Source organism: Malaclemys terrapin, chromosome 1 (genome assembly GCF_027887155.1).
Source record: "Malaclemys terrapin pileata isolate rMalTer1 chromosome 1, rMalTer1.hap1, whole genome shotgun sequence".
Taxonomy (NCBI): Eukaryota; Metazoa; Chordata; order Testudines; family Emydidae; genus Malaclemys; species Malaclemys terrapin.
The window spans coordinates 314,870,578-314,942,666 of record NC_071505.1 but is presented as its reverse complement, the minus strand read 5'-3'; the positions used below and the strand labels follow the sequence as shown (position 1 = coordinate 314,942,666).

Here is a 72,089-nt window from a genome sequence, read left to right as displayed (position 1 = left end):
TCAATTACAAATACAGAATACAAAGTGTACGGTGCTCACTTTAGATTTATTTTTATAATGCATATTTGCACTGTAAAAATAAAACAGTATTTTTTTAATTCACTTAATACAAGTACTGTAGTGCAATCTCTTTATCATGAAAGTTGAACTTACAAAAGTAGAATTATGTACAAAAAAATAACTGCATTCAAAAATAAAACAATGTAAAACTTTAGAGCCCACAAGTCCACTCAATCCTACTTCAGCCAATCGCTCAGACAAACAGGTTTGTTTACATTTGCAGGAGACAATGCTGCCCGCTTCTTGTTTACAATGTCATCTGAAAGTGAGAACAAGTATTTGCATGGCACTGTTGTAGCGAGTTTGCAAGATATTTATGTGCCAGATGCGCTAAAGATTCATATGTCCCTTCATGCTTCAACCACCATTCCAGGGGACATGCTTCCATGCTGATGATGGGTTCTGATCAATAACGATCCAAAGCAGTTCATTCTCATCATCTGAGTCAAATGCCACCAGCAGAAGGTTGTGACGGATCACAGAAACCCGCTTGGGAGCTGCCACCCAATGTACCAAGACTACCCTTGCTTCTGTTTTCCCTGCCAGCTCAGGACTCCAGCACCCTGTCTTGCTGAGCCAGACACACCCATCTGCTCCAACACAGACCCAGGATCTGAATCATTTGTCCCAGAGCTGCAAGTTTACCTGAAAACAGCTCACAGAAGTGTCCTTGTCTTTAGCACTCAGATGGCCAACTCCCAATGGGATCTAAACCCAGATAAATCCGTTTTACCCTGTATAAAGCTTATGCAGGGCAAACTCATAAATTGTTCGCCCTCTATGACACTGATAGAGAGATATGCACAGTGTTTGCTTCCCCAGATATTAATACATACTCTGAGTAAATTAATAAGGAAAAAAGTGATTTTATTAAATACAAAAAATAGGATTTAAGAGGTTCCAAGTAATAACAGACAGAACAAAGTAAGTCATCAAGCAAAATAAAATAAAATGCGCAGATCTATGCCTAATCAAACTGAATATAGATAATCTCACCCTCAGAGATGCTTCAGTAAGTTTTTTCTTAGACTGGACACCTTCCAGGCCTGGGCACAATTCTTTCCCCTGGTACAGCTCTTGTCCCAGCTTAGGTGATAGCTAGGGGATTCTTCATGATGGCTCCTGTGTCCCTTTGTTCTGTTCCACCCCTTTATATATCTTTTGCATAAGGCAGGAACCCTTTGTCCCTCTGGGTTTCCACCCCCCGTCACTGGAAAAGCATCCGGTTAAAGATGGATTCCAGTTCAGGTGACATGATCACATGTCACTGCAAGACTTCATTGCCCACTTGCCAGCACACACATATACGGGAAGACTAACAGGTGAACACAGCCATCTGCAGACAATGGTCCTTGTTAATGGGAGTCATCAAGATTCCAAACCATCATTAATGGCCCACACTTTACATAATTACAATAGGCCCTCAGAGTTATGTTTTATATTTCTGGTTTTAGAAACAAGAGTAGTACATTTCTACAAATAGGATGATCACACTCAGTAGATTATGAGCTTTGCAATGATACCTTACAAGAGACCTTTTGTACGAAGCATATCCCAGTTGCATTATATTCACTTATTATCATGTTTTTATAAAACCATATAGACTGCACAACGTCACAAAGGTTGTATTTTCTTTTTTGGTGGTTCGGGTTCTGTAGTTTCAGCATTGGAGTGTTGCTCTTTTAAGACTTCTGAAAGCATGCTCCACACCTCGTCCCAATCAGATTTTGGAAGGCACTTCAGATTCTTAGATCTTGGGTCGAGTACAGGTCTTTAGAAATCTCACATTGGGTTTTGCGTTTTGTCAAATCTGCAGTGAAAGTGTTCTTAAAACAAACAACATGTTGGGTCATCATCCAAGACTGCTATAACATGAAATATATGGCAGAATGTGAGTAAAACACAAAGGAGGAGACATACAATTCTCCCCCAAGGAGTTCATCCACAAATGTAATTCATGCATTATTTTTTTAACGAGCGTCATCAACATGGTATGAGTGAGTTCTTACCAGCTAACTGATCTCTGTCACCCCTTACTGTACATGCTCAGTAGCCACCAATTTTGCACATGCTCACTCTTGTCCTTTACCTCAGAGCTGTGAGTCTGCTGATCCACGCCTCACATACTTGGCTCTTTGCCAGGACACTTTAAAAAAAAAAAGAATTCCTAAGTTCTTACTGAGCATGCTCAGGGTTCGCGGTGTCAATCTCAGCATGGAGTGACTTTTACTTATTTGAGAACAGAGTTCAGAAATACAAAGTAGAGACTGGAGAATTTTCTCTAGTAATAGTTCTTGATGGTTTGTCTGAGTGGGTCTGGTCTGAGGTGAACACACACTGACACACAATGCAGAGAACATTGATGACCCTCAGTCCTAGTTTCCCAAAGTTGTGTAAAAGCCACAAGGCAGCCTTCCCCTATCTTGAATAACCTCATACTGGAATAGTGAGCAGAATGGGGGGTTACACTTATTTTTAAAAAACAACAGGTTCATTCTATTTATATGTATTGGTGGAAGAAAACTCACTAACTGTTCAAATGTGAATTAAGTCTCACAAAATGGTGTGCAAGAATTCAGTATTGTTCCTTTCTTCCACCAGACAAAGAATAGCAGATTACATATGTCCCATAGCTTGTAATAAGCTATTTTTATTTTAACCATCATCATTTATTATTTGTATTACAATAGCATCAAGGATCAGGGCCCCCATTGTGCTACTCACTGTATAGAGAAATAACAGCATGACCTTAGATTATTAAAACTAATTTAAAAATATTATTTACAACTACTTTCCCCCTCCACCCCATGCTACAGTCAGTCTGGAAAATGAGACTAAACGGATCAGTTTTACTTCCTTGCTCTTATCTATTATTGTTGGAGATTCCACACTGTAGGGCAATGACCTTTTTTCTGTAAAACTATTTCATGGAATGCTTAGGATGGAGCAATTCAACACACTTGAGTCAAATATCCAGGAAAACATTGGTCTTGTAGTGTTTGAGAGGCTATTGTAGGGATCTCTTCAAAAAAAAGACATTGTCAAACAGTCACTACAGATAAAATCCATTGAGGCAACAGGTTTACTACAGAAAAGTTCATGCTGAAGTCTCTTGATACTTTAAGTAGTTTCAAAATTAGTCCTATTCTATTGTTCTCTCCTGTTTTGAAAATTAACAGTCATCTTCTCCAGCACTGCAGTTGCTTTTAACTGACTCATCCATTGTTCAGTCTCTGGAATAGACTTCCAAAATAAAGCAATATCATAGCAAGATGCATTGTCAGAGAATATTTAATTTTTTAAAATCCTTTCACTGAATCTCTTTTTAAAACTGATACTTATATTTGATTTTGTACACCATTTCCAACGTTTTTAAAACATCACCACCACCACCAATCTGAGGCTAAGGAAACAAGCAGTCTTTGATCATAGAAGTCTGAGTCTCCTCTAATATAACTGGTCAAATGAATAAACTGGAGAGTAAACTACTCTCTTCCAACTTGAGATGGACCCTCCAAGCCTGGGCTGATACACATTGCTGATGAAGTGTATTGAGAAGCTTGCAATGACAAACCATATGCTGGACTTGCTCAGTAGATAAATACAGGTCTCCAGTTTACACTGCCATCGGCCACTAAATTTGCTAAAAAAACGAGCAACTAGTGGATCATTGGCAACAAGTCTGACAAGTGAAGAAAGCAGTAATGACCAGCACAGATAATGGCTCTTAATGCTGTTTTTAAAAAGCAAAATAAGCAGAACCTTTAAATATTCTGTAGTTTGAGAACAGAAGTGAGCAGAGAATAAACTCTCCCAAATACAATTAGGATGTACTGTCAAGCCTCATATAAACTAGTGTCCCATCTCCTGGCATTGCCACCCCTTTTATGTCACCTGCTAATACTACTGTCACCTCCATTTTGCCACCACAGCCAGTACAATGTCTTGTCTTATCAACAGTACGATGTAAATGTACACTAAAATATGGTCATCAGTGCAACTGAATATCACTATTCAACATCACTAATGAAGACCCTTTATCTGTACAACTACCACTGTGAAGACTCAAACTAAGACCGGAACTTGTATTACAATTGCCACCTACTGGTCCTCCCCACACTAGTTTCTGGGCTTGCGAAGTAACCCCTCTTCCTTTGCCTCTCTCTATAGTCTTGCTACCACTCATTCCAAGTACCCCATTTTGCTACTTATAAAGTTATATGGACATCTGAAACTAAAGCTAGAGAGAAAGGATGATCTTCTGTTTGAGGCTGTGACAGGGGGCCCAGTGCGGGATTGACACACCCTAACACTCAGTTGTCAGGATTCCCTGTTTGATCAGGTAACTGCAATATGGTGGGTTCTGGACCCCTGGTGGGGATGAGCAAATAAACAGTCAATAGCCCCTGAGTCTCCAGGCTGGGGCCAACAAGAAGAGTTGAAGTTCTGTCCTTCTGGGTAGGATGGAACAATTGTCAGCCTGTAGCCCCGGGGCAGGGCTGGGCAAACAAATAGTCTATGACCCCCACAAGCCTCCTGGCTGGGACAGGCAGTTCTGGCCCATGGGCAGCAAGTATAATAGGCCCTTGGTTATGGGGTTTTGGGGGGAAGTTTGTTTTATTATGCCCCATGCAGGTTCCAGGGAAGCTGAGGAAGCGGTGTGTGCTATTCAGCTTCCTGGGTTCATCGGTAGTTTCCCTGGACTCCAGAGAGATTACTGATAAACCCAGGAAGCTGAGTAGCAAATACTGCCTCTTCAGCCACCCCAGAACCTGCATGGGGCATATGAAAAGCTTCTTCAGACAAGAGTGAGAAGCTTTTCCCTGCAGCGGCTTGGGGTCTTGGGTGGGCAAGCATGGCGCGGCTGGCTCGGGGCTCCTCCGAGCATGTGGTGGTGGGAGGCTTGGGGCTTCTGCTGGCCCAAGACTCCTCCAGCCAAGGGGCGGGGGGTGTTCGGGACTCCTCCAGGTGGAGGAGGGCATGCTTGGGGCTCTGGCTTCAGGGGTGGGGCATGGATGGAAGGGGCAGAGCCAGGAACTAGCCTCCCCTAATGGGGGCTCCACACGCCGCCATGTTCTGGCCGTCTGGGTGAGAGGGCACAGCAATCAGTCTATAGCCACATGGTGGTGCAGAGCAAACAATTAGTCTATTGCCCCTAAGCCTCCTGGCTGGGGCAGACAGTAGCAATTGGGGAATCAGGCTCTGGAGCAGGGAAGAACAGCAATCAATCAGTCTATAGCCCCTGGGTGGGGCAGAACAAACACACAGTTTATGGTCCCTGAGCCCTCAGGCTGGGACCGAGAGCAAACAGTAGCCACATCTAGTGGTCTGTGGTAGGGAAACCCAGCCCCTCCTGCTCTGCTGGGTTCCAACCTAGGGTCATATGTAGCCAGGGACTTCCCCACTAAGGGTTTTTAGGCATCGGCTTCTGCTACATCCCCTGGGTCACTTCCTGCCACAAGTTGCATCCCAGGCATCTCTTTGGCTAGCAGCATCTTGGCATCCCCATTGTTACTGGTTCTCAGTAACAGTGGTCAGGTTCTTGGACTGGCGTTCTAGTATCTATCACTTGGGGAGTAAATAAATCCACCCACCTCCCGGCAAGTATGTAACAGATTTAAAGAAAGACAGAGAGAGGTGTATGCTTCAAAAACAAACAGGGAATTTATTAGGGAAAGCTAACAATGTTTGGGAAAGGGAAAGAATAAAACACGATAAACCATGAAAAAAGCAATGTGGTTGCCCCAAAAGATGAAGATGGGTGTGAAGCCCAGCCCCCGCCCCCACCCCCGACCTTGGCAATTAACTATAACTAAAAGGTAAAACAAAGAAAAAAACCCAGTAACTGTACTGTCTCTAGGAGTCTGGAAATCAGCAACTGATGTTGAGTATCTGTCATTGAAGCTAGGGATCGTAGGATCCTGGACCTACAACTCTCTCACCGGACTGGCGTGCCCAGAGATAGGAGGAGCTCAGGACCTTTTATGGCCGAACCAGGAACACAACAGTGCTAGAACCGGGAACGGGTAGGTTGGCTCAGGTGTTTGATGCCTTTGCAGATCGATAATGTGGTTCAGGAACCATAGAAGGAATCCTCCGAAGCCCACGCAAACAAGACAGGTATCTGGCTGCCTCTTCAATGGACAGCCTGGCTGACACAGAGCACTGTCCTTAAATAGCCTGCGTGGCGCGAAAGTTCCAGACTGAGTTGTTTTGAACCAGTCTCTCGGTGACCATTGCTTTATGCATTCTATTACTAAATATTAAACATTATAACATAACCACTAATATGTATTGAACACAAACACAAACATAACACCTAGAAACCATGTTACACCATCAGTCTCTGCAGTCGGCGACTTGTCCATAGCATAGTCCGGGTCCATGGGCTCTGGCACATGAAGCATCATTGGCTCCTCTGGAGAACACTGCAGTACACATCCTTCCTCCACCGCAGGCAGCCCTGACTGACCTTGCTGCCTTCTTTTCTCTCTCTCTCTTACAACTGGAGCATGCACAGCAGGGGAAAAGGGGTGTGGCCTCCTGGGCCCACAGTGCGGGATTGGTACACCCTGTCACAGAGGCACCAGACTAGCATCAGGAGACCAGGGTTAAATTCCTGACTATCACAGACTTCCTGTGAGATCTTAGGTAAATCACTTAATCTCTCTGTTCCTGAGCTCTTCATGTATAAAATGAGGATGATAACACTTCCTTTCTCCCACCCTTTGTCTGTCCTATTTATCTAGACTGTAAGCTCTTCAGGATGGAGACTGTCTCTTAATGTGTGTATATATTATTCCTAAAACATTGGGGCCTCAATCTTGGTTGGAGCCCTCTAGGCACTACTGCAATATAAGACAGTGAAATAACAGAACTGTGCTTCAGAGTTGCTATATTTTTTTCAGAACTACTCAAAATCCGCCTGTTAAGTATTCATGCTCTAATGGCCAAAACCCATTCTGTACATTCTGGCTTGTTTGTAATATTATCTCTGCCTATGCCACTACTTCCTCTGTAGCGCTTTATGGTTCTAGATAAATGATTAATAAAAATATGATAGATATCAATTTCCATAAGTGGAGAAACTATTTAGAAACAAAATTGACTGAGGAAGCTCATATTGAAAAAGGAAAAACCAAAAAAGGAAAAACAGAAAAGTCCTATAGAATATCCATACAAGTCCAACCTCAATGGAAAAATATTGCTTCTGGATTGGCAACAATTCAAGAGTAAGGCCTAACAATGCTGTTTTTTACCAGAGTGGTCCTCCTTTGTATTCATTCACTAAGGCTCTGCTACTGCAGCGATTTTCATGCAGGCAGTCCCCTGCAACCGCACAGAGATCGTTGCTGGACTGGGACCTAACAAGAGCCAAGTTCTTCTCACTGTGGACAAAAGAATAATTAAAGTCATACTGGGAAATAAGAACAAGGGCTCTAATAAGACTGTATATGTGTTCATTTAATTAATCATGCCACAAGTAACTCAAGGACGGAAAGTATTTACAACCCTTTAAGAACCATTGGCCCAATCTGTCTACTGCTGCCAGTTCTGCAGCATTTATATGGACTTCTCTACGAAGGCTAGGATTTTCAGAAGAGCCGAAGAAAGTTAGGTCTCTAAATCCCATTGTATCTGGGTACCTAACTCCTTTAGGCACCTTTAAAAATCTCAGACTGGGTTTAATTTGGCTTCTCCTGCTGATGACTCCAAACCCTGAGGAAAGTTCTCATTTCTTCTCCCTCTTTCACGTAGCAGGGGCTCCTAGTAGAGACAGCTAAGGTAGTTCTCCTGCATTCCGTCTGCTCTTACAGGCCTCCAATTCCTTATTTACAATTAATTAGCTCACAAGCAGCTGGAAAAAAGAAGACCCAAGATCCTGTGACCCACCAGCTCTCCAGGGGCCAGCAGTGGTACAAGGGCAACAGACTGCAAACCTCTGAAATATAAATTCCATCATAATTCACTTTTCCCCCCAGTATGTTATTCATCATATGTATATGGCTGTGATAATGAAGACTGCAGCACTTGTGGAACATGTCATAAGAGGGAAAATTTATTTTACCATAGATATTGACTGGAGATAGATTATGATCCATCCCAAGTCTTCATAATACATAGTCTGTCACACTCTGGTGGCCAGACAAAAAAGATAAGGGCATTTTGTCAGGATGATAGAGGATTCACATTCCTACACAGGCATTTGGTAGAATAAGTTGAATTGTGGACAAAGTTTACAAGGTTAGCTTCGTCTCTGCTCGAAGTCTGACTATCTCTTCATAGTTTTTAATACTGAAATATTTGTCAGTGACAACCACATAAACATGTTAAAGGCTATGAGTGACAATAATTTATACCATATATTTTGCACATGCTCAGTCTAGTGGTGAGCTGTGATCTCAAAATTAAAGATTTTTCATTCATACAATCTGACAGCCTTCCTGGCATTAAGCCACATCTAGCGACATTCAGGAGCAGACACAGTAGGATGGTGAAAAGGAACAGACTATTTTGTTGCCACAAATGCAAAAAGAAGGTGGGAGGAATAGTTGTCTAGTAATTAGAGCATGGGACTGGAGTCAGGATTTCTGGGCTCTGTTTCCAGCTTTCTCACAGACTCACTTTGTGATATTTGGCAAAATGCTTAAGGTCTCAGAGCTTCATTCCCCATCTATACAAATAGACACAATGCAACTTACCTCCCTCCGAGGAGTGTTGTGAGGCTTAATTGACACATACAAACACTGGAGATCCTCAAATGAAAATATTATTACCAGTCATAACATTTGGAAGGCAGTAGGGCAGCAGCTCTCAACCTTTTTCTTTCTGAGCCCCCTGCCCAACATGCTATAAAAATTCCACGGTCCACCTGTGCCACAACTGTTTTTCTGCATATCCAGTAGCTTACAAGCCAGGGCTGGCGTTAGGGTGCAGCAGGCAGGGCAATTGCCTGGGGCCCCACACCACAGGGCTTCGGCTTCAGCCCTGGGTGGCAGGGCTTGGGCTTCAGTTTTCTGCCCTGCCAGCAAGTCTAATGGCGGCCCTGCTCTCTGGTTTATTTTGGCAGACCCCTGGAAACCTGCCTGTGACCTCCCAAGGGCCTCTGGTTGAGAACTTCTACACTAGAAAATACCAGGAGAAACTTACTGATGGCAACTCATTTTGTAGGCTCAAAGTCGATGCGAAGTACTGATCTAATCACTTGTGGTTGAAGCGCCTAACCATCTAGTCCAAACTAGCTAAGGATACCACATATTAACTGGGATTAACTTCCACTTTGTTTTCAAAAATTTTCAGCACATTGCCTCATCCAACAACAGGAGAGGTTTCTAAGAAGTTTAATATTTCAGCATTTTATTTATTACAAGTCAGCTGTTCATATGACTTTGGTCCTACCTAGCCCCACTTTCACTCTAGAATATGATTTTTTGAAATTATTAGTGATATTGTTGTCCCTTGACTTAGTTCCTTTCCATAGCCAATTGGTCGGCATTAAATTTCTGAATGAAACTATGTTGATATTTCTGGGTAAAAGTCATCTCAGAAGGCAGATATCATACTGGATCTGTTGGCTCCAAGTAACATGGACAGATGCACCATATTGTGCATCTACGTGCAGCAATGACACCATAATCAAAAACAAATGGAGCCCCCAGAAGAGTGTTGCTACTTCTTATCAGCATGTGGATCAATCTATCCCAATGATAAAATATCTAATTTCTTTAATTTCTTTAGTTGTTACCTGAGAGCTAACACTGGATCAAAGTTTATATTCCTGAGTGTTATTCAGTGTTGGAAGTCAGCGGCAACAACAAGAAACTAAATGAGAGTGAATCCTATGTTCCATCTATCAGGTGAAAAGCTATGTTGTTGCAAGGTCTAGTCTAGTGGTTCTCAAACTTTTTTTTTCCGCAGACCACTTGAAAATTGATGAGGGTCTCAGCGGACCACTTAATGATCTTTCCAAATGTTGTTTGTACTGGTAGCTATCTATTGTAAAGCGCTTTGGATAAAAGTGCTATATAAAAAAAACCTTAATAATAATTAATTAATAATAATTAACATGTTTTTGTTCTACAAATAAAAGCACACAACTCATATTTTAATATGAGTAGTCTTACTCATGGATGTGCCCTCTCTCCCCAGCCACGGCAGCCCCCGAGCTGGGGCTGGGAAGGAGGGCCGTCTGTCCCTGGCAGCCGCAGCCCTGGAGCTGGGGAAAGTCACCTCTTTCTCTGGCCACTGCAGCCCTGCACATCCCAAATTCCCCCCACCCCCTCTTCTTACTACACTGCCCCCTCCCATCTACCCCCTATTCCCCCTAAGGCCACCACCTCACCTTACATGTGCGTCTTCTCCAGGGTCCAGGCACCTAATTAGTGGAGCCATGCCTGCACAGCTTCACTAATTAGGTGGGTGGCCCTTCATTCTCTCATGTGCGGCCACCCAGGCGCACACCTTAGAGGCAACTATCCGCGGACCACCTGAATGGAACTCACAGACCACTGGTGGCCCACGGGCCACAGTTTGAGAACTTCTGGTCTAGTCAACATGTTAAGGCCCCACACAGTTAAAAAATGGTTTAGTCTTGCAATATAGATCCTGACAAACCATTTTTACCGTATTCCTGAATTGTGGTATGCTCTTCTTTAGCCTTGGTACGCTAGGGATTTAACTCAACCCCCCCTCCCCCCCGCGCGCACACACACACACACACACTTTTGCTACCACTAATTCAGTTATACTGACATTAGTAATGTTGGGAGTGCTACAGTAGATTTCTCACTGTTTTTGGCAACTATTTTAAACACTGTGCTAATTAGATTTGCTCAGAACTGGCAGTTGAACATGTGGTTGCAGCGGCTGGATTTTTTTGTTAAAATGTCCCAGTATAGACAAGTCTGATTTAACAGTTCTGCTTCCTTTGTGCTACAAGCCTGAAGTGTCTGGGTACTGTGTTGTAATCAACACATTAACTTTTCACAATCTAAACTTTCTGGCTCTTTCCTGTACAACGGGGGCTACAGCCTTGGCATATTACCAGCACCGGTATCGTTATTTCGGCACCAAACAAGTGTTTGCCGTTCTATTTTTTTTGCTGCTAGAGTTAAATTGGGCAAATGTGGTCACCTCCATGCCTATCCCAAGCTCAGCCTCTCTCCTTTAGCAGGTTTTTTATTTTTTTTTTTAAACGTAGACCGCTACTAGTTAACTTGTTGTATAGATAAGATTTCAGCAGAAAACCCGGGCTCTCTCTCATCAGGCGAGAGAGTTCCAGGGCAAGGGAGGGGAGCAGCACCTCCCTAGGACGATCCCTGAGGGCTCCTCCTGTCTCCCCTTGGTTTCCAATTTCAATTTTTAGTGATCTCCAGCAGCAGGTGCTGGTTTCCAACCCAGCCTCCCTCCAGCAGGAGGAGGAGGCGGCGGCGGCGGCGGCTTGCTTGGTGCTGCCAGAGGAGAGGAGCACTAAGCACAGGCTTCCTCTTTCAGCGCGTCTGTCTCCCAAGCAGCTCCTGCCATGAACAGGGGAGGAAGTGAAATGCAGCAGCCCCAGCGATGCTAGGGCAGAAGCAGGCGTCTCGCCCCAGGGTTACGTGAAGTCGGCTCCCCCAGCCAGCATCACAGTGAGCCGAGCCAAGGGGCCCCGAAGCGGTGGCTCGGGACATGCTGCTGCAAGGAGCCTGCGAGCAGGTTGTGGAGCAACAGATTCGTTCCGTTGGGCAGCGGTGGGACGGAGCGGGAGGGATCCAGCTAGCTCCCGGGGCAGAGACCCGGGTAACGGAGCGGGTGGCGACCGCGGAGGGGTGGAGCTGGCGGGGGTAGGAATTGGGAGCGCAGGGAGCGTGTAGCCCGGCCCGGGACCCGAGGGGGATCAGGGAGCTGGCGGGAGGGGGACGTAGCCGGGACAGGGCGCTGGGGTGGGGGCGTAGCCGGGGCAGAAGAAGAAGAAGGAGGGGGCAGGGAGATGGAAGGCACTAGGGGGCGTAGTCGGGGCAGGGCGCTGGGGTGGGAGCGGGCGGTGGGGTATAGCCAGGGCCGCGGGAACTGGGGCACAGCAAGGGCAGGGGGAGCTAGCAGGAACTGGGGGGCGTGGGCTGGACAGGGCGCTGGGGTGGGAGCAAGAGTTGGGGTTGTAGCCCGGCCGGTAGGAGGAACTGGGGGTGTAGCCGGGGCAGAGAGCTGGGGAGGGGGGTAGCCGGGGCAGGAGAAGTGGGGTGTAGCTAGGCCAGGGAGTTCGGGGGGAATAAGGGGACGGCGGCAGCTGGGGGATGTAGCCAGGACCGGGGGCAGGGAGCTGGGCCGGGTAACTGTGGCGCGGCGTGGGCGCCTCCCCGGCGTGTCCTGTGGCCATGGCGGCGGCCGGAGAGTTTCCGCTCCGCGCTGCGGGGTCTGGAGACGGAGGCAGCGGGCCCGGGCCGGGTCGGGTCGGCGTGTGACCTAAAGGTGGCCCCGGGGCTGCTGCCCGCTTTGTTTCCAGGCCTTGGCTGCCGGTGGCTCCTCGAGGTCGCGTTGGTGAGATCACCGGGCTAGCGGCGCGCCGAGCGGCCGGGTTGAATGCCGGGCGGCTGCCGCTGTGAGGCGAGGCGGATGCTCCGTGGTTTCATGCGAGGTAAGAGACCCGGTACCTGCCGAGCCCCGCTGACACCGAGCCACCCCCCGGAACAGCCCGGTCCCTCCTCCATCCCCTCTCCCCATCTCACCGGGCAGCCCCTCTAGCCTCCGATCCCTTCTCCCTGTCGCCACATCCCGCAAGCACCCCGCTCCAATTAGTCCCTTTCCCCAACACACCCTCTTGCCTCAATCCACCAAATGCCTCTTTCAGTCCAGCCAGTCACTCCAAAGGCAAGGTGGGGGAGGTAATATCTTTTATTGGGCCAACTTCTGTTGGTGAAAGAGACACGCTTTCGAGTTACACAGACCTCTTCAGAAGCTGGTCCAGTAAAATATATATTACCTCACCTACCTTGTCTCTCTGAGATTCTGGGACCCACAGGGCTACAACACCACTCCAAAAACAAGCCACTTCAAAGTCTTCTCCAGAGACATTCCAAATCCAGCCTCTTCCTCCCCCCCCCCAAAAAAATAACATATTTTAGCTTTAATCCTAGCTTTTGTTAGTTATCTCTACTCTTGTCCATATTTAGGAAGATAGCATGTGTAATCCAAGGGCTGGCGAGAGTTGTGCTGTGTTCTTTAGGAAAGGGTTGTATTTTAGGATTGGAAAGACTGTGATACCATAAAACTTCCACTGTTTCAGGGACACAGACCTATGGCTTGGGGAACAGGAGATCTGTGATGAGACAACTGTTCCCCTATTATGTTGACTTCTGAAAGACTTCCTCCATTTGCCTGTCCATTTTCCTTTTCCTTGCTTGTGATCAAACACCTCTTGCAGGGTGACTAGACAGCAAGTGTGAAAAATCGGGATGGGGGTGGGGGGTATATAGGAGCCTATATAAGAAAAAGACCCCAAAATCGGGACGGTCCCTATAAAATCAGGACATCTGGTCACCCTACCTCTTGTGACATGGGAAGAAGCCTTTTGATTCACTTGCATGCATAATGGTGTTTGATCAGTTCCTTTCAGGTAGTCGGTTTAAACTGCTTCACTTTCTTAGGTGTACCATGGTGGAAATATTTGTTTAAAGTCAAGAGCAGTTGACTTTGTGTAGCCAATAATTAATCTTTACTATTCAGATAATTCTTTAAAACTGTTTCTGTAACTCTGTGTTCAGAGGTCATAGAAACAGTTATATTAAGGGGCATGTTTAACTTAATATATAGCCAATTTAAGGAGGAGTTTAAAAATAGTTTCATGTGCAAAACTTGTCCTAGAGTTCCCCCTTTGCTGGTTATTATGGTTTTGAATACACTTCTCAGTATTTAACAGACAAAATAATTCATTCCCACATTGCTAGGTGAAAATGTCACAAATAGGGAAAACAAGGAAATTCCCTATACCAAAAATGCTATTACGTACACTAAACAAATATATATTGGCCAATCATAGGTGTTATTTGTAACGGGTCTGAAAAATTTTCAACTAGCAAGTGTGGGGTTTTTTTTTTAGAAAATTGTTTGTACCTTTATTGTAAAAAGTTTTCATCCTCTTCTGTTGTCTAAATTTAGACTTAATTTTGCAAACACCTGTGAGAAATTTTATGCATGTGCAACAATGTTTGTAGGATTTAGGTTCTAAATTGTGAACTCTTTGGGATAGGGGCCTGTTTTATGCTGTGTTTGTATAGCACCTAGCACAGTGGAGCCCGAATCCTATTTGGGGCCTTTGAGCACTTCTATACAAATAATTTTGGTACAATCCAAGAATATTTTGTTCAAGATCACTCCTGATTGTTAGTTTCAGCGGGGGGTGGACCCACAGCTCTGAGTAGTGCCTCACATTTAGTGACCAGCGAAGGTCACTAATGTCAACTTCGACTGTATATTCTGAAGATGAGTGTTTAGAAGTTTAACATTGCCTTCTGATCTAGAAAGAAACTAAGCCATTCATGTACTTCTGGGTTTTCAAAGTAACATGTTGCTCCCTTTCCAATATATCTGTTAAACACTTACTGGCAGGGATTGTCTATATCAGTGGCTCTCAACCAGGTTCCATTCAGTTTACTGGAACATTAGTTAATACTTACTGTATTTAGTATATGTAGCTGCAATGCAAGAGCACATTTCTCTAGATGTACTTGGTGAAGTCTTCCTTGAAGTGGATAGTAGTGAATGGATATTGAAAGCAATGCTATTTTATTACCAGTTTGCTATGTCAACATTCAGTAACTTTATAGCTGCTTTAGTTATGTAGGATAGTGAAAGCACTTCTTAAATTAGGCTAAAAGGACATCAGTCACATGAAAATTTCATAATTTGGCATGTATTGTCCCAGTATGCTATCAGTCTCCTGTATTCAGATTGCTTGTGAGTTTAGAAAAATACCACACATCTTGATTTAAAAAAAAAAAAAAAAAATTCAGATGGAATTTTCCTACGGTGTAAAAGTTGGAGAATCAGATGGTATTTTAGGTATGTCATTTTCAAAAAACTGATTGAGCATAGGTATTATCCAGGACTTTGCTCATCTGTTTGTGGAGACTGGTGTTTCTGCACAGATGGAGTCTCAGAATATTGGGCTGAGTATTAATCTGTTGGAATGATTTAATTACTAACTTTACTGGATGGATCTGTGCTTTAAAAATATCAAGCAGTGATATTCCAGAGACTCTTTTTGCTGCTCAAGGAGAACTAGATTTTTGATACTGGTTACCCTTGAAAGTGTTAGAGGTTCAGTTTGGTTCTGATGCGCACCCAAAATTTTTTGTTTATTCAGAATGTAACTCTCTCAGTTACATAAACTTGAGTTGTAAATCTCATAAGACTAAGCTTTTTTTGAGAGAGATTTCTGGTAGTCCCTCTTCCAGTTGAAAATACACCTCTACCCTGATATAATGCTGTCCTAGGGAGCCAAAAAATCTTACCACGTTATAGGTGAAACCGCGTTATATCAAACTTGTTTTGATCCACCTGAGTGCACAGCCCCTCACCCTGAGCACTGCTTTACCGCGTTATATTCGAATTTGTGTTATATCGGGTCGCGTTATATCGGGGTAGAGGTGTATCCCCAACAATGAAATGAAGACAAGCAATGCAAAAGCAATGAAAGTGAATTAAGAAAATTAAAAAAAAAAAAAATCAGATAAGTTTAGTTTGGGTAAGATCTTTTTTTAGCCAACATAGCTTGCCTGTAAACAGCCCAGCAATTCATAGATTTAGGCCAAAAGGGATTTGGGTTCTAGTTTAACTTCCTGCATTACATAGATCATAGAACTTCTCCCAGAAATTCTTCCATCAGACCAATAACTTCTTGTTGAGTTAGAATTTCATCCTTTTTAGAAACATATCCAGTCTTTATTTGAAGACTTCTAGTGATAGTTATTCCAATGCTCTGGCCATTGGATCTCATTAGGCCTTTGTCTTCTAGATTATAGAGTTCCTATTATTCATATCTCTTTAAGTATATTTTAGCTATTAAAAAATTCTTTGATATGCACTAGTGGGAACGGGAGAGAGATAATGGTTACTCAGAGAAATGCTAGTAAATTTAGGATATTTAGGGTATATGGGTACAGGAGTCAATGTACACAGAGCCAGTTGCAGGTTTGGGGCCTTAGATAAAGCAAATGCCTCATAGATTATCTTAAATACTCTTTTATGGGATAGTGTTGAATGCACTCTGAGATAACTTGATCTTCGGTGTTGAATATTCACTTGCTATATCTTTATACTTGTATTGTGGTAGCACTTAAAAGACCCAGTCAGGATCAGGGTTTGTATACACGTTATACAAACACATAAAACATAGTCCTATCCCAGACAGTTTACAGTCCAGATAGACAAGACCGAACATAAGCAAACTGTCGAAAGGTATTTCTTGTTACCTGACCAGGTGCCCAGCACTACCATCTTGGATCCCACTGAAACTTGAAGATCTTGCCAGTGAACAGTAACTTATAGTCATAGAGCTAGGAAAAGCAGCATATGGACACCTAGCCATTGTCCATCATTAGGAGAGAGTAGACAATTATACAAACACTCAGTTCTGTACCCATATATAAGGTTCAAGGTACAATAAGGGTTTTGAGTGTCATTTGTAAAAGAATAATGGAAGATGTTTAGTCTTTGAAAATTTTATTGACTAGTCATGCTTAAGATGCTTCCTGTCTACAATTATTCTAAGTATTTCATATAAATACATTGCTTTTACTATAGATCTGGAGCGAGAAACCCAGGATTTGTACCAGCCATTTTGGCTGTGTTATATGGTTTCAAAGAATCGGTATTTGTTTTCTCTGTTTATAAGTTGCATATTAAAAGTAGCATATGAACAGAATACTGTGGGAGACACAAGCAAAAAGTGAGGCAGTCTCTCAGACCTCCTCGCCCCAATCCTCAATTGCTTTTATTAACTAAGAATAATTGATTCTTAAAGAGAAGTCCACCCTTTCTAGGGTAACAAAAATGCAAAATAAAAAACATTTTAAACAAGCACTTCCTTTGCATAGCATTCCATACTGGGCCATTGGCTCTTTCACAAGGGTGCCCAAAACAAACAAAAACACTTTAAAATTCTCAGTATTGGGTTGTGGAGGGAAGCATCCTCCCAAAATGCCACCCTTGGGCCCCAAATAAGTACCAGTTCCCAAACCCTGTATATCTTCTTGGCCGATGCTGCCTCTTCTATTTGATCCCAAGGTTCTTCACTCTCTCCAGGATCCCCTCACAAACAATATCAGATTCTATGCTTTCCCTTCTCTGGCCAGGTATCTATGTTGATTTTTCCACAGTCCTTACCTAGCATACCTACTCTTTCCACAACTTCCAGCTTGTGAAATATGATAGCTACTTGTATATGCTGCTTCATTCTTCCCGGAATTCTTTGCTGTAGAGAAATTCTTTGTTGGCAACCTTTGGCACATGACCCACCAGGGAAATCCTCTGGTGGGCCGGGATGGTTTGTTTACCTGCAGCGTCCGCAGGGTTGGCTGATTGCAGCTCCCACTGGCCGTGGTTTGCCGTTCCAGGCCAATGGGGGCTGCGGGAAGCGGCATGGGCCGAGGGATGTGCTGGCCACTGCTTCCTGCAGCCCCCATTGGCCTGGAACAGTGAACCGCGGCCAGTGGGAGCTGCGACCCCGCGGACGTTGCAGGTAAACAAACCGGCCTGGCCCACCAGTGGATTTCCCTGACTGTCCACATGCCAAAGATTGCCGATTCCTGCTGTAGAGGCTTAGAGCTCACATGCCCTAGAAAATACAACTCCCAGAATGCCCGTGTTTTGGGCTGACATAGTGACGACAATTTTTAACATAAGAATAGCCATATTGGGTTCATACCAAAGGTTCATCTAGCCCAGTATCCTGTCTTCCAACAGTGGGCAATGCCAGGTGCTTCAGAGGGAATGAACAGAACAGATAATCGTCAAGCAATCCATCTCCTGTTGCCCATTCCCAGCTTTTGGATCTGGACCCATTTTAAAGGGCCAGCATATCCTGATACAACTTCTGGAAGATATTGCAAACTTAATAGAATATGTTCCTTCTCCAAACTGTTATTTTTTTTCTTAAGGTAGGATAGAGAGGAAATTAAATCAATTGTAAACAGCAAATGTGATGAGTTCAAAAGCGAATAGAGTTGGGGCAGGCATTATAGAGGTAGGTTTGTTTTGTTTTGGTTTTGTTTGTTTTGTGGACAGTATTTTGAGGGGAATCAGCTAGAAGAAAGTCATACCCAAGGAGATATGTCAGTCCTTATTGAAAAATACAGCAATGTCTTGTGCTTTGAAGGGAAGGGTTTAGGATGGAATTGAAAGTCACAAATAAGTGCTGGGGATTGTAGGAGTTAGTGAAGTTGGAGACGTAGTGCTGCCTGACAAAGGAATATGGCATAAGTTATTGTAAATATGTGAAAAGAATTCCACATGGAAGCTCTGCAGATGTCATAGGTAGACAGAGATCTGAGGCTGGCTAAACTCCATTAGCCTTTTTGACATGTTAGCCGACGCCAAAATTGGTTGTCAGTATGGTGGTTCTGAAATATCTGTTCTCCTATGCCATCCTCCCAGATCACTTTAGTTCACATATGAACTGTGATTGATGAGGCGCAAGGGTTGGAAGTTAAAGCACCAGCAATAGGTCACACACAATCTCACTGCTCGTGAGATAATATTTTGAAACTTTGATTTGGTGAAAACTTTTATTTTACGGTAGCATCACCCAAATCCCAAACTGATGAACTTTGCAGTGGAAAACCTATGTCTGGGTCTGACAAAAATAGTGTCTTCTCTGGCCAGTTCCTCTTGATGAGGTAGAAGGAATGTTGACCTTTCACCTCAACCCATGTACCTCAAGGCTAACAAAATCTAGCAGAGAAGAACTGGATTCATTTTTGGTTGAGATGCTAGCTTCCACCATAGGAGTCGTCATATGCCTTTTGTTGCACTACTTCTGCTAGCAACGACAGCTGGTATCAACACATCCATTCTTTCACTCTGCCAGGCAGCTAATCTATTGCTCTAGGACTAGCAGGTCTATCAGTTCCTTGACTTGTCTTTTGCCATTGTTGCTGAACTGTAAGTTGGATGACTTACTGTTTCTGGGACTGCCATTGCTGTTCCTGGTAAACTGCAATCTGGACTTCTTGAAGATGCTTCTGGGCTAAAGCCTATGCTTGTTGCTCAGAGACTGAAATCTGAGCTTTCTGCTTCAGCAGCTGTTCCACCAGCCACTTATCCTTTTTTTCTTTTTCCTCTTTATACATTTTATTGTGGAGGTTGTGTGAAAAATTCCACAACTTCTGGTACTAGATGTAAGCTGATGGATTCCTCACCCTGCTCCAACAAAATGCTGCACACAACTTGTACAAAGTCAAGAGTTATCTGCTAGCTGGGATTGTGATTTGTAACCAAAAGCAATTCAAGTTAAACAACCTAAACCTTCTCCTCAAATTTGGCTGCTGTAGCTTTCCTTCCTTAGGGCTGACCCCAGCTTTCTTTTGAAAGGGAAAGTCCTATGTCGCTTACTCAGGGTGGAGTTTGACAAACCACACCTGCTCAGTGAATTAAGGAATTAACCTGCAGGGTTCTAATGCCTGCCCACAGTGTGGGACTGTAGGAGAATCCTACCACCCTTCTACAAGACCTATCCAAAAATAGTTACACCCTTGCTTTTGTAAAGTAATAAATACTTAGTTCCAGACTGCAGGCCTCAAGACTGCACAGACTTTTAGGGTCAGTTTTCTTAAAGCTGTTTACTTCTTCTAGGCAATGGCTTTAGCGAGGCTTTGTCAGTGGCTGGACTATGTCATTAAATTCCAGATACCAACATGGTACAGATTGGGCATATTGTGTTTCCCTAGTCTGTAGAGCAAGAAGAAACCTTATATAAGCCACTGGTGCTACAAGTAGTTTAACTTCATCTATTTACCCTTCTTCCTGTTTACTTAGCACTTGCACAGGCTGTTAAATTGTTTACCTGCAGATAGGTGAACTCAGCAAGGTGCAAACATTTTTCATTTCTCCGAGATTGTAAAAGAAAACAATTTTCATTCTGATCTTTAAACCAAAAAGTTTCCACTGAACATGTAAGTAAGTATTGATACATCAACTAAAATGAGAGCAGTTATGTGGAAAGTAATCTTGCATTTAATGATAGATATTAAAATTTTATGTTGCTAAGAACGTTAATATATCTGAATGTTAATAACTTTGCAGTTTCTGAACTGCAAATTCAGACATGTCACGTGCATTTGTCATTGTCAGAAGATTTAACTGCATGACAAGTTTGAACTTTTAAAAGTAAGACATTTGAGTTTAGAGCAAAAAAGTGTGAAATATTATTCTTAAGGAGAAACATACTCTGTTCACAGCCCTAGAACTCAATCTGCTTGTCCATTTTTTTTTTTTAAATAAAAATTCTCATTAGGCTGAGACTGACTAATCATAAGAAAATTCAACCCTAAAAGAATCTGAGAATTTTAAAGTTGGAAAAAAATAGAGCAATCAGGTGGTGGTGGTAGGGTTTCTTATGATGTACTAGATTATTTTCAAAAATAAAAGAATAAAATTCTTTATCTTAGAAATATCAGGAATGTCAAGTCTGATCCTGACTTACTTTCCTTGAGGACTTCTTGGAGGTCTCTTTGTATTCTATGGATATAGTAAATCCAAACAAAATCTGTAGCTAAATGATGGCTAGATACATTGTCAAATGTATTTTTAAAGGCTCAGTATACTTATTTCTTTATTCTGATTTAGAACTAAGTGGTGGGGAGCAGGGAGGGAGGTGAAGAGAAACCCACTTAATACCAGATCTAGGTGCCTGCCATACTTTTAAAGTTACATTAACAAGTCCCAGCACATTCCCAAAAATAATGAACCAGAGAAAACAATCAAAATTAGACATCCTGACAGTACCTTACTACACCCCCAAATTTCCATTTGATTGGGCTTCTCTCTCTCCCCAAAATTCTGGGTAAAAAGATTAACTTTGCTGCATGCTCTGGCTATTTCACTCCAAGGGAGGGAGTAAATTTCAAAGTTGGAAGCCTCTCATGGAGAATCCATTGCTGGATGCTGTCTCTGAGGAAACTCCAGCCCAAGCTGACAACTGTGACAGTATGACTTGGGCAGAAAGGTGGTGTCTCAAAGAGGCAGGACCAAAGCCATTTAGGACATTATAAGGGCAAACCAATACTTTAATCTCCAACCAGAAACCCTGGAGCACTGGTGTCATGTACTTCTGGCAAGACGCATCACCTAGTAAGCAGGTGGCTGCATTAGAACCAAAAGACTCTGGAACTTTCTGCACGCTGCAGCGGCATCCACGTAGAAGTTATTGCATGGCATACTGGTGTGCTGTAGAGTTACATCCTGGCATGTTGTGCAGTAGCTTGCTGTGTAGACAAGCCCTAATATTTTCTGTCACATTCATTTCTGGCTTTTTTTAAAGGGATAGTTCTCCAGCACAGATGAGCCCGGTAGCCGTAATATAGTATAATGGATGTTATGTAGGGCAATGGTTCTCAAAGCTGGTCCACCGCTTGTTCAAGGAAAGCCCCTGGCGGGCCGGGTCGGTTTGTTTACCTTCCGCGTCCGCAGGTTCGGCCGATCGCGGCTCCCACTGGCCGTGGTTCGCCTCTCCAGGCCAATGGGGGCTGCGGGAAGGTCAGCCAGCACATCCCTCAGCCCGCGCCACTTCCCGCAGCCCCCATTGGCCTGGAGCGGCGAACTGCGGCCAGTGGGAGCCGTGATCGGCCAAACCTGCGGACACGGCAGGTAAACAAACCGGCCCGGCCCGCCACGGGCTTTCCCTGAACAAGTGGGGGACTGGCTTGGATACCCTACATCAGTGGTTCTTAAGCTCTTTTAAATTGTTGTTTAAATAATGAGAATGCTCTCTCACATAACCATGTTGATTTTTCTTCTGACAGAACAGTTTGAATAAAAGCATTCTGTAAAGCATGTCAGTTATACTCTATACAGTTGTAGATATTGGCTGGTCGCCCAATATTGTCACAAGGAAAGTTAATTACAGACACTTCATGTGGAGAAAGTATACAGATTGTCCATGTGATTCATTCTGAACAAAGGAAAAGATCAGCATCTAACATTCATCAATGAAAATACATTTTCTAGTACGAGTGGTGTTTTGAAGTGTAAAAAGACACTTACTCTTAAGCAGTAAGGCCAATTGTAAAGCAGCACAACAATAAACAATAAACAATTTCTTTAACCAAATATATTCGGGCAGTGCTCTGATACACATCTTTCTATGTGATGATCTTCAAATATATAGAGAAGTTTGCTCTACTGTTAGCCATTGAGTGACGATTCTCTCAGATATCTGGATTAGTGTTTTGTTAAATTTTGTGTTGGAAAATAACCAGTTAAAATATGGGAATCTGAATAAATATTTATTTTTATGAAGTGTAACAATGAGGTGTTGTGTGCCACTTAGTTTATTTTTGTCCTTCAAGGGGATGTATTAGTTTGAAATTTGATCAATTAAAAACAATGAGTTAAAAGTTGTTTTACCTGCCTTTGAGTCCCACTGACAACTTTTAAGTTTCACTGTAACATTTGCCTGTGTTTAAAAAAAAAAAAAAAAAAAACAACCTCTCCCTTGCCATTGTGTGAAAGACTCATACAAGCAGGGGACGCTGCCTGATCAGGCCCGGATACTCACAGGTGGACTCTTGTGCCCACACGAAGCCCTACTGTAGTTAAGAGAGCTCTCTGTGGGCACAAGGATCTACCTGTGCAGGTTCAATTACAGGCTCAAGACCTAAATAACTAAACAGTGGAAATGGTAAAACCAACTATACACCAAGAGTACAAAGTAAACTAAAAGGGAGAACTTTTTCCTCTAATCTCTTTCAGTTATTGTAATTCTAGGCATTATTCCTATAAATAGGAGGTAAGAATTTTCAGGCTGCGGTTTTTAAAAGTTGACTGTGTCCCTTTAAATAAATACAGTGGTTGTGGAGGATTATTTTTTCTAACGATTAAAACAACGTACTTTGGTTCAGTTGAAATGAAATCCCTTGTTTCAGAGGTTATGTTCCGTTTCACTTCAATATGGCTACTGTTACTTAGTGGTTTCATTGCAACATTTTGGGTGAAATTCTGGCCCCATTGTGGTCATTGGGAGTTTTGCCATTAGGTATGTCTGAGCCGGAGCTGAAATTGTAATTTCCAGCCTGGGTAGACACACATATGATAGCTTTAATTGAGCTGTCCTGCTAAAAATAGCAGTGGTTGGACAGGCTAGCTGCCCTGAGTACAATCTCATCTGAGACTCTAGGAACATACTTGGATGTTTAGCTTGTCCAATTGCCTGAGCTGCTGCGGCTGTTTTTAGCAGGCTAGCTTGATCAGACCTAGCATGTATCTGTCTACCACAGCTGGAAATTAAATCTCCAGCTGCAGTGTAGATGTACCCATGGATTTCAGTGGAGCTGGATTTCACCATTTAATTCTTATTCTGAATCTTTTTCATGCCGTCAGATATTGCTTAGGGCATGAGCAAGCCTCTGCCGTTCCTTCCTATCCTGGGCCACTCTTTGCATGTCCTCTATGTTAAGTCCCATGATTTTTCCCTCTGTGAATAGTGTTTGATGGGGGAATTTTTTTCAGTCAGATCCTTGTGCATATTCCTTTAGTTGCTGTGACTCAGCTGGGAAGGGGGATTACAGGAATGCACATGGTGGTTCAACAGTGAATATCATGGGAGGTCTTAAATGAAAGCCAGGGTCATAATGGTCATTAATATCATTGTGAAGTATATGTACAGATACTACGTAAGGAGGGGTGTGTGTGTGTGTGTGTGTTAAAGTTTATATCAAGGCAGAGTTGACAAGCATCTAGGATGAGTGCAGATGAAGGATTATAAAAATTTCAGAAAGGAACTAAGAGAGATAGAAACACAATAGGGGAGGAGAACCTTATTTTGGATATACTTCAAAGGTTTGCTGGACTGTGTTTGGGGAACAAAGATGACATCCCATCATCCTGCACCTAGCCAGTAAGCAGGCAATGCATTTACATTCATCGCACACAGCCTTGGTTGAAACACTGCAGAGGACATTTTGGGGTGAGATAAATTTCTTAATTTAACAGGCTAACCTCCATCTTAAGTTTAGTCTCTAGAAAGTGTTATATTTGTATATGTAACTTTTTTGTTTCCATTATCATCACCCACTATCTCTTGAATCTTTGATGATAACCTTATTGTTTTCACTATAAATCAGTGGTTATTTACCTTTACTGCAGCCTGCACCCCTTTGGTTCTCAAAATATGTTCTCACACCCTTTATCAAAAATCGTTGAAGTAGGTCAGTTCTTTAAACCTAGATATATTTTTGTTTGTATATTACACTAATCATTAAAAAATGTATAATGTTAATAAATACATAGGTTTGATGAAACAAAGTAGTTGTACTTACGTGCCTGTGCTTAATTTGGCATGTCTTGCACCCCCAGAAAGGGCATCTCGCACCCCCAGGGGGTGCATGCACCCCAGGTTAAGAATCACTGCTATAAATAGATCTTGGTGCTGGGTATTAAGCCAGATGCTGATCCTGAGTTGAATCATACAAGCTGGTGTGTACACTGTTCCCTTGGGGACAGCACGCCTGACATTTCTGTGAATGTTCAGTGGATAAGGGGCTAGACACTAAACTAGAAACTCTTCAAAGGGGCTCAGGGACGGGTGCATTTATTGTTAACCTACAAAGCAAAGTGAGGGTAGGTCTACACTTACCGCCGGTAAGCAATCGATCTTCTGGGATCGATTTATCGTGTCTTGTCTAGACGTGATAAATCGATCCCGGAAGTGCTCGCTGTTGATGCCGGTACTCCAGCTCGGCAAGAGGAGTACGCAGCATCGACGGGGGAGCCTGCCTGCCGCGTCTGGACCCATGGTAAGTTCAAACTAAGGTACTTCGAATTCAGCTATGTTATTAATGTAGCTGAATTTGTGTACCTTAGTTCGAAATGGGAGGTTAGTGTGGACCAGGCCTAAGAGCTGACAGTCCTGAGGAGAGTGCTTGGCTGGCGAACAGGCTGGTGGTGTAGGAGCTGACACCCTGTTAAGCAAAGGCAAATCTCCCTCTCACTGGAGGCAGGGCAATAACAAGGTGACTCAGTCCTGGATACCCGCAGAGCCATCACAGCTGCCCAACAGAATGTCTGCCATGGCAAACGCTGGCTTCATTCCTCATATATGTCCCAGATGTTTTCGTCGTCTTTTCTGGATATCTTTAGAAATAAGGGGTTGTAGAACTCTGACAATTCTTGGCATTTGCTGCAAACTATTCCATTTAATACCTAGTATTTTCCTTCGGCATTTGCTTTTTGAAGGCATTCATACATGCTTAAGTATATCTTTGGATTTTCAGCTTTCAAATTCATATATTAAGATGGAAATAAAATGCGAATTAAAAATGTGTAGTTTTGTCTTCAAATTGGTCATTTAAAATTTTTTACAAATCTTGTTTAAACGGGTGAATGCAGCTGCCACCTTGCCAATTCATGACATAATTTCTTTCTGGATATCTCCATTGGTTTGTACATCACTGCCAATGTACTCACTCCTTGTAATGTTTGAGTTTGGGAGCTATTGGGATTCTCATTAGATTTGTTTTTTCATAACTCATTATTAATCCTGTCTTTTTTGCAATGCTGGACTGTCTTTTGGTCTTTGTTTTCTTGTTAGTTTAGATGTCATTTAGAAAGCAGCAAAATCCATATCTTTCAGTGTTCTATTGTGGAACCAATTGAAGTCTGTGTTGTATTGTTCTACACTTTTTCACATAGTGAAATCAATGACATTGCCAAACAGGAGCGGTGAGAGAATGCATCCTTGTTTGACACGAATATCTCTAATAAATGATTCACGCAAGTCTATATAACTGTGCAAGCTGCACCTTGATATAAAGCCTTGATGATGTTAATTACTTTTGTTGGCAAAACTTCAAGATGTTCCAGAGTGATGTAGGCTGTCAAATGCTTTCTTAACATTTTCTTACCACAGAGTGCTTACTTAGGGATGACTAGGCAGGTATTTTAGGCCCTGATACTGCTGGCAGCTCTGTGTGGACAGGCCATTTACTTTGATGGGTCCGCACATGGGCATAGCATTGCTCCTACAACGAGCAGCTTGCATGGTTAGGGCCTTAGTCAGCAAACATCCAAGAAAAGGTCAGAGCTATATTTATACCCACAAAACATTGTGAGAATAAATGCTATTATGTTAACATTTTTAATTTTCTGTCCTCATTAATACAAATATTATATCATGCCATCAACAACAATGCAACTGTTTGGGTGTCTTAGTCTATGTCTGCACTGCAATTAAAAACCCATGGCTGGACCATGCTAGCTGACTCGGACTCCTGAGGCTTGGGCTATAGGTATGCTTAATTGTAGTGTAGACTTCCAGGCTCGGACTGCAGCCTGAGCTCTGGGACCCTCCCACCTCATTGGGTCCTAGAGCCTGAGCTCAAGTCCAAGCCCGACAGTCCATGTTACAGTTAAATAACCCCTTAGCCCAGGCCCCATGAGCGTGAGTCAGCTAGCACAAGCCAGCAGTGGGTGTCTTAATTGCAGATATACCCATAGATCACAAATATTTAGTGTGCTTTAACAGGTTTTTCCTGGAACCCAATGGTCTCTCGATATTTGAGGACTCTTTCATACAGAGGGCCTACAGTGATACATATCCATATCTTACCAAGTTATATGGATGTATAGAAACGGATGAGTCTCCTCTCCAAAGCCAAAATATTCCTTGCCACTTGGTTTTAATTCAAGCTATAGTTATTTTAGATTGTTTAAAGGACTTTAATATTTTTACCACAAGTAAGAGAAGTGGCTCTGAATTTAGAAATAAGCAACTAAGACTATTTAGATGAAATTTTAAAGAAAGACTGAATAGCAAAGAGAGGGTAAATTGAGTGCTCCCATTGCCTGTGAATCTTGCTGCCTTATTGAGGCATTTTGCATTAGCCATTGTAAGATTGAGAATATTAGAACTGGTGGTTCTGGTATTTCAGTTCTTATAAGAATTGGTCTTTCTTACAAAATAGCTTGGAAGTTACAATTTCACTTCCTCCTTGCCTAGGGAAAACTATTGCTCATCTTTGTCATAAAAGTGTGTAGTTATCTTGATTGGCAGGGACCTTTCCGCTATTTAGTTCATCCCAGAGCATAGTTGTAGGATTCATTTTGTAGTGCAGATCTGCATTTGGATTTAGTCTATACAGAAGTTTGCTCAGTTTTGAAGGTTATGCTTTAAGGTGCTGTATTTTGAATGTTTTGCACCTGCTAAGATATTGATTAGTGATCAACAAACACTGAGAAGATTGCCAACTCCTAATTTTAGGAATAAAAGGTTCTTTTCTGGAGCTGCCAAGAGCAACATTAAATATATGGATATTTTTGTAATGCAATAATAGTCAGATTTGTCTGAAGTATGAATGCTAAAATCAAAATCTTTCTACTTGTCTCTGTTTATAATGATATGTGCTTAATTTGTCTTCTAAAATGTATTCTTGCAGAAATAAAATTGTATTTTTGTGGATTATAGTGGCCTTCGTACAAGGTTGTACAACAAGGAAACAAGTTGTTGGGATAAATCGCATTGTTTCTAGTATTTTTCTGCAGCAATACTTTTTAGCAGGTTGAAATTACTGGAGGACTGTGACTTCTGTACATTTTAAATTAATATAATTTTGTTTTAAGTAAGCTTTTGTTTTCAGCATGTTTTGGAATAACAAGAGTTTGCTAGCACTAGAGGATTGTGCTGGACATTTTCTATAGAAGTGATATCCTGATAACTTTGCCTTACCTCCATTTGGCCATTCTGTTCAAGTTTCCCTGCTACTCCAGCTCTCCCTCTGTGGTCTTTTGCCTCTTCCCATGCAGTTCCTCCTCCTTCCCCTGGCTGTGTTTCCTCCAGGACTCTAGTATTCTCCCCCCTGTCTTTTTGTGTGCAACCCTGAAATGTCCTTTCATCCTGATGTCCTCCAAAGTTAGTCAGGGCTAGTTGTCTGTAACCATCTTATGTTCTTTGCGTGGTAGTCTATTTAATGTTTTAATAAAATAGTGCTAGGAACTTAATGATGAGCTTTGATGCAATTTCTGGTCTCACTAAAGGGCAAGAAAATAGAATCATTAGCCTCTCCAGATGGGTAAGAGGCTAGAAGTCTGAGGACCCACTATGCATTCTGCATTTCAATGACCAGCTATAATCTTAATTTTCTGTATTGTATTTTAAATATAGCAGTGGGAAATGGCTAGACTGGTCAGTTTGCTGGATCAGAATGTTTTAGCTGCAGAAGTAGAGTTTTCTTTGTTCATCTGCTGTGTGTACTTTCTAGTAATGCCATTATAGCCTGTCACAAATGTGACAGAGATCCTCATTGTTTCCTGCTAAGGTTTCTTTGTTGCCCTCATTGTTCCCAGTAGGAAATCTAGTTACTGGTTAAAACCCTAATATGAATGTTCTTCTGTCAGCCATGAGCATGATTTGATAAAATGGTTCTGACGTCTCTTAAATCTTGAGCATTTCCAATTTATTTTAAGGAAGTGCTGAGAAAATTATTCAGGCGAGAAAACTATTGAGACTGATTTGAACAATCGACTAATGTTTTTACATAATGTTAAATTGTATTTAAATTTAATGTAATTATATTTTTTAAAAGTAGTTTACACTGGCTTACTTAAAATATAACCTACTGACCTATTTGATATCTTAAACACCTAATTTGATATTGGTCTTTGTCAAAGTTGCACTACACCATTTCCCAGTAATGCTCGCATGGAGATGAACCAAAGGTAACTTAAAGTAGCTTTCTTTGTTTCAAAAAGGCATGGGATCTGGAAACTTTTTTAAACAAGAAAATAGTGAAGGGGTGACTTGTACCAAATGGTAACCTAATATTTAAAATAACATTTAAAGTCACGTCATCCACCTGCACTAATGTGCATTTGTGTTATAGAACAATAAATATACTACTTGTATTATACTACCAAAGTTCTCCTCAGTTCATCGTTCCTGTACTTTGACTACATCATATGTCCCTTTTGCCAAAATAAGCATTTCTGTCACCAGGTACAAAGCGTCTGTCTCAACTCTGACAGGGCTTGAACTAAAGGCTAGCAAAGTGATGCTGCTTGCGTTTAAGGTCAGTGCCTATCACTAGGTAAACCAGACTGGCTCCTTATTTCTCCTACAGATGTTTTAATATGCTTAACATTATCCAATACCAGCAACTGAGGTAGTCTAAATACCACAGCAGGGACTGATTAGCTTTTTCAGATCACTGCCTTTATTTGCTGTTTGCAAAGAAGCTTAATCCAGTGCTGGAGACCAGGCTTCCTGCTGTGCACTTGGGTAGCTTTCTCTCATTCTTTGTGTTCACAGTGGCAGAAATTAGTGAGAAGACTTCTCCTGCCTCAGAATTAAAAACTTCAAAATAGTAATGATAGTAGCTGTTCTTGTGGGTGTTTAATGGACAGTGTAAAGAGGTTGTATTTGGTTGGATTTTTGATTTGCAATTTTCTAAATTCATCTGCTGCTATGTCCAGAAGGTTTAGGTGCAGAAATGCATGCAGCATTGGATTTTGCACTTGATAATATTTGCTCTATATAGGTAAATCTGGACATCTGATAAACTTTTGTCTTACAGTATGATGATGCGGGGATTCATTTGTTTTCCTGAAACATTTTAAAATTCAAATGCAAATTGGAAAATGCCTGAAATTAACAATCCTAATAATAAACTATTTGTATTCTGGGAGCCCTCTAAACCACAGCAAATGGTCTCAAATAGATTTCCTTGGCCTGTGAGAATAGACAAACAGATGCTTCAGCTTGATTTTCAGTATTGCTTATCTGTTCATTGAATGGAACTGGAAGTCATTTAATATACTTGTGCCTCAGCCTTGTTTCATCTGAATTGAGCTTTCTTGTGTAAAGTTACTAAAAACAAAGGCCATGATTTGAAAGTCCGAGATTTGGTCTGCTTTCTTACCAAACACCAAAACTACATATTGGGCTGTTTGTAGGATCCAATTATTTGGGAAGGAAGAAGGGGACAAGTGGGTATTCTGGGGCCCATGCCCCCTGGATGTAGCTTAAAAAAAAAACAACAAAAAACAGGTGACCCAGGTGCTTGTTAAACCCAGAGAAAATATTGGATTTTAGGAGTTTTAAAGAAGTATAATTGGGCTGCAGTATCTGTATTCACAGTGATTTATAATTTATATAAAGGATGAAGACTTTCCAATCTTCTTCTGTTCCATTGCATAACATTGGATGGCTTTGTACATATTTTGGCCTTTCTGACAATAACTTGAGGTCCCTTGAAGGTCGGGTGTGGGGGGGAGGGTGAATGTCCCCTTTGCCTCCCTGGTAGCAAATGGCTGTTGTCATGTTGCTAAATGTAGTAAATTGCAGGTCTTTTATTAATAAAAAATTTGTTTTGGACATTTTCTTTTAGCTTAGAGACATACTGTCTCCACAAGGAAGAAAAATTTTAAAACCTGCTTACCTAGTGACTTAACTTCCAAAATATGTATTTAGATTATCTATACAAACTGCAGGAAACCAGGGAGATTTCTGCTTCAAGTGTAAATCTGTAGTATAAGTTTTTCTTCTTACAAAAGCATGAACATTGATGACTACAACAAATAAATTTATTGTTGAAATGGTGCTAGCACAGTTCCTCTTTCCTTTATATATGTTTATTAATGTTCTAATGCCATTAGTAAGAAAAATCCCATATTTTATGCTTAAAATTGATATTTTTGCAGTTTAATAATTTATCAAAACTTTTTCTATTGAAACTGAAATTCTTACTCTAAACATTGTATTTGGTTTTAGTTGTGTATAAGTACAAGTTCATCAGGCTTATTGGTACATTAATAAAAGTAAAGTTTCAGGAAATTCAGAGTGTGCTTTTGAATGTATTTATGTATAATATTGGCTTCTTAACAGACCTCCTGTTGCACTGCATCGATAAGGATTTATTTTATTAACAGGAAAAAGAAAATACACACAATCACTGCTGTTATATTTTCTATATATTTTTAATTTGCCAGCAAAAGCTACAAGGTTTTTGTAATAGACTTGGCTATATCCTTTAGGTTTTGGTTTTTATAGAAACTTTTACTACTTAAAAATAATTCCTTTCTTTGTTGCATGTATTAGAAACAATGAGGAAAAGCTGAAGTCTGCCCAAGCCAGGTGTTTCTTGCTGGCAGCCTGCTCCCTAATGACTCTGGCGCTCATACAGCAGCTGCCTGCTAGTCTCCTTTGTATGGCCTATTGTTGCTGCACACCCCTCGTTAATACACATGCTGCCTGGGGCAGACCCTGAGAATGACATCAACTTGCTTATCTTAGAAACCTACAAACCTGATACAGGGTGGGGAGGTTGCCTTGCATCTGCCTGGCCAACTAATTGTGAATTCTCTGGCCTATGATTGGCTGTTGTTCCACTCAGTAATAGGTTAAGCAAAGACATTGCCATTCCATCTGTTCAACCATTCATTGTTCTGCTTGCTTGCCTGGAAGTCTGCAGCTGAAATCGTGTTAAGGAGTTGCTTCTGGAACTGCTACAAGAAACCAATGTCTCTGTGTTTTCCAGCTAACGTAAGTATTTGGACTACTCTCTGCAGGGATTGAAAAGTTTCACCATTCTAACACTTCAGTACATCTTACCGCGTTCTCAACAAAATAAATAGCCATACACATCACAAAATCTCCAAATTTTGGGGGTGTTTTAAAAAAAAAAAAAAAAAAAAAAATTTACATCTGAAAAATAATTGCATGAAAGGGTGATCTTTAACTTGATACATTCTGTAAGGAACTTGTAGGAGCAAATGTATTGCTGGGGGTGGAAATGACAGTCAGAACTCTTCAGGGGAACTAGATTTTCTGCACTCTTTGGGTGACTTCAACTTAAATTTCAATGTTTTATCCTTTGTAAATATGCTATAATATTTTATAGATTTGCCCATTTTACTAAATTATGGTGAAATTTGAAAAAATTAGCTAAGATTAGGAGGAACATCACTTGGGGACAATGTCTGAACTTAAAGGGATGGATTTAGGGCAGGATATAACATTAGTTCTTTGGGGCTACTCTCAGGTGGTAACATGATCTAGTCAAAGCTTCTGTGATTTCAAAGTCATTCTTACGTTTATAAAATTAGCCAACACATTATTGTGCAGTTTTTAATCTATTTTGTTTTATATTTTGGGTTCAGATATTAGGTTGAAGAACACATACAATGTACACTCCATGAACCAGTGTTCCAAGGATCCTCTAAAGAAAAAACACTACAAAGACCTTCATATACCAGTTGGGAGGGAAAGAGGGCACATAAAAGGGTTAAAAAGAGGTTTGCATTTCTACCACATGCCCTATTGTGTGAACATATGCATAAGTCTATTGAAAGTTTTCAGAAGATGGGCAGGCCACCAGTTGCTGGTCTCCTGCAGTTCCAGTAGACATCTGTTGCCCCAGAGCATTAACCAATCTGTTCAATGGGACATCCTTCCTTTGTTAGATAGAGTGATGCAGACAACAGTACTCCCTTGAAATACAATGGTAATTAAACATACAGAAACTACTGCAGGAGGTATTTATTACATATTCATTATTTTATTTGCATTGTTGCAATATCTTTGCCATTTGGGAAGCTAGGACATTTGTTTCTACATTGGTAGTCTGAAGTTCTATATGACAAACAGTTGTTTTTTTTTAAACAAGCTGTGGTCTAAATATTTACTGCTTGCTGTTTAGAAGATCTAGGAATAATTTAAGTATCCTTGTGTAAAAAACCAAACTCTTTCACTGTTGTAGGATTTGTCTTTAAAAATGTAAGCTCTTTTAAGGACACATGCAATTGCTATTATAAAAATTTTGTTATAACACGCTGTTTCACTTATTGCACCATGTAAAGTTTGCATTAAACTATTATGAATTTCAGCTGTAACTGGACAGCTTTCGTAATATTAAAAGTTTGCACCTGACCTCTTGAAAAGTAGAACTGTCTAGTTCAAAATAAATTAATGCTGGTAGTTAGTGGAAAATAGTTTTGCTACTGAATTTGAAGAACAGTAGATGGAAAAAGGATGCAATTCTGTAACATAATGGCATCCACAGTGTTAAATGTAAACCCCTTACTTAACAAGTGTGTGTGATGATAAATGGACATAGTATTTGATGATGATAGTATAGTAATCCTATAATAATGGAGCCTGTTTAAATATGAAGCCACATTTGGTTGTATAGCTTTGAAGGGGGAGGGTTATGATTTGCAGGCTTTTTGGTGTAAAGAATATAAGTACGTATGCATTCATAAGTTAAGAACCCTTCCTTTTCTGTGTAATGATTGGATTGTTTTTTATCACACAATAGCCAATGGAAGATTATATATTTTATATTTAAAATTTTTATAAATTCAAAACTATTGCTTAGTAGTTGTATTGAAAGCATAAGAACTAAGTACAATAATTTAGTTATTAGGTTTATTTCTTTGGCCACTCATTTGTGTTGATGATACACTTTTTTTATTTTATATCTAGATATAAAATAAAAAGTGTATCAACACACACACATATATCAAAATAGTTTATAGCAAGTATTTTCATCTAGATTACATGGTATCTATAAAGTTGTACTGAGAACATGGTTGATAAGAAAAGAGTTTTATTGAAAATAAAGGACACAGAGAGAGCTTTTATGTTATGTTACTCCTTGAATAAATTCATTCTCTTTATTTCTGGTGGGCTTCATTATGCTGTCAACAGGTGCGTTAACATTTGACTGAAAGAAGCAAAAATAATTTAGGTTAGTTTGCTCAGGTAGAGTGACTGCCATTTCTCTCTTCACTCTCTAATAAACTCTATTAGGATTTAATTATGATATCTAATTTTCATCGTTATAATCAATGAATATTGTATAGGACATTGTGTTGGGAGCTCCCAAGCCTAAAAAAAAGGAGGTGCTGCAGCAGATTATTTGCTGCCTATCACAGATGATGTAGAATTTGTCTGAACATACATAGCACTTACATGCAGGTCTGACAGCAGGAATAGTATGCTGCTTATGCAAAACTTAAAGGTAATATCTCAGAATCCTTATGCTTTGTGGTTGTAGTGGATTTTTGTATTAAAACACTAGTTAAAATAACAATAGTATGCTTAATTCAATTAAATACTGTTTGTGTGGGCTTTGAAAGCTGCAACTGCTGTAGTATCTCTTTGCAGAAGAGAAGGTTACTCACCCAGTGCAGTAACTGAGGTTCCTTGAGATATGTGTCATTTTGAAAGAATATTATGTTTATAGTTATGATAAAACTTTAATGAGAAACAATTAGAATATGACATCAGGAAATAACAATACATTTAAATTAGTTAAGATTAATGTATGTCAAGATAGGTTTATCCTGTTCTGATAGTGTCCAAAAGAAAAGTACTACATTTAGTTCAGTGCTAAAATGGCATTTCACAGTACATGGATTTGGGCAGTGACCCATTATCTTGGTGTATTCTATTAGGGCAATACATGAGCTGACCCAACTTTTCAGTCCAGCTTAAAAATGTTGCCCATTAAATATACTTCATCCAGTCAGAGCAGATTGTGGGGTTTATGGAACAATGATGTCGGAGCGTCCAGATTGGTTTGGCAGCTGCATTGTTCTCAGAGGGTAAACCAGACGCACTTAAGTCCCCGTCTTTTTCATAGGCTTTTGTTCATAGCAAATTATTCTTTCACTGTGCTAGCATTCATGATGGCATGTTAAAGGAGTGCATCCTAGCAACTAAAGGCTGGTTGCTAGGCAGCCTAGCTTCCAATAGGTTTTTCTTGTTTAAGATACTTTTTGGTGGCAGTTCTATGGAGGCCACAGTGTGGGTTTTTAACTGTATCCTTTTATTGAGATACTGTTGTGATTTGTTACTGGCACTAGGCTATCCAGTGTATTACAGTAGTTAATAAATCACCAAGTATAAAGGTACACTTCCTAAATTCCCTTTGTATTTAATCTGCAGTATTGCTTGAACTCATAAAGATCCCTATAAAGAAAATGAACATTGACTGATATACTGCAAGAGACAGCATCACAATCACTCTGCCTTTTAACTAAATCAGATCTATACAGAAAAATATATTCTACTTTTAACTTCTATCAGTCTAAACTAGATTAAACTGCTGGAAAAAAATGCTCTTTGTTTTCAAATTAAAAATGGTAAGTTATCAAGTAGGACAATTTAGTTAATACAGCTATTTACTGAAAAACTGTACTGCTGTGGAGATGTCCTAACAATGCATTTAAAAACTTTTTTTTTTAATTAAATCGTGGTTGGCATTTTCACTTCTCACATTTGTCTCAAGAGAAGTCTTCATGAGTTGTCATATGTATTCTGCATACTTTTTTTTTTTTTTCCAGCAAATGAACTAAAACTCCGCAAATGACTCAGTACTCTTAAATATATACTATTTATTTATCAGGTCGGGAGATTATTTATTCAAACGAAAGAAATTTTGTATCTTGGGTAAATTTAAACTATGGATAATTGTTAATGGAATGGAGACAATGGAGTTGTGTTTAATACAATGATTTTTCTCAGTGTGATTTCAATCTGGTTTGTGGCCACACTATATATGACATTCAAGCACTGCCTCCTGTGTATGTATCTTGCTTAATTTTTGTCCTGCATGAACTAGAAGAGCTGTTTGTTTTTCTGTTTCATCCTTATCTAATTCATGTTCTTGTTTTAATGTTAGTCCTGCAACATGAGCAATTTAGTCCATTTTTAACAATGAGAGAGAAGCAGATATTTTACTTTTTCATAACGGAAACAGTTCTGCTTTATGCCAGAATTCTCTTTCAAGAGAACAAAAAGTAAAGGAAGTAATAAGTTCCTTTTAAACAGATTATGGAGATAACTTTTATGAGGAAATAGATATATGAAAAATTTTTAATCTACAATAATGTGAACTCCTCCAGTAAACTTGGGTGGGTGGGGCTTTTATGAGGCACAGAAAACCACAATCTGCTTTATTCTCTATCTCCTATATACTTTCCATCTCTGCATTTAGGCCCTGATCCAGAAAAGTACTTATGCACATGCCTAAGCTTAAGCATGTAACTAGCCACATTATTGAAATTAATATTTAAGTGCTTTGCTGGATTGCTCTCATTTACTTCAGTAGACTTTGAATCAGCCCATAGTTCCAAGTCTTGCTTTGTTTTAGTCAGAAGTGCTACTTTGAGAATATTCAAAGTGTTTCTTGATTTGCCTGGACTTAATAAAGGAATTTAGGAATGTGTAGTGATGTTTACCTGACTGAATTAATACTCTGTTTCAGGATTCATTGGACTATGTTTATTCTATCATTAACCCATTTCCCTAATTAGTGAAATATAAAGGGGAACAAAGGGGACCTAAGGAACTATAGACCAGTCAGCCTAATTTTGATATCTGTAAAGTTACAAATTTTTAAACAATAAATTTATAAGCACCTAAAGGATATTAAGTTTATAAGTAATAGCCAATATGGATTTGTCAAGAACAAATCATGCCAAACCAACCTAATTTCCTTGTTTGACAGGGTTACTGGCCAAGTGCATAGAAAGCAATCTGTAAACAACATATATCTTTATTTTTAGTAAGCCTTTTAACACAGTTCCACATGACAGTCTTATAAGCAAACTAGGGAAAGTGGTCTAGATGAAATTATGATAGGGTGTATACAATACTGGTTGTTAGACTGTATTTAAAGAGTAATTATCAATTGTTTGCTGTCAAACCGGGGCAGAGGGGGGAGGAATATATCTAGTGGGATTCCACAGAGGTCTATCCTGGGTCTGATACAATACAATATTTTCATTAATGACTTGATGGTGGAGTGGAGAGTATAATTATAAAATTTGCAGATAACACCAAGATGGGAGCTGTTGCTAGCATGTTGGAGGACAGGGTTAGAATTCAAAATGACCTTGACAAATTGGAGAATTTGTCTGAAATCAGCATGTTGAAATTCAGTAAAGACACATGTGAAGTACTACACTTAGGAAGGAAAAATCAAATGCAGAACTATAAAATGGGGTACAACTCAATATTGTAATACTTCAGAAGAGGATCTGGGGGTTATAGTGGATCACAAATTGAATATGAGCCAACAATGTGAAGCAGTTGCAAAAAAGGGAAATGTCATTCTGGTGTGTATTAACAGGAGTGCTGAACATAAGACACCAGTGGTATTATCCCACTCTACTCGGCATGGTGAGCTGGAGTTCTGTATCCAGTTCTGGGCACCACAATTGAAGAAAGATGTGGCTACATTGCAGTGAGTCCAGAGGAGAGCAACAAAAATTATAAAAGGCTTAAAAAACAACATATGAGGAGAGGTTAAAAAAAACTAGGTGTGTTTAGTCTTGAGAAAAGAAGACTGAGAAAGGACCTGATAAGTCATCAAAGATGTTAAGGGGTGTTATAAAGAGGATGGTGGGGTTGTTCCCCATGTCCACTGAAGGTAGGACAAGTAGGAACGGGCTTCAGCAAAGGAGATTTGTTTGGTATTAAGGAAACCTTTCTAACTATAAGGGAAGTTAAATTCTAGACTAGGCTTCCAAGGGATATGGTGGAATCCCTGTCATTGGAGACTTTTAAGAACGGGTTAGACAAACACCTGTCAAGGACGGTGTAGATGTACTTGGTCCTGCCTTGGTGAAGGAAGCTAGACTAGATGACCTCCTGAGGTCCCTTCTGACCCTACCTGTATATGATTCTGTGATAATATAGTAATATGCTAGTTCCCTTGTATTAAATGGAAGGTCTAAGCCACTTAGTATAAAAACTTTTCCATAGCAGTATTCATATGTTTTATAGCTGCACTTCTTATTTATTACACTGTTTAGTAATATTATCTTTGAGACTACATCCACACTGGAAAATAAAAAACCCACAGCAGCAAGTCTCAGAGCCAGGTCAACTGCCTCCAGCTCACAATAAGAGCCTAAAAATAGCAGTGTAGATATTCCTGCGTAGGCTGGATCCTGGGCTCTGAGACCCATCCCCCTTGCCTGAGCAGAAATATTTACACTGCTATATTTAGTCCCATAAGGCCAGTGTAAGTCAGCTGACCAAGGGTCAGAGACTTACAGCCACGTTTTGGGGTGGGTTGGTTGGTTGATTGGTTTCTTTTGCAGTGTAGGTATACCCAGTGACAGAATATCACAGTTACTTTAACTCTGAACAAAAGACTCCTGTCCACACACTACTTTATTTTCAAACAACTTTTAAGGAAAACCAGTTTATATAAAAACTAATTTTTGAATGTATTCATCAGTTTAGATGTAAATACTTTTTGAAAACTGTTTAATAATACTCTGTTCATCAATCAAACAGGATTGATTTTATTGGAAAGTTCTCTGTTTGAAGAAGTGTATGAAACTTGCTGCACGTAAACACTAGTTTGTTTACAAATGCAACCAACTTTAAGTGAAGAGGGAATTTCCTCGAATGTGAAGGTATTTTTAAGTTGGCAAAGAAGCAGAGTCCCAAAGGAAACAACAAGAAAACCCAAAACAAAATAAGAGCTAACTAGTTACAACACTTTTATTTCTTCTGTAGGAATACGGGACACTTTATATTCAGGAATACAGGAAAAACAGCAAAGTGGAATCGAGTACATGCAGCAGCTTCATGGGCTTGAAGGATCATCTGGGGCATGACCTAGGCCATCTTTATGTGGAGCGCACTGACACACAAATAAATGCAGTTGGATCTTGGTCAATGGTGGAGAAACCAACAATGGATAAAGTTAACTCTAGGAAGGAAGATGCAGATAAGGAGGCATCTGAGGAGACTGGAAGCTCCAGTTGTGATTCAGAAGAGAGCACAAATTCTGATAACGAGTCAGAGAGACTGAATAACATTACAGCAGAATCACATCTGCTACCTAAGACTCACCGACAACTGTGCAGGTCTCCCTGCTTACAGCCTCATGTACGAAAACGTAACGAAATCTTACAAGACCTTAAGATAGAGGAGGCCCAGATAGTATCTAAGGAAGTAAAGAAGCCCCCTGATGTGGTGAAGGAATATCAAACCAAACTGGAGTTTGCACTTAAGTTAGGTTACTCTGAAGAACAGGTTCAACTTGTGCTAAATAAGCTTGGCACTGATGCTTTAATCAATGATATTTTGGGAGAACTTGTCAAACTTGGAAATAAAACTGAGACTGACCAGCCTGTAAATAATGTTAACACTAACATAATGCGTGAAGCATCTTCCATAGAGTCTCAGAGGTCTGAGTCTCCATTTCAGGAGAATGTGACTGAAGATGGAGATAACCTGAGGCCAATAGTTATTGATGGCAGCAATGTGGCAATGAGGTATGTGGCAATGAGGCATTGATTTACTGATACATTACGTTACCTATTATATGGAAATTGCATTATCTTGCGCAGTTAGAGCACTGATGTGCTGTATGATTACACATCTATAACAGTACATTGGTTCTCATTTGCATAATCACAGTATGCTTATTTTTCATCAATGCAATATGCAAACCCCTGTATTCAAAGGGCCATTAGCCAGTCAGAGTGCATTATCAGTAATTGCAACTATACATTAATTATGCAGATCTCTCTACTTTGGCTATTATTAAATTCTCTCCACTTTGATCAATATTAATTATAGATCTGGAAAAATGAACAATGAGGGGGCAAGTTTGATAAATGACATGAAATTACTATCCTCTCTTGAAATCAGAGAAACCTGTGAGGAACTTAAGAGGGACCTAACAAAACTAGGTTTATGGGCAACAACATAATACAAGAACAAGGAAACATCCAGTGAAAGACAGTAAATTCAAACCTGATCAAAGAAAATTCTTTCTTTACTCAATGCCACTAGGTATCACTGAAGCCAACTGTTTAGCAGGCACCATTTCTATGAATAGTTGCACCATCCAAAGTTACCTATGATAAGGTAAAATAGCTGGGGTATAACCCCTCATGCTTCAAGTCATAAATCAAACTCTAATGGATTGGCTTAGTAAAAAAATTATACTATTGGGTAGGTTTATTCCACAATGAGGCATCTTTCCTCTGAAATATCTCTGACAGTGGCCAGTACCAGCTAGGATACTGGACTAGATGTTACAGCAATTCCTGAGACTGCAGTCTTCAGAATTTCAATGACATGCCCACAGAAGAACATATCTGCACACCTCACACACCCATCTTCACCTGTAACTGTAGATAAGGAAATACTCCTGGGGCTTGTCTATATTACCCGCTGGATCGATGGTCAGCGATTGATCCAGCGGCAGTCGATTTATCGCGTCTAGTCTAGATGCGATAAATCAAGCGCTCTCCCATTGACTCCGGCACTCCATCAGGGCAAGAGGCACAGGAGGAGTCGACGGGAGAATGTCAGCAGTCGACTTATTGTAGTGAAGACACCACAGTAAGTAGATCGAAGTACGTCAACTTCAGCTACATTATTCATGTAGCTGAAGTTGCGTGACTTAAATCGATTTTCTCCTTCCCCCCACCCCCTCCCCCAGTGTAGACCAGGCCTTAGTTGTGTGTAGGAAGGAGCTGGCCTTCCTTAGGTCAAGGAAGGGTGGAGGAGGGAAGTATTGAAGATACTGGGATGAGCAACGTCAGAAATCAAGGTGACCATACTTTATGTGGGCGTATGGATAGGAAATTGTTTGGTAGCTAATTGGAGCACAGGGATTTATAGTAGCAAATCCTACCATAGTATTTAGAAGGAAAAGCCATTTCAGCATAGTAATAATTTGTGGATACTTCTTGTTATCTTAGTAGTAAAACTTTATATAAGAAACTTCAGGGCTTGGGGCATCTGAGTTTATTTAGTTCATGATCGTAATTACATGGTAAACAGAGTATTGTCAAATGTAATTTAAGTATAGATAACTCTAGCAACTGGATAATTTCAGTAGATTTAAGTAAAAGCAATTAACCCATAAATGCAGGTTGCTACCTTCTTTCCAAACTCTGAATGCTAGTATTTCCTATCCACTCACCTTTTAATTTCTTCGGCCAAGTTGCACATCTGTTTAGTTTTCTCCTAATTCTTTCCATGTGATATGCTGTGTCTTGTTTTTTAGCTGTCTCTTACTATAAAAGAGCCTGATTGTAAATACTGAATATGTTCAAGTTAACATAACAAGTAGACAGTATCCTAATACTCTAACTAAAAGTGATCCAGAGACTTCTGAAATACATCCACATTTTGTAAAACTTAATTTTATGTGGTTACAGAACTGTTTTTATAAAATGTTTAGAGGTGTTCTTTTTAGCAAAAACAGAGATACAGGTTTGGAAGACTGCCATTATAGTTTTGCTCATTGTTGGTTTATTCCTTCTTAGTTCTTTAACTGTTAAAACCAAATCCTCCACTGCTCTTGTGACAGCTTTGTGCTAATCTGTTGATGCAAAGATGCCATAAAAATGGTTGAACCAATGTTAAGGATTACCTCTGTGTACAGGAATTCTTAGATGGGGCTTGACTGGGGGGAAAAGGGGGCATTGGTTAAGGGATCCCAGTGCCCTGGGTTTCCCTAGCAGCAATTTCTGGAACCCAAATGACCCCTAGGTGCCAGGATAAGCATCTCTAATCTGGACCTGATTACTGACCCAGCACTAAAGCTGTTTGAGGGGAGCAATACTGGCACACTTTTTATAAGCCTCACTTCCCTACATGTTACACCAGACACCCCTTGGAAGCAACTGAGAACTTGGCTATCCATTTTTAATAGACACTCAACTCTATATAAAGTCTGACATGCAGACTTTCCTATGTTCAGTTGTTGCCTTAACCACCTCTGTAAAATGAGTCAAAATTGAATGTGTGCTGTGCTACATAGAACCCAATTTGATTAAAACAAATATTTTTCTGCAGTAAGATGCTGCACCAAAAAGTCAGAAGCTCGCAGTATCTTTTGTGGGTTTTCATAGCATATAAAAGACACTCATGATAATTATAGGGCTAGATTCTGGTTTTTACAGCCAGAAGTATGTTGAACAAGGTGCAGAGAGGCTGGGCTGTTTTATAGTGTAGAATTTTGGATGACTTTGCCACAATTCCTCTGTCTAGATCAGTGGCCCCTAAACTGTGGGGCATCACCTCTTGGGGGGACAGGGAGGGAGTGCCACCCAGTCCCACTCTGTCTGCTGCCTGGCCCCTCTCCCAGCCCCTGGCTCCAGCCATAGCTCTGCTCCAGCCCTTGCTCCAACCCCAGGCCAGCTCTGTCCTCATTCCCTCTCTGCCCCCATCCCCAGTTCTGCCACCAGCTTTGCCTTTAGCCCAAGATCCTCTGCTGAGCTACCTGTGCAGTAATGGAGTGGGGGTGTGGACAGATTCCATTCCTGGTAAGCGGGGGGCACTATCGGAGATGTTTGAGCACCGGTGATCTAGATGTTTCAGTGATGTGATGTGCATGAATGAGTGGTGAGTATCTGCATATGCTTAATTGGCTGTTCAACTATCACTGCAGTGCATGCTTTCCCCACTCCTCATTACACCTAGTTGATTGATGTTAAGGAGCCATGATACTTCTTGCCTATTTTTGAATAGCTAGCAGGAAACAATGACTGTATTCCTGAAAAATATTGTGCATAATTCCTGACTGGGAATGAAAGGTCTGGGGAGGCATCCTCTTTCTCATCTTGCATAACCCACTCCCCACCCCCACCCCCCCCACACACGCTTCTCCAGGAATGGTCTGGTTTTGTTTCTGTACTCTTGTGTCCACAGGCAAGAAGAGATAGTCACTCGATATGATAGCATTTAGCTACTACAATGGTGGAACAGAATAAACCTAAATAGAAAGTGCTAATTTATCTGTAAAAAGCAACAGAGGGTCCTGTGGCACCTTTAAGACTAACAGAAGTATTGGGAGCATAAGCTTTCGTGGGTAAGAACCTCACTTCTTCAGGTGCAAATAATGGAGACCTCCATTATTTGCACTTGAAGAAGTGAGGTTCTTACCCACGAAAGCTTATGCTCCCAATACTTCTGTTAGTCTTAAAAGTGCCACAGGACCCTCTGTTGCTTTTTACAGATTCAGACTAACACGGCTACCCCTCTGATACTAATTTATCTGAGAGATCTAATAGGTGTATTAGGGAAAATATACTGTGGATAGGTTCTGGACTAACAAATCACTAGAGACATGGAGAGACCTTGATGGTTTAAATAATGTTGATGCCTTCAATCCATCTAACTGATATTTTGACATGGCTTCTCCGGTAGTTTGTCCTCTAAAGTTTGTCCTGAAGACAGCAGATGAGTTGGTCCTCTTGTATTATCTTCAGATATTGGCCGAAGTAGTGAATTGGTTTGTTAAAACTTTTCTTTGGTACCTGGCAGAGAGGCTGCTGCCTGGTGAGTTGGTGGTTTGTAGTTTAGTACTACCTAATGAATGCTCATAGAACATTTACTGGGCCTCCTCAGGTTTTTTTTTTTTTTTAATTCTCTTAGCTTTCATATTGCCATTGATTTTAGTTACTTGGTGTAAGAGAGAAGTTGACCATAAGCAGTTACACCTAACATGTGGGAAACTGTCATTGGAATGTTCTTACAGGTTCGATTTTTCTTTGTTTAAATTGTAAAACTTGTAAAAAGCAAGTCCGGCAGCTACCAAGAATGGATATTTTAAATTCCTTTGAGATTGTTGCTGCCCTCTCTGTCTGCTGTACATCTATACAAACTAACTGTAAGTGCCAAAATCCTCAAATGGCAAAAGATATAGTAAATAAAAGGCTTCTATGGCACTTGTGGTTCAATCCTGCTGTATCTAAGCAATGATACACATGGTCCTTTCAAAGTGCTATATAAAACTGATATTGCATACTGTGAGGTGTTATTTACATGTAGATGATTATATTACTATTTTGTATTACACACATCCGTACACTTTGCCCACAGAATAAAACAAACATTTCTCAATTACTGAATAGCGCTACCAAAACCTGTGTCAATATTCTTACAATATGATTTGCAAATTGGTTGATTGTCACTCTCCCCAATGTGCCTACATCTTTTAATCAATCCCTGTTCTATATCCTTTAAAAAATTCAAATTGGAGTATCTCTGTAAGAAACGAGTATTCCATACTTCTCACAATATCAAAAAGTCTAAAACAATCCTAAAATGCCTTTTTATAAATAAATAAATGCATTGACAGACAATTGAGGCTAATATTTGACCTATCCCTTGAAAAACAAAATGTGTTAATCTAATGATAGTTGTTTATATTTTAAATATTTATTTCTAAAAATTATACTACTGCAATATTGCCAACTGCAAAAGTTAAAAAATTGAGTCTGGCCCCAACTCACAAGATTTTATTTTTTAATTAAACAATGAGATGTTTTTTCTATTTTCTGGTAATTTTCTAACTCTCTGCTCAATCCCAATATGCATGTGAAAATGAGTGTTGCCAATTTATAATCAGAAATATGATTGACACCCCCTATCAATTTTGTGACTCAGCATACACATTAACTCTGCACCCTCAGCCCCACATCAACTCCACAACAATTCTGCACCTCCCAGCCCCCTATCTGCCTGTAGTAGTCTCGGCCGGGGTTCAGCCCTCAATAGGGCTGTGGGGTATCCCACCGCCTTGCTACACGGAGGCTGAGGCAATGTCTACAGCAGCCCAGGCCCTAGGTCAGGGTGGGGCAGTAATCAAATAGTCAGTCAGACACCCAGGCCCTTAAGCAGGGGCTGGGTCAGGGTTTATAGCAGCCTAGGCTCTCTAGGCCAGGGGAAAAGGGGGAGTCTGCCACCCAAGGAGTGGGTGGCAGGGGGGACGTCCCACTCCACTGCGTCCCAGCCCGGGGCCTTAGCAGCGGCGGAAACTCGCTGCTGTCAGTGGGGATCCTGGCCGCAACACACTGACATCGGCTCTGGCAGTGCAGCAGCCAGACTGGGGTCGGCTGCTCCCGGGCTACTTCCACACTCCCCCTCGTATGGTACCTGGGCTGTCCTACTGTCCTCGGTGCTCTCCACCGGCATCGGCTCCTCTGGGTAGGTGGCGAAGGGCAGGCTCGGCTCCTCCTCGGGGTAGCAGGGAAGAGGCAGGCTCGGTTTCTCCTCAGGGTAGCCGGCACGGGGCAGGCTTGGCCAGTCCTCCTCGGGGTAGCTGGCACGGGGCAGGCTTGGCCAGTCCTCCTCGGGGTAGCTGGCACGGGGCAGGCTTGGCCAGTCCTCCTCGGGGTACTGGGCAAGAGGTAGGCTTGGTAAGTCAGCAGGCCGGTTGCGGCCTGCGGCTGTCTCCCAAGCGGGAGCTCGGCCAAGGACGTCTGCTCTCTCCGCCAGCGTGGGCTCCACTGAGCTCTGCAGGCTGGCTTTTATACTTCCGGGTCGGTGCAGTGACCTCTGAGGGGCGGGCGCTGAACCCGGTGGCTCCACCCATGTTGGTATTAGGGGAGGTTCGGCCCTCAGCAGGGCTGTGGGGTATCCCACCGCCTCGCTACACTGCCCCTTGCCCAATGTGCATCTTTGCTCTTTTTGCTGTTCCAGAGATTCTTCGTCCTTTCCTCCCAAGCCTCATGGAGAGGCAGCTTTAGGGGGTTCTCCACCTTAACAGGACTGTGTTGCAGGATTAGAGGGGAGGAGAGAACGTCTGGCCCATTTTTCATAGAAGTTGGAGGTGGGAGCAGAAATTGGGCTTTTTCTGCTCTCTTCCCTTTCCTCCATTCAAACACTTCTCTCAACTCCTAAAGAGGCAGGGGAGAGAGCTCTGCCTGTCTTCTGCAGCATATCACCAAGAAATAATGAAGAGTTGTTGTTTGCATAGGACCTGTACACTGCATGTAGTGCTTCTGCAGAGCCAAAAGAAGCAGCACAATTCAAGACAAGTACTTAGCCACAGGTAGTTACTTTTAAAAAATAAGATAATTTATCTACATGTTGCTAGTTCTACACTTTTGTCCCATTTTATAGTCTGAAATTGCTTAAGAGAATGTTTTTGCTTGTTTCTTTAATAGAATTTCAGATTTTACAAAGATGTTTTTCTGTTAAGCAGTTCCACACTTAAAATGCTCATCTGTGCTGAAAAAGATAACTTCAGAGCTTCACTGAAATCTTCCTCTGAGAATAACACAAATTCAAACACAGAATAATCAAATAGCCTGTGGTATATTTGCCACCAACATCACTTCTGGGACTTCAGTGAGCTATTAGACACTATATTTTCTTCCTTCAGTTCCCAGCTTTGGCTTTTTAAAATATTCTCAATCACATTACCTCCTCCTATCTTCTTAAGCAAAACAAGTTAGAGCAACAAAAAGAACCACATTTGACAGATGCTAGACTCTCAAGTAACCATGGTTGAACAGAACAAAAAGTAATGTATAACAGCATAACATTTTATTTAAGCTTCCATATAACTGTGGTGACCTGCTGTTAACCAAAATTTTGGCTTCACTCATTTGAGCTAGATGTAATTTCCATCTAACTTTCCAAGTCCGTATTTCTATCAAACGTCAGCAAAGTTCCTCAAGCTCTGTGGCTTGGCTGTCCTTGCTTGCTGAGTTTGTGCTAAGGTAGTCGTGATATTTATCTTTCAATGACAGTTATCCATTGGCCAAATGTGGCAATTCCTATGTACCCAGCTGTCTTTCACTATCTTGAGTCCACTTCCAGGAATATGCAGTACTATTTTCCCAGCAAGAACTGTTCACATGGATAGGATCTCACTAATAGCAAGTTACGGGTGAAACTTCTCTTTAAATCCTTTTAGAACTCTCCAAGTTGTAGATGGATGGTTCTTGCTTCAAGAGATGTCCCAGTGTGCGCTGTGCTGGTGACAGAACCCTCTCTGGAGTATAGAGTGAGCTTATGTAAGTGGTGTTTTAAAATATGTCAGTTTGCGAAGTTTGATTTTTTTTTTTATTAAAGAGAGATTCCAAAGGATATTTAAAAATAAAATACCAACTGACATATATTTTAAAATTGTATATGCCTGTTATCACATGCTCCAGTGAGGCTCTATGACAGACATGTGGGTGCACCTAGCATAACACATTCTAGGACATCTCTGAAATTTTTCTGGTCCTAAAAAGAATAATGCCCTAAAAGCCTCCTTTATGTGTCGTACTACTGTTGGTCCCCTGGCTATTTGCGATATTTAGCATGTAACCATACATTGACTTTTTTTTTTTAATGTAAGTGTTTGTAGGACAGTAGCCTAACATGCTGTTCCCAGAGATATAGAAAAATGCTTATATACACAGAAGGAAGCAAACAAGGGAGAGCCAAATCCAGGAATGTTCATAGGGAAAATTTTTCCTTTGCCAAATGGGAAAAGGGCAGAATTAGTAAGTTGTGTTGTTTTTGTTTTTTCCTCCTCCATGTTTTTAAGAACTGTATTCTACCAGAGTGGGTGTGTTTTTTGTTTTGTTGTGTTTTTTTTTTTTTTTTTATGGAGAGGTTTTTGATGCACCAGAACATACGCAGCAAACTCCTTTGTTTTAAGTAAAAATGGATTTTTATACTTAGTAAAAATATAAATGTACATCAAAAATTAAAATGTAGCAGCAAGTGACCTGAAGGAAAAAAATATTTAAAGAAAAACAGTTGAATTTAAACTTCCTGTGAACTTACCAAAAACATTTATTTATATGCTACTATATCTTTCTTACAGAAATACCTATTTTCAGATGTCAAACATACAATCTAGTGTGCTAACTGGTTTCAGCTTTACAAACAACAGTGAGATTTGTGTGTGTGTATTTAAGATATTAAAATAGTAGAGCAGTTCTTTTCCACAATGATTATGTAAATATTATCTGGAAACTGTTTCTTCCCCCATGCAAACTCCACTAAAATATATGGATATGTGGCAAATTCAAAACTCTGCATTGTGTGAAAAATGTATGTTCTTTTATCAATTAGACTGTTCAACTCATTCTCACAAGTTACCATTCTGGATAAAAAAATTAGCAGGATTAAAAAAATCTGATACAGGAAAAGCAAGTTTACCCAGAGTAGTTATAGTAAATAAAGTTTTTGAAGGGACAGAAACCCTCCTGCTTCAGCTGGTAGTAGCTACTGTTAGAAATGAGGTACTGGACTAGAAGGGCACTGGTCTTATCTAGCACAGCAATTTCTGTAGTGTGTATATATATATATATATATATTACACACACACACACACACACTACAGAAATTGACTCTGTGTGGGTAAACAGTACAATATTTTAGGGGGCTGGAAATGTACTTTAAAACAGGACAAATGAAAAAAAGTGTGTAAAACAGAAATAAAATCTTTTAAAAACTTTGTGTACTGTCTTTTTTTCATATACATTTGAAATAACTCTATCTCTCCCTTTAAATAAATGTGTGCATTATAAATACCATATATCAACAATACTGCGTAACAAACACTCATTTGGTTTAACAGCAGCTCTTTACTTCTATCTTCCTCTACCACCTCTTTTTGGTTGTTTTCCCCCTTTGAAGGGGGAAGAGGCACTGTTGGGGAGGGAATTCAGATTGACCCCAAATTTGCCAATAGAAATCCTGGATTAAGTTAATAACATTACTAAGAATAATCAGCTGTGTTTGCTGTGCTCTGCTTGATTCATGATCACATGGAAAGTAATGGTTGTAAAACAGGAAATGAAGTGTTTCTGTGATGTCTGTTTCAGCCATGGGAACAAAGAAGTATTTTCTTGTAGAGGAATAAAATTGGCAGTAGACTGGTTTTTGGAAAGACGCCACAAAGATGTTACAGTGTTTGTGCCAGCATGGAGAAAAGAACAGTCAAGACCTGATGCTCTTATCACAGGTAAACTCTGTTCTGCCTTAAGTTTTGTTTTGTATAAAGTAAGAGATTCCTAATGACTAATTGTGAGCATTAACTGAACAAACCATTTGAAATTATTATTTTTTATACAGTAAGACATCTTTGGTCTAAGACCTTTTCAGTGAACTCCAGGTGGGGAGGAAAAAGGCAAGGGAATGTATAGCCAGTACACAGCAAGACCCCATTGTTTTGTGTGCTTGCCAGATGAGCTTTCCCTGAAAGTTTCTAGTTAAATCTCTAAGGTTGTGGATTTTTTTTTATCCATCTGCTGTATATCATTAAAATGAAATTTTTTGAAAGAATTGTAGTGAGTATGTAGATGATTGTAGCTGCTCAGAAACAAATTCCTTTTAATGATCGGGAAGAATGCCTTTTTTTGTTGTAAGGTAGTTCCAGTAATACATACTGTACTGATGGGCAACAGTAGTACCAATGGGCTGCATCTGAGAGGAGAAAGGCGTACCCCCTTGCTCTGTTGTTGTTTTTTTCATATACTAAATTTAGTCTTAGAAAGTCTTGAGTGAAAACTCAAAAGTCTTGAGTCAGCCAGTGCACGGAAATCCACCCAATAATGTCTTCTAGAGAAGATGGACTTCTAGGTGACTGCTTTGAGTGGAGTTCAAATTGAAGAAATTTGTTTACAGGGATAAGAGGCTCTTACAGAAGCTACTTTCTTTTGTGGTCAGAAAGTCCCGTCCCTTTTGGGTAACAAATGGAACCCCTCTTGGAAGTGTGATTTAGGGGAAGCTGAATGACTCCATTGAGAAACTGGTGTTATGCTTTGCCTTTTTGGTGCTCCAAAACATAGAAAAAGAAAACAATTTGATCTGAATGTGCTTGTTCTTCCCAGGTAAAAATGAAGGACTTGCACCAGGGCAGGATCCTTTCTCTTTATCACATTTTGGATTATGGCAGAAGAGAGGGAGGGAAATTTCTTGATTCAATGTGAAAGCTAGAATTTTTCTTTCAAGTTAAGCTGAATAGAGTTCTCAAGACCACTCGTTCAAGGCAAAAGATAATGAAACAAACTCTGCAATAAAAGCTGCAATTTGTCCTTGCCTTCTGGTTGAAGAAATGGCTCCTAAAAATGCCACCTAAAATGAAAGAAAGTTCAAATGAATAGTCACCGTAGTTTCTAAAGAAAAGTAGCAGAGTATTTTGAGCACCAGACTTCACTACCAAAATGGAGTGATCTTTGCAGAATTAGAGTTTTTATTTGCTCAATTACTTTTAGAACATGCCTTATTAAGGACGAGCTACCACCTGGAAACATTTGTTACATCCCACCATAGCATTAAATGGAGGATCTGTCTCTCTGAAGTACTAAGAGACTGATTTTATGATAGGCTGCATTGAAGATAAGAAAATAAGATATTTGTAACTCAGAGGAAATATTCCTATAAGCATGTCATAAAGGGCAGGCTCAGTTGTGCTGGTCAGTAGTTACTTGTGTTGGAGATTTGGGAAGGACATCAGTCAGACAGCTTTTGACCTTCAGACTTAATTCATCCCAAGCTATGGCTGTAGATGATGATGGTGGAGTGGGCCCTGCAACAGAGGGTTTTGAAGATGAGGCCAAGCCTAAAGTCAGTAGGTTTTTCTGGAGCTATAAGAATCCATTTTACCTTGTCCAATTGTCTCTCTGTCAGCACCTTGGCAATGAGAGGAAAAGTAAGAAGTGGAGAAAGCACGGAAGTCTATTGCTAGCATATTCTTGCATCTTCTGTAGAACAGAGGCACTTCACAGTTATCTTTTGCAACAAGTCTATGGGGAGTTCCCTTATTCAGAGTCATAGATTCCAAGGGCAGAAAGAACCATTGTGAACATCTAGCTTGACCTCTTGTATAACACAGGCCGTAGAACTTCCCCCAGATAAATCCTAGAGCATATATTTTAGAAAAACATCTAATCTTGATTGAAAAATTGTCAGTGATAGAAAATCCACTACTATCCTTTGTAAATTTTTCTAATGGTTAATTATTTTAGCCATTAAAAATGTACACCTTATTTCCAGTCTGAATTTGTCTAGCTTCAACTTCCATCCAGTGGATCATGTTATACCTTACTCTGCTAGATTGAAGAACCCATTACTAAATATTTGTTTGTCATGTAGGTACTTGTAGACTGTAATCAAGTCACCCCTTAACCACCTACTCTTTGTTAGATTCAAAGAGCTCATTATATTTAGTTTATCACTATAAGCCAGGGGTGGGCAAACTACAGCCCATGGGCCATGTCCGACCTGTCAGACGTTTTAATCTGGCCCTCGAACTCCCACTGGGAAGCGGGCTCTGGGGCTTGCCCTGCTCTGGCGCTCCAGCTGCAGAGCAGGATTGGGAACTTGCCCCGCTCTGCGCATGCCGTGGCTCCACATGGCTCCCAGAAGCAGCAGCATGTCCCCCCTCCAGCTTCTATGCATGGGGGCAGCCAGGGGGCTTCGCATGCTGTCCCTGCCCTAAGTGCTGTCCCTGCAGCTCCCATTGGCCTGGAACCGTGGCCAATGGGAACTGCAGGGGTGGTGCCTGCAGCTGGGGCAGCACACACAGCTGCCGGGCCAGCTCCATGTAGGAGCCGGAGGGGGGAAATGCTGCTGCTTCCACAAGCTGTGGGGGGGGTGCCTGCGGACGGGGCAGCGCGCAGAGCTGCCTGTACACACCTCTGCTTCGGAGCTGGAGGGGGGACATGCCGCTGCTTCTGGGAGCTGCTTGAGGTAAATGCTGCCCAGAGCTTGCTCCCTTGACCTCCTTCTGTGCCCCTGCCCCAGCCCTGATCTCCCTCCCCCTGCCCTCCGAACCCCTCAGTCCCAGTCCGGAGCACCCTCCTGCACCCCAAGCCCATCATCCCCACCCCAGAGCCGTCACCCCCTCCTGCACCTCAACTCCCAATTTTGTGAGCATTCATGGCCCACCATATAATTTCCATACCCAGATGTGGCCCTTGGGCCAAAGAGTTTGCCCACCCCTGCTATAAGCCATGTTTTCTATTCCTTGAATCATTTTTGTGGCTCTTCTCTGAACCCTCTCCAATTTATCAACATCTTTCTTGAATTGTGGGCATCAGAACTGGACACAGTATTCTAGCAGCTGTGGCACCAGTGCCAAATATAGAGGTAAAATAACCTCTCTACTCCTACTCAAGATTCCTGTTTATGCATCTCAGGATCACATTAGCTCTTTTGGCCACAGCATCACATTGGAAGCTCATGTTCACCTGGAACACTCAAGCCTTTTTCAGGGCCACTGCTTCTTATGATAGTGTCCCATTAAGTAAGTGTAACCTACATTCTTTGTTCCTAGATGTATACATTTACGGTTTAGCCATATTAACACCTGTGTTTTTCGCTTATGCACAGTTTATCTAGCGATCCAGATCACTCTGTATCACTGACCTGTCCTCTTCATTATTTACCACTCCCCAATTTTTGTGTCATCTGCAAACTTTAGCAGTGATGATTTTGTTTTCTTTCAGGTCATTGATAAAAATGTTAAATAGCATGGGGCCAAGAACTGATCCCCACTGGAAACAAAACCACTTAATCACAGTTTCTCTTTGACAATTACATTTTGAGATCTGTATCCTGAAAAATCTGGTGAAATAATTTGTGTATTCAGACTCAACTGAAACATGTGGCGTTCCTGAGTTTTGAAGAGGTGTTAGATGGAATAGGTGTAAAAATGGTGGTGATTGAAGAACAGGACATAATCTTTGAAGCACAGCCTTTTTGCTTTATCAGTGGTCATCTAAATATGACAGAACTTGAATCCTGTCATAATGAAGAACAGCTACTCTTCCATTCAAAATTTTTAATAAGTCATTGGGCAATAGGAAGATTGAAAGGAAGGACTGGGTACTGAAAACACTGGTCTTTGAATCTTAAGTATTTCTAATGAGTAGAACAATTGATACACCAAATACAAATCTTACAGATCTGTTAATGCTAACATTTCTTCCTATGACATTTTTGTTCCAGGCAGAAGAGATTCTGTCATGAGTTTTTTGTACTCCAAAAAGCAGTTTAGCTATCTGAGGTCAAAAATTGCTTGTAAGCCTATCGAGCACGTCAACACAGGGAACAGAGAGAAAATGCCTTTGTGATCCAACGAGACACATGAAATGGCATTTCTCCAAGGTGTTAAATACCCTTGTTTAACAGGATCAAGGAGCTTCTGTGGTTTTGATTTGGCCTGTTTTTGTGGGTTGAAAGGAAATGAGACATTTGACCTTTAGAGAAGGGAAACAAATTCTATATCATTATTCATTTGTCTGACAATACGGATGGAAACTTGAATTTGTTCTGAAACTTAGTGACGCAGCTGTGAAGCCAGCTTTTTTGTGGGCCCTGTCAGAAGGTAGTTTAGAGTGTGCACGTTTGTGAGAAATGGAGGCAATGTAATGTCCATAATACCAGACTTCGCAACCGGCTGGAAAATGGGTTCCTGTGTGCAGTAGTACCAGTGCCTCCTTGTGGGGGAGAGTCATCTTTCTGCTGATTTTTTTTTTTTCTCTTGTGGAGAGAAGAGGCCCCATTAATATGGACTACTGAGACAATTTCAGAAGCTTAACCTCAGTGAGTACCAAGTGAGGATGAAGAGATCTATCTTTACTTAAGAATGCGGTCATTGGACAGCCTTGATTACAGTCAGGATACAATAGGACATGGCCACGCAGTACCGGGCGGAGTGGGGAGCTCCTATGCCTCGTGTGAGCTCTCCTCCTGCCATCAGAGCAGTTTGGGATTTTTACTCTTCTAACAACCAAACTTGGGAAATAGTGTATCTGTTAACCGCTTCAGAGCTAGCAAAGAGAGCGCAAAACGCAGTCTTCTCTGTTGATCTGATAAAAATGGTATAGAATGAATTTGTTTTTTTAAACGTATTGGTTGATTGCTGAATGTAAATTTAAAATAATATACATCAGATGCTTTCTACTGAATTATAACTATTTTAAGGTGAGGCATATTTTGGCACTAAAAACTTTGACCTTCTGCCTCAACCTTAAGATCTGTAAAGATGAACAAATTCCTGATTTCACTTCAGACATTAAATCTTTGACTATTTCTTAATACTTCTAGATCAAGAAATCCTGCGCAAGTTAGAAAAAGAGAAAATTCTGGTGTTTACACCATCCCGTCGTGTGCAGGGGAGAAGGGTGGTATGCTATGATGACAGATTCATAGTGAAGCTGGCCTTTGAGTCAGATGGTATCATTGTGTCTAATGATAACTACAGGGATCTAGCTAATGAAAAGCCAGAATGGAAAAAGTTCATAGATGAGCGATTGTTGATGTATTCATTTGTCAATGACAAGTAAGTAATCTTGATTTTGTACCACTTGTTAGAAAACTAATGGAAAAAGGGCATTTTGAGGGCTTCCATTAACATGCTGGATTCCATTAAAATTATTAGCTACACATGAGAAAATAAAAGGATGTTGTAGTTCCAGGCTCTGCTCCTAATCTTCTAAACCTTCAAACTCTGCTTTTTGCCAATGTTCTCCATAATGGTAATAACCACTATCAAAATGTATTATTTACCTTTCCCACCTGTCCTGGAAAGAACCCAAAGATTGAAAGGGATTAGACTACTTACTGGGCCCCTGTAATTCCCATGATGCTCAGATACTTTGTATATTGAGTGTATTCCATAGTATGAAATACCTAGGTGATAGTTTTGCTTTGGCTGTTCTGTGAACAACAAAGAATCTTCAGTCATTTCTAAGACCGGCAAGCCTGACTTCAGTACCGGGGCAAACTAGTTGAAACCATAGTTAAGAACAGAATTGTTGGACACATAGATGAATATAATTTGTTGGGAAAGAGTCAACATGGTTTCTGTAAAGGGAAATCATGCCTCCCCAATCTACTAGAATTCTTTCAGGGGGTCAATAAGCATGTGACTATAGTGTACTTAGATTTTCAGAAAGCCTTTGACAAGGTCCCTCACCAAAGGCTCTTGAACAAAGTAAGCTGTCATGGGATAAGAGGGAAGATCCTCTCAAGGACAGGTAACTGGTTAAAAGATAGGAAACAAAGGGTAGAAATAAATGGTCAGGTTTCAGAATGGAGAGGGGTAAACAGTGGTGTCCCCCAGGGGTCTATACTGGGACCAGTCCTATTCAACATATTCATAAATGATCTGGAAAAAAGGGTAAACAGTGAGGTGACAAAATTTTGCAGATTATATAAAATGTCTTAGGGTTCAAAAAAGACCTAGATAAGTTCATGGCAGAAGATCCATCAATTGCTATTAGCTAGGATGGGCAGGGATGGTGTCCCTAGCCTCTGTTTGCCAGAAGCTGGGAATGGGCAATGGGGGATGGATCACTTGATGATTACCTGTTCTGTTCATTCCCTCTGGGGCATCTGGCATTGGCCACTGTCGGAAGACAGGCTACTGGACTAGATGGACCTTTGGTATGACCCAGTATAGCCTTTCTTATGTTTAAGACAAAAATTTTAACCCTTTAATTTTTAAATTAGGGCATTTCAATACATGAAGGTTAATCCTGAACAAGGTAGGGTGTGCATTTAAAATAGGTTAACTGTTTCTGATTAACTCCATGAGTGGAGACTCTTTTTCCAGAATAAATGTGCCACTTTGAGTTAATCAGGACTATGTCTTCTGGAATAACTCCCCTTAGCCACCTAAATAGAAGTGGCATAAACTTAAAATATGCTTATCACCTACAGCTCCTGTTGACCCCAGTGGAAGTGTAGGGGTTGCTCAGCACCTCGAACAATCAGGCCACTTCTGTTACGTGTGTAAATATTGATGTAGGCACTCGGTTTTTAAAATTGTGGCCTGTACTTCTGGCTATAGGGCAATGCTGTGATATGTTGCATAATCCTACAGATTGTAAAACAGCTTGCAGGACAGCCAGGGAGTATATTTTGGGTTTTTGGGTTTTTTTTTTTCTGGCAAGCAGATGCTGGAGTGCAGAAGCAGTCTTTCAAAACTACACTTTGGAGCTAAATCATTTGACGAATAGTCCTGATTTGACAACTTCCTCTTAGTTGCAAAATGTGGGTTTTCTTTGTTAAACCTTTTCCTGGAAAATGTTTACTACTTCAGAATAAAGCTGACCTAACGTATGACAGATAAATTGTAACGGGTAGTCCATAGCTATAATTGGTTGCAACAGGAACATGAAAATGAAATGTGGTGGTCAGTTCTTTTATGCGTTTGTTGTATGTTATAGGTTCATGCCTCCTGATGATCCTCTTGGCCGTCATGGCCCAAGCCTTGACAATTTTCTAAGGAAGAAACCTATTGTACCGGAACATAAGAAGCAACCATGTCCATATGGTAACTTGATTTAAATGCAGAATTTATTGTATGGTTAGGGATAAAGGCCAAACTGCTTCCTTTCTTTATAGCTGTGCCAATAAAAGTAAGACATTTTTACAGAGCTATCTTATATTGATAAGGACTGAAATCCTGACTCTGTTGAAGTCCATGGGAGTTTTCCCATGGATTTCAGTGGAGCCAAGATTTCTGCTGACACATCTTATTCATTTATCAGTTGGAAAAGAATGTGTTAGTATTTGTATCTACCACTTAAACTAAAGAAATAACTTCATTAGCCATCAGTAAGTACCAGGAGGTTAGTTACTGGGGCCCGCCACTACAAAGAGCTTTGTTCACATTGACTAAGCCAGTATATTACATGCTCCTCCTGCAAGGCAAGCTAGACTTGGTCATCTAAGGTGCAGAAGAGATTTTAGTCTGATTTGGGGTACCATCATGTCTAATGTGTGTGGCCACAGTGCATTATAAAGTGATACCCCAGATGGAACTTGAACTCCTTTGGCCTTCAGACACTCGGGACAAGCTAGTCGAATGTGGAAGTATATAATACATTAGCTTTTTGGCTGTGATCATGACCCCACTGTTGCGGATCCACAGGATCGGAGCTATGCCCACAACTATAGAACAGTCTTTTGGAGGAACCCCTTTGATGGGCCAGACTCCCCAGGGGTCTCATTCTTCTTTCAAGGTAGGCGATACAGCCTCACCACCTCCTTAGGCTGAAACTCTGGGCTTCAGCACTCCTCCTTCACACCATGTGCTTTGTTCAGTGTGTTCAACTGAGACAGACTGCTGTCAGAAACTTGTATGCTGTTCTTGGGATTAAAGCACCTCACCAAGCATTTACAGGGACGCTCAAGCAGCGTTTTCAAAACAGTAAGATTTACTAGTCAACTGGAACACAGCACAGAAAATCCTTAGGTCAGCCAAGCTGTAGTGAACTCCATTTTCAGGCTCTGTTTGTCTGTCCAACCTCCTCAGTTAGTTCCCAAGTGAGAACTCCCAAACTTCTTTCAGAGCTCATGCTTATCTTCCACCTCACATCTTCCTGTCCTTTGTTCTTGAGCTGGGGTCTCTACTCACCTTTGCTGCTGAGAATGTTACATTGTCTCTCTAGACCCCTTGTTGATCTAGGTTGGTTTCAGCAAGTTCTTTAATGACTCTCTTCATTCCACCCAGACAGGGAGGTGACACATAAGAGACACCAATGTCTCTTAGCCTTCCCTGAGAGTAAACTTAGTGTTGTCGTGTGTGTCATCCCCCATTTGCCACCCACCCGCCCACCCACTGGGTAGCTATGCAACTTATAGGGGAAACTGAGGCACGCATGGGGATGAGGAATTATAAAAAATTCCCACTCCAAGAACAGCCTCCTACATGATAAAAAATTACTGCTTCAGCTCAAATGTTAGTAGCTTATGCTTCTGGTGCCAGGGGTTACTGGTTTGATCACACTGACAACCATGAGGTCTATATGCATGAAAACTGATTATTACACATGCATAATATTTAGTTCATCTCACTGGCTTTACTTCAAGGAAGACTTTTCCTTTAAATTAAATGAATAAAATATGTAAAGGTTGTGGATATTACTTAAAAGTAGGCAGAAAATTACATTTTGGAGGGGTAGGAAGGGTGGAGTTCAAAACCATAGATCTCAAATGAAAGCAAGATTCGACTCCACATGATGCTCAGTTTAGGAGAGCAGTGGAAGCATGGGAAGGATGTTTCAGGACAGAACTGAGATACATTGGCAGTCTAGTGAATATTTCCTGCTTGCACTGTCTCAAGCTAGTGCTATATAGGTCCTTTACCTTCTTGAACATTACCACAATCTTTTCCATAGAGCAAGAAAGTAGGTTTCAAGGCCTCACTTCGGTGACACACAGTTCAAAAATCTTTTCAATTCACTCACAAATTTTAAAAAATTAAGAGCTTCCAATTCAAATGCCTAAATAACTTTTTCTTTTCTTTTTTACCTCAAATTGTATGACTTTTAATAGGAAAGAAATGTACCTATGGACACAAATGCAAATACTACCACCCAGAAAGAGGAAATCAGCCTCAGCGGTCTGTTGCTGATGAACTTCGAGCCCTGTCTAGAAGCACAGCTGCCAAAGCTGCAAGTGAAGGAGGACTGGTAAAAAGCAACAGTGTTCCTTGTAGCACTAAGATTGATGGCACTTCTGATCTCAAACGTGCTGCTCCAAAGAGGCAATCAGATCCTAGTATAAGGACTCAAGTCTACCAAGACTTGGAGGAAAAGCTTCCCACCAAAAACAAATTGGAAACCAGGTCTGTTCCTTCTTTAGTTAGTATACCGAATTCTTCAGTTGTAAAACCCCAAAGTACTGCACCTTTAAGCAATGGCCTTCCATCCGGGGTTCATTTCCCACCTCAGGATCAAAGACCACAGGGACAATATCCTCCAATGATGATGGCAACCAAAAATCATGGAACGCCAATGCCTTATGAGCAGTACCCAAAATGTGAGTCTCCTGTGGACGTAGGCTACTACTCTATGCTGAACGCTTATTCGAATCTAAGTATTTCTGGTCCACGCAGTCCTGAAAGGCGTTTCTCCTTAGACACCGATTATAGGATTAGCTCTGTAGCTTCTGATTGTAGCAGTGAAGGTAGTATGAGCTGTGGTAGTAGCGATTCCTATGTGGGTTACAATGATCGGTCTTACATGAGTTCACCTGACCCGCAATTAGAAGAGAACTTAAAATGCCAACATGTGCATCCACATAGCCGCCTTAATTCACAGCCCTTCCTGCAGAGTTACCATGATCCTTTAACAAGAGTGCAAAGTTACAGTCATGAAGAACCAAAGCATCATCACAAACCTCCTACTCCATACATGTCTGTACATCTACAGCATCCTACAGTTGGTGCTCGTTCTAGTTGCCCTAATGACTACTCTGCTCTTCAAAGTTTGCAACATTCAAAGACCATGCATCTGGGGAGGGCCCTTGTATCCACAAGAATAGATAGCATTTCAGACTCACGTTTATATGATAATTCTCCATTAAGACAAAGAAAGCCTTATTCCAGCCAAGATGGGCTTGGAAGTTGGGATAGGCAGAGTTATGGGATTGATGCGTACGGCTATCGTCAGACTTACTCCTTGCCTAGTAACCCCACTCAGCCATGTTACGAGCAGTTTGCCTTCCAAAGTTTACCTGAGCAGCAAGACCAGACTTGGTGCATACCTTACTGTGGAATTCCTCAAGATCCTCCAAGGTATCAAGACACACGGGAGAAGGTTTATATAAACTTATGCAACATCTTCCCTCCCGATCTTGTGAGAATTGTTATGAAAAGGAATCCTCACATGACAGATGCTCAGCAACTTGCTGCAGCCATTTTAGTGGAAAAATCCCAGCTAGGTTATTGAAAGATGATGCATCTTTGTGGTGTCTAGTAGTTTTCAGTTCAGCTCTAATGCTGAGGGAGGTTTGCTACAATAGCATATGTGATCTCCTTCTCAGCAAGGAGGTTATATAGTAATCCATTTATGTGAAAATACAGTATCATGGAATCTGTATGTATAGCCCCATGCATTGGAAGTAACAGGTTTGTTTTACATTCTAACTTGAAATTTTTAAGTGGTTTTAAGCTATGTTCATGACTGAAATCTTTCCAGTCTAAGTTTAATATATGTGTGTGTGTTATCTGTGGTCTCCGGTAATAATCTTTGGTGCATCAGGGGTTTATATGCAGCACTTTCTATCTTTTTGTTATATGTTTTATTAACTTACTGGATGTTTGTCCTTCAGCTGCAAGGCATTAAAAGAATCTGCAGAAAGTTGAAAGAATTTTAATAGACCTGGCAAACAATTTTCAAGCCAAGCTTAATTTGAACTTTTAACAGCAATTAATTTATTATTATTTATTTATTTTGAGGGCTTCTTTGTGCTATAATCATTTATTTATAGAAAACAAAGATTTACTATGGCACTGACTTTATTTTTTAAATAAACTATTAAGTTACCAGTTAAAGTTGAAATGGGTAACGATATATTAGTAATTTACAGTATGGCACTTTTCATTGCTCTTTTAAGAATAGTTTTTAATGATTTGATTCGGTTGATTTAGTAAGAGCAGATGCAATCAAAAGTAAACGAACTCATTTCCGTTACTTTTTGGATAAGGCAAAGCCTGGTGGTCTGATTTGCAAAGATTCTGAGCATATGCAACTCCCTTTGAATCCAGTAAAAGCTGCAGCTGCTCAGAACTGCCTAAAATCAGGCCATGAATGTTTCAGTTCAGATACATTGTTGTCCAGCTCTTCTGTGCTTCTGGTCAGTAGAAATGGAACTGAAAGTTTAGGATTCCATTAAATTGTTTTATATTCATCTTTTTTTTTTTTTTAATTTGTATTTGTGCACAGGTGTACTGGATAAAATATGCTTTTTCATAAAATATTTACCTGTTTTTAAATGAATCTAAGTATTCTCAATGCAAGTTTTGTATTTAAGATACTGTTCAATTTTCTTGCTATTTATTAAGGCTGGCCTGAGACGGTTTTGTGTGTTGAGGATATGCAACATTTATTAACTGCACTATGGTAATAGTATTGTAGCTGAAAATGATAACTTAAACCTTTTTGTAAGATACTGTATATGTTCCAGAAGTTAGTTTTTGGCCTGCTGTATTATGTAGGCCTAATTCTTGCCACAAATAGTATAGCTGTAGAAACAGATTAAAATAGTCTGTTCTAGTATTAGTAAGGGATATTTCTGGTTTTAAGTCATGGGTTTTACTATTGCTTCAAACTTTTTTTTTTATACAGGGTTTGCAATCATTGGCAGAGGGTTGTATTTACATGATGTAGTCAGTTGCCTATAGTTTTAGGATTCCATATAAAGTAACATTGTTCAGTGTTGTTAATTCACTGGTTTACAATGTAATTGATGATAATTTTGATATACTTGCTGCAATTTAAAGTAAGGCCCTGAAGAACCAGAAAGTACCTATACTGTTGATACAAATTGTATCTTTTTAACTGAGAACTATTTTGATTTGTAGATCTAGTTAAAACACAAATGTGTAACTATAATTAGAATTTTGGGCAACATTTTATCCCTTATTTAAAATAATAGATTTCAATCTAGAATAGAGTTAGACAAATAAAAATACAGTAATTTATTTAGATAAGTGTCTGTCTCAATTTTATATTTTTATAATTTTGTTTTTAAAAAAGCTATTGGCATTTTCTTCCTTCTAAAACATACCTAGTGTGAACTTACTAAAATAAAGGTAAAATGCTGCCTGAAAATAATGTCCAAGCACCTTTTGAATAGGAAAACATTTTCACTACTTGTGTGACACTGTGTGTTGCAAGAAGTAGGATTAGGGTATACAGTAAATGCTTCTAAAAAGCATTGAGCTTATAGACGTATTCAATAATCTGAACCATGTTCAGCAAACTTAATTCAGGAAGTGTTCTTCTCTACAGCTTTTACAGTTGATTTTTTGAGGTGGGATCTGCATTCATCTGTCCCTTGTAACACAATACAGGTGGTGCTGTACATAAGCTATCCTGAGTTGTTTAGGGGGAGAACCTGTTCACCTGTGACAATATTTTTTCCCTTGATTTTGTTGGTCACTATCTGTAGAACATGTTTTAATGTAGAAGCTAGTAAAGTGTGACTCTGAGGTTATAAACAGTAAGTGAGTCTTGTCTTAGTTGTACACTAAGATTTTTTTTAATCAAATTACACTTTTAAGTAGTACACCATAGTGTAGGTGCATCTGTTTTAATAATTATATTAGTGTTTTGTCTCTAATGCATTTCTACATTTATATTTGTATGTATGAATTAACTTCTACCAAAAGCTGAATTCCTTTAAACATCTGAAGAGATGTGTATGTAATAGATGCATTTCATTTTTTTTTCAGTCAGAATGTCTCCTAATAATGTAGCAGTTTGATATATAATAAATCATTAGTCTTGTCTACATTATTAAAATGGTGAGAGGAGTAACAGGGCACTGTATGCTGCAGTGCACAGATAAGAGCTATCAGCATTGGATGCTTTCTTGTATATGTAATACAGTATTGAATCATTTAAAGCAAGTTGATTGCTAGAAGCATTCTTATACCATGTCAAATTGTGCTTTGTCCTAAAGCACTAAAATTGCTTTACAAAATGTAAGAACAGGAGTTATTTGGCAGCTTTTAATATTGTGCAATGATATGCTAGTTCAAGTCCAGCTTTGTTATATCGTGCAAAGGAAATTTACTGCTGACAAAATATTCCCCATTGGTATTTCTCTCTCTGTGATTAATAAAAGCAAATGAGCAATACCTTCCATGAGCTCGTCATCCTGGAAGAGTTCACTCTAGATATTTAATAGCTTAGAGAAATGACACACCAGTATGTATAGGACAGTGATAATACTGGTGAAACTTTACATTTGATTTATGTTAAATGCATTGATGCAAATAATATAACTGTAAAATAAGGTGTGATTTATATATATTTAAGAAGTCAAACTGGGATATTGACTGCTTGCCTTTACGCTGTTTGAATAATATGGCTTTCATGTGTGGATAAAGTATTCAGAGCGAAGCCTTACGCCATCATTGAAGAGAGGGGAACATTTTACTTTGTCTGCAGTATTTTTAGGAGAATTATTTTGATACATTTACCATAAATTATGTATTATAAAAATAAAACACTCTGCTTTTATAGATGTACAATATTTTATATGGTACACATATTTCCATAATACATCCACTCACAACTTTTATTTTTCTAGCTAGATTATCAATATTAGCTTTTTAAACACATCTCAAAGATACCTTTTTTAATTAGTTAAATGTGCATGGGCAATTCTTTTCCTGCTAGTGTTTTAACTTCAGTGAAATAACACCAAGACTGAGTTTGGCCCATATTTTATATCAAAGCCAGTCTTAACGACTGTTCCCACTGTGTAGGATTTTTAAAGAATTCTTCCTTTTATCTTTAAATCTCAGTTACCACCAACTACTATTCTTCTGAGGTAAGATATTGTCTTTGCAGGTAATCTCTTTTGTCCAGTATGTCTAAATTAAAAAATCAAACCAAACTAAACCCTAGCAATTGGGATGGCAGAGCTGAAAGTTTCACATTCAGCCTAATAAACTATTGTTCAGGCTTAGGGTGACTACAGGTGGCGTTCACATTTGAAGGTCAGGAAGTGAACTGTTGCTGTGTTTTTGGCCCTTCTTGGAAGGTGTACGTGAATATACAAAGAGAAGAGGAGAGTTTGGCTTTAGGGGTAGGAGGAGAATATCATCTAAAAAATAAAGATGTGGATGAAAACCAGAGTATCTTATTTAGTCAAACCTAAAACTCTGCAGCCTTTACCTTAGGAAAGTGACAGACTTATGAAGAAACATTCTTGGCTGGGATGGTGGATGTGAAGGTTTTCAAGTCTAGGCACCACTATCGCCACAGTAAGCAATTACCAAAACATTTGTCAGGTGAAGATTTGAGCAAGAGGATTTTGGTATGTTAGGACTGAAATACTGACACACGGCTATCATAATATCAGAATGTTTAAAAAATATCCAATTGACTTAATATTGTTATTGGACAGTATAATACTGTGCAATTAAGAGACCATTTTTAAAAATAAAACATTGTTTAGAAGTTATTTTTGATTTACAATGTAAGTTATTCTTGTTAATTTATTACTTGCATTATAAAGATGAGGTGGAATATCTTTAAATCTAACTTTTAATTACTATAGAAGAAAAATATCAAAACAAAGCAAATTATTGATTAAAGCAAAGATATCCTTAATGGCCATGTTTTGTTTTTAAAAGTTAGGGTTTTTTAAATGTCTGATCTCACATTTTATGTATTTTGTAAATTAGAAAAAAATGGAAGCCATAGTATAGTTTAAGAATTTTATTTGAATTATATAAAATACATGTAGTCGTTGTTTAGCTTGGATATGTAAATAATTCTGTAGTAATCCATCTTAAATAACTGTTCTAACTAAAACTTTTCTAGACAACTACACTTGTATCTAGACATTACATTCACATCTGTGGGAAAAGTTTCACTTATGCTCATCCTAAGACTTAATCAGCAACTGGTGTTCCGATGATCTAATCGTGTATATCACTGGGCAGTCTGTGCACATGTGAAACTTACTCCTGTATGTACTTTTTTGCAGTGCATTACAAACCTTTATTTTTGTATATAAAATACACAGCAGCATATAAAGGTTTCTACCAAATTATAGTGAATTCAGTTAGTAACTGTAGAATGCTATACATAGTTTTGCTGGCTCCGAAATTCAGTTCTTAGAGTGTTCAGTTTTTTTAATTGTATTCTACTATATCTATGTGTTAATGATCTAAGTTAAAATTGTTATGCCCTCTTTAAAATGTGAAAAGTTTGGCCTTTGTTCTCAAGAGATTTTTTTCATTCCTTATTTAGTCTTTGTAATAATTTGAGACCCCAATCCTGCAAAAATGTATTCATATGTCTAACCTTAAACACATGAGTAGTCTCATTAACTTCAATGGGACTACTCCCAGGTTTACAGCTAGGCATGGGCATAAGTGTTTGCAAGATTGGGGCCTGAGTTTGGATATATTTTAGACTGGAACCTGGTGAAAATTTTAATGTGTAAGATCAAATTCTCTGCTTTTATAAATGGGTGAAATGGCACTAACACCAGCAGAGAATTTGGCCAGCACTGCACATGTTCTAGTGATTAAAATGCAGACAGATATTTCCATCTAACAATTTGTCCAGATTCTGATTCACCCCACATAATCTATTTTTCCTTTTGTAAGACAACTTTTTTCTCAGGTGAAGTATAATTTAGCATTTGAAAAAAATTGAGTGGAATTCTTAATGAGACTGACATTTAAAAAAAAAAATTTCACCAACAAAATACTAAAATGCAGACCTAGTGGCACGAGTCATGGTCTGTTTTGTTTTGTTGTCTCTCTCTCACACACACACACACACGCACACCGTAACTTGTATTGATTAGGTGGGATTTTAGTGTTTGTCCTGACGTCCCCTCTGGCAGAAAAAGCTTGTCAGAGAACAGTTTGGACCACCTGATAAACTTAAACTTATTCTCTGCCTTCGCTGGCTGTTGTGTACTATTTCTGTGATGTGACTGTTCACATCTGTTAGCAGTATTTTCGAGCTTAAGAAAAACCATTGCAAAACATGTACATGGAATTCTTCTATTAGAGAAAAAATAAAGATACCTTTTCTCATGATTGGATTGTTTTTGTTTCATATAAGACAACCTTGCCAGAGCAACACAAACACTAGCAATGAAATTATAAGTGTCATTCATAACTACACAATAAAAACTTTTTGCTTGAACTTGGTACAGCTAATAGAATTCAGTATAGCTAAAGAAAGCATTTTAAATGCATAATAGGTTCATGGACTGTCAGTTCATTCTTAGAAGTAATTTGTGTTTCATTGATTTAACTCTTGTCCCCATGGCATATATTTTTAATTTCCCTAATACAGAAAATACAGGCAGTTAAATAGGATTGTCAGTAATTTAGCAGCAGAATTTGTATTAGAGGCTCTGTGTATGAACAGACCTTGACTTCTTTCAAATACTGCCATCAATCTGTTTTTTAATTGCATAATCCTGGTAGTTTGTACTGAAAAGGATTGTGTGGTAACAAATAACTCTAAGTCAAGGACAGTACAAACTACCAGCCTTTGGAAAGAGCTCTCAAAAACCTGGATCTCTGCTTCAGTGGCCACTGACGATTTATGTGGGTGAACAGACAAGGGTGAGTGTTAAGAATGACAATGTAAATAGCACTCCACTGCGGAAACAATCCTATACTGCTACCAGTGCGTTTTGAGTGCTGATAAATTACAGGCCTAAGAGCAAAGTTTTGCACAGGTTTGAGCTCTTGCTGTGATGTTACATACATCCTTGTCATTTCATTGGCTGTTCAGTGACATTGCATCATCACAGGGCTTCTAAAAATAGAGACAGTGGATTGAAAAGACAAGTTTCCTGCTAACAAGGAGGTCTGACAAGACTACAGCAATGCATCTCTGAGAGTGCTGCTCATAAAACTCATTTCTCATATGCTTTGTCCAATGTCTATCCCTTTCGTAGTAGGGGAAGAGCGATTGGTATGAAACTTGCTTCCATAAAATGCTACTAACTGTTAAGCAGAAAGCACTTACCAAACTCATGCTTGAATGTGGTGCTTTTGGTGCAGTACTATAAAATAATCTGCTTTCATTATCTTTTTCTGATAGGCTGTTTCACTGCCCAATTGCTCCAGAATAATTTTTCTCTCTAAGCTCTTCTTTGCTTCAACCCATTGCTACTTAACTTGCCATCTGCTGACACTGACTGACTGACTTTCATTATAGTGTCATCATGTATAATTATGACTCCTTGCATTTTTTCTAGACTACCTACCTCTCATCGCATGTACTAGCCTCCAGTCCTCCTATCGTTTTTGTGTGTTTCTTTTATCAGTACTGTGGTAACCAGTTCCTGTTTGGGCCAGGCCCATGCTATGGAGCAGGGCTAGTAAATATTACATCCTCAGAACTGGCCTAAAAGAAAAAGTTGCAAATTTAAAGAAATGTCAGACCTTAACTTTGCCTGTTATCCAACTGCACTATGATAGTCTTTTACATGATCATCTGTAAATGTTTTTTGTGGCTACAGATACATGTGTAATATAAATGCAGTACTGTGTATAACTCTGTATTCCACAATCAATAAGTCATTTTTATATATGACTTTTATTTATTTAATTTATTTATTTATATATATATATATATATATATATATATAAATGAATGAGAAAAGGGCCTTCCAGGATTGTAAAAAGTGTGGTAAAGTCCCATCAGCTTCAGTGGGAGCAGGATTTGGCCCTTTCTGCAGATACACAAAGTGCAGTTTCCAAGAGCATTTAAATGACTTAGGAGCACTAGTCCCCCTGACTTTCATTGGAAGGTGTGGTCCCAGACATGTAACATTTGTCTTCATGAGAGATTTAACTGTGTTGACTGAATTTTTTCCTTAAGATGCTCTGTGTTCACACATCAGTACTCCTCAGGTGTTTCCATAGTCACACTGTAAGCGAGGCAGCCACAATATCCTGAGGTGTAGGGCAGACCCCAAGTTTGCTTGTCTTGCATGTTGCTAAAGTGTTTTGGGAAATCCCACTCCACAACTGCCAAATCAAAATCATCTTTCCTTAAAACATTGACAGGTACCGCCTACTGAGAGCCAATTCTCTCTGCAGTCAGGTTTTCTAAACCTTTTATCAGTTTTTGTTGCTGTAAGATCTGTTACTACCCCCAGGCCTTCCTCTGCAGTGTATTACTGCCTAGCCAGTTATTCCCTCATTTTGTATTTGTGCATTTCATTTTTCCTTCGTAAGTGTAATGCTTTACACTTGTTTTTATCGAATTTTCTCTTCATCTTGGCTTCAACCCAGTCTCCAATTTGTCAAGGACCTATTGAATTCTAATCCTGTCCTCCTAGACCTGGCTTGGTATTATCTCTACTCCATTATTCAAGTCATTAATACTGAATAGTACCAGACCCAGGACAGACAGGCAGAGCCCCCACTAGATACATACTCCTGGTTTGACAGTGAAACATTGGTAACTGCTCTTTGAGAATGTTTTTTCAACCAGTTTTGCATGCACCTTATAATAACTTCATGTAGACCACATTTCCCTAGTTTGCTTATGAGATTGTCATGTATGATTGTATCAAAAGCATCATTAAATTACTGCAACGTTGTCTAGTTCCTGGAATAACTAGTACCCTCCTGATTCTTTCACCTATTCTTAATTTAAATGGGCACTACGTTTTCCATTTTCCAGTCACTGGATAACTAACACATTATTTTTGGGTAGTACTTTCAAAGGGAAGAAATGATAGTCTTTTACATATGAAATTAAAAGAGCAAGTATGTTACATTTAATGTATGAATTACTACCATCATATAACTACAACACTGAGAAAAATTATTTAAAAATAACTAATTTTTTATAGCATCTACTGTATTTAGCCATACAGAGATGAGTTTAAGTTCTACGGGTTGAAGGACCTTTCACTAAGTTTTGCTCAAACAGAGGAGAGAAAAATGCAGCCCTGATGCAAAAATGTATATCATAATATATAGGTAGAAAGTACTTTAGGTCTGTTCAAGTGGAGGACATAGAGCCATAATTTCCTCTTAATTATGTGGATGCAAGCCTACTGCAAGCTGTAAGTTGTACTGATGTGGTCAAGAGCTAAATTTATCCACTCATTTGCACATATAGATATTAAACTAAGGCCTTGTCTACATTACCCGCTGGATGGGCAGCGATTGATGCAGTGGGGGTCGATGTATCGTGTCTAGTCTAGACGTGATAAATTGACCGCTGAGCGCTCTCCCATCGACTCCGGTACTCTGCCAGGGCGAGAGGCGCAGGCGCAGTCGACAGGAGCGAATCAGCCGTCGACTTACCGTAGTGAAGATCTACATACTTAGATCTACGGTAAGTAGATCTAAGCACGTCAGCTTCAGCTACGTTATTCACGTATACTTGGGTTGAGCCCACAGGCCAAGATCCCATTAACAGATAAAGTTCTCTCCTTTACTGCTGGAACCCTTTAACCAGCACACTGAAAAGTTTCCTAAATACAGATCCCGTCATCTGGTAATCCTGGCTGTGGCAGAACTGACTTTCCAGAGCAGTCTGTGCATTTTCCTTCCTGCTGAACTACCCCTCACCTTTTATGGATCTATCTCCTGTGCACCAGATCTCTCCATTCTCCCACATGCTACCTTACCCTCACCTCTTCCACTCTACCCAGGACTGCATGTGATCCATATTCTGCTGATTAATACCTGGACTGATGTCCCTGTGGCTTAGGATACCCTTAACCAATCCTTGAATGCTCTATGAATTGGACTATAATTAATTTCACTCTGTAGTTGTGCTATTAAAGTTGGGATTTAGGGCATTCCAGCCCATCAGTAATTAGGCAATACTTGAAGTTAGTACTTAAGACTGAAATAAACAAGAGTAAGTTCCTGTAGCTATGACATAAATTTGTACTTAAGCACATTCTATAGATCTTTATAGCCTAGCATATCAGTCTATTATGGCACTTTTACTAGCACAGATACATATCTATGGGGAGGGATAGCTCAGTGGTTTGAGCATTGGCCTGCTCAATCCAGGTTGGGAGTTCAAGCCTTGAGGGGCCATTTAGGGATCTGGGGCAAAATCAGTACTTGGTCCTGCTAGTGAAGGCAGGGGACTGGCCTCAATGACCTTTCACAGTCCCTTCCTGTTCTAGGAGATAGGTATATCTCTATATATTTCAAAACTGTTGAACAAATCCCTGCAGATGCCCTGTATCTAACACATCCCAAACATCAGCTAGTCACTTGTAACATTTCATAAACCCATTTGTAGCTGTTTCGTGCAGGCAATCTGTCAGCAACTAGAACAAAGCAGCATTTATTTGCTGACCTCAAAGGGGACAGGTCTGTTACATTGGACCATTTCAGAAACACTACAAATAAGGCCAAGGAATGTTGCTTAACTTAAACCATAGAATAAAGCTGTTTTCCTCCTCACCCCCACCCCCACCCCAGCTGGTAAGTTTAATACATCTGAGATGTCGTTGCATATTAGATTGGCTCCAGGCTGGTCTCTCACTTTTTTGATTCCTGTCTGAGCTACCACTACCTTCATACATTAGTTGAATATGATTTGGCCTCTAAGGACTGTCTGTAATCTTCTAGGCTCTTTGAAGTCCCCCATGTATGGCTCTGAACTGTCCATCTTGGTTGACTAACAAAAGTGGAACAGCTGGAGTGCCAATCACTTACTCCCTCCCCATAAGTGATTTTAGAGCTACATCTGGTGGTCAGACATTTGTTGTTCTCCCTTTCTTAAATTGGCCCCCTGCATTTGGTTTTGTTTGAAAAAAAGGTCAGTATCATTATCCCTGTTTCACAGATGGAGAAACTGAGGCACAGAGTGGTGAAGGGATTTGCCAAAGATCCCACCAGCAGGCTCGTGGCAGAGCCAGGTCTCCTGGCCCATGTCTGTGCTCTATCCACTAGGCAACACTGCCAGCGGTGCCGAAGGCAAAATGAACCCTTTACCACATCGCGATCACTTTCTTAGTCATTATGACAAACTGCTAAGACGACAAGAAACCTGAGCTACTATAATCAGCTCAAGAGTAACAGTTTGGAGGTACCTGGGTAGTAAAACACTGAAACACAAGCTGACATTTCTGGTTTTAAGTACCTGCAGAGTGTCCAACTGCTTTGATTTATCATAGCTGAATGGGCTGTTAACCACTGTAAAGTAGTCTTGGTTCATTGCATTTTGATTATGAAAGTAACGGGGCCCTTCTAGTTAATACGATCATTCTCAATTTGCTTGTGCACAACCATCTGAGCCTTTTCAGATTTCAAAAGAGAGCCTATTTAAAGATCGAGCATGTTGGTATGGGAACGCAACTTTAGGAAGGCTCATTGCAAAGTAATTGTCAAGCTGCTAGAGCAGCAAGAGTTCTTGAAATGAGGGGAAAGAACACCTGCTAAGTGGCTGAATCATAGTGTTCATGGGGGAAAAGCATCTTTATATTTTAAGAGATTTGCTACATGTGCTGATGGAAGTGGGGGGTAGTGGTGAGGGGAAAGTTGCAGAGTCTCTGCGAAAGAAATCCAAACCAATTTTGAAGATGGCAGAATACAAATTAAAATGTTCAGTATTGTTAATACAGTGGATGATACTTATAAAAAATGAAACCGACAAAATACCTAGTTTTAACTTATCCAAGTGTTGCAACAAACTAATGTGTACTACAATCTGCTGCATGCTGGGAGAACTTGGGTTCCTGTTGGGAAGTACCCTCCGCCCTTCCAGCATGAGACAAGCAGAGGGGAGGCTGCTGGCCTGTAATCCTGTTCTGTGTTTCCTTACAGAATAAAACATTCCTGGTGGTTTGTCTGAGTGGGTCTAGTCTGAGGTGAACACTCACTGGCACACCATGCAGAGCACATTGAGGAACCTCAGGCCCAGTTCCCCAAAGTTGCGTAAAAGCCACAAGGCAGACTTACCCTCCCGTGAACAGCCTCATCTCGGGATGAGGAACAGGGGTGGTGGTTACAACTAGACTGACCCTATTGCCTCCTGTGGATTCATGAAAGACACCAGCTCCACAGCCCTTGCAATCATCAACAAGGGAATAGTCATGCAGCTTTCCCTCATGCTCTCCTGCCAGCATTCCTGCCTCTTAGCTGCAGGGGCCAGCCTCTTCTGGATGAGAAGGTAATTCAGTCTCTGCTCATGGCCTTTCTGTTCATGCTGCCAATTGGGATGTGGCCATCTTCCCACTAGGAACTGGACTGACACCATCACCTCATTTTTGATCACTTAACAAGCTGCTGATGACAACCTTCAGGCACTGTCAATCAGGGCTGGATTTGAATGGCTCCGTATCCCATGTTCAATTGCCTGAGCCACTTGGTCCTCAAATACAGGGGTCTTGCTGTTCCCCCTCTGTGGCAGTAGGTCACTTGAAATGCCAGCATGGCCCCTGGTGAGGTGTTCTTCAATCTTCATCCCCAACCTACGTGCACTTGTTTTTACTTTCTTGACCCTCAGTAAGGAAACAGCATCATCGGACAATATGAGTCTTTTGTTTATACCTATCCTTTGTAATTTGACCTAGTTTCCACTTATTGGATGACTCGTTTTTGAGGTTCAGATCATTGAAGCTC

At 40.3% G+C, this 72,089-nt stretch overlaps 1 protein-coding gene and 1 long non-coding RNA gene across 2 annotated transcripts; one reads left to right on the top strand and one right to left on the bottom strand.

The window, feature by feature from the left end:
• Positions 1 to 5,700: 5,700 nt before the first annotated feature.
• LOC128830198 (uncharacterized) lies at positions 5,701 to 7,443 on the bottom strand. Its single transcript, XR_008443558.1, has 2 exons — positions 7,320 to 7,443; positions 5,701 to 6,632 (listed from the first exon to the last, which is right to left on the bottom strand). It is a non-coding gene; the product is annotated as an uncharacterized LOC128830198 (long non-coding RNA).
• A 23,852-nt stretch (positions 7,444 to 31,295) lies between these two features.
• On the top strand, positions 31,296 to 65,558 carry ZC3H12C (zinc finger CCCH-type containing 12C). The gene is made up of 6 exons (XM_054015514.1): positions 31,296 to 31,783; positions 38,780 to 39,543; positions 48,847 to 48,986; positions 54,077 to 54,311; positions 56,203 to 56,309; positions 58,316 to 65,558. The coding sequence occupies exons 1-6, from the start codon at positions 31,760 to 31,762 to the stop codon at positions 59,710 to 59,712; spliced, it is 2,667 nt and encodes an 888-aa protein (XP_053871489.1). The 5' UTR covers positions 31,296 to 31,759; the 3' UTR covers positions 59,713 to 65,558.
• The last annotated feature ends 6,531 nt before the right edge of the window (positions 65,559 to 72,089 follow it).

What these genes read in the sequence shown, in the direction of transcription:
- ZC3H12C (XM_054015514.1), top strand. Translation starts at nt 31,760, where the DNA reads ATGTCTCTGTGTTTTCCAGCTAAC. An exon ending in CTCTGTGTTTTCCAGCTAAC is followed by an intron (nt 31,784 to 38,779) that starts GTAAGTATTTGG and finishes TTTCTTCTGTAG; the next exon opens with GAATACGGGACACTTTATAT. An exon ending in GAAGCAACCATGTCCATATG is followed by an intron (nt 56,310 to 58,315) that starts GTAACTTGATTT and finishes GACTTTTAATAG; the next exon opens with GAAAGAAATGTACCTATGGA.